The sequence below is a fragment of the Bombina bombina genome, chromosome 6 (assembly GCF_027579735.1).
Source record: "Bombina bombina isolate aBomBom1 chromosome 6, aBomBom1.pri, whole genome shotgun sequence".
NCBI lineage: Eukaryota > Metazoa > Chordata > Amphibia > Anura > Bombinatoridae > Bombina > Bombina bombina.
Genome location: NC_069504.1, coordinates 912,876,352 through 912,948,440, shown reverse-complemented (window position 1 = coordinate 912,948,440; position 72,089 = coordinate 912,876,352).

The following is a 72,089-nucleotide window of genomic DNA, read 5'->3' as shown; positions in this document are numbered from 1 at the left end:
CTGTCACACGCTGCGGGAGTGATGTCTCACTCCACTGCTCCTCTGGATCATCGCCAGCTCATACAAGCTCATCCACTCACTGGACTGTCATGCCAACACCACCCGGTGTTAATTGTATAGGAATAGATATACAGATATATATATTTATCTATATTTATATATCTAAAGTAAAAATAACATGTACCTGTATGTGAAGAACATTGGAATGTAAAATATCAATAAATCCTGTCGGGTTAGCAATTAAGCGAAAAGTGTTATGTTTTGTTTCTGCGCTCTCCATTGAAGTCTATGGGTTAGTGCGGTCACAATATCCGTGGCTCTGAAGTTAGCGTGTGTCGGGTTTTTAAAAAAGATTACTTTTGATGGTGTTAACGCTCAAGCAAAATCGCTAAATATCACACCACTTGTAATCTAACCCTATATATGTTATTAGCCGTTAAACCTACTATTGAAAAGCTTTAAGTGATATGTGAACATTTACAGTGAGGCCTTACATGGCAATCTCACAAGTGTCTGAATCGAGCCAACTCATTGAAAATAATTGAAACAAGGAAATTATAACACTTCAAGACACAGAACAGACATATGCAAGGTCCTGTGCAAGTTGATCTTATGGTGATATGAAAACATCAAGCACCAATAGATTTATGTGATTATGGCTTTATTTTAGCAGCTTCATTATACTTATTCCACTAATAGCCCAAACAAATAGTCCTTAGCAAAACCATGGAAGATATGAAATGCCCTTGTATTGTCTGAAATTTATAGCATGTCTAGGGTGAAAATCCAGGAGGAATTTGTCTATAGACAGTGAGGCAAACTGAATGTTCTTTCCTATTAAAATAAATGTCTTTTAGACTTGAACTTTCTAATTTAAAATGAACAGTCAATACAAAATTAATTCTGACATAAAATGTTAAATTAAGCATAGAAACACTGAAATGGTCATTCATTATTTATATTTCCTGCTTTTTGACAGTTAACAATGTGCTTTCCTTCTTCTCACCAGAGATACCAGAGACATGGATTTCATAAAGCAGTTTTTCGAGAAATTTTGTAGAGGGCAATTCTACACGGAGTCTAAAAAATTACCTTAGAACAGTGCCTCTGACATATGACTGATAGGGGTCATTATCTAATGTCTTTGTAAAATGACATATGTTGTAACCTACCATTATTATTTGTGCTCTCTGGCTATAATTATGTTCCATATATTTGTTTTTTGTACTTAAAAGCACTTAAACTTTTTATGCATATAGAAGAGCATATTTTAATATGTATTATAGTTTTCTTTATGAATATTCCTATGCTAAATCAGTTATAATCTGCAAAATGAAATAAATTCCTTCATCAATTGTAATCCACAAAACAAATACCAAAGGGGTCTGGCGGCAGAGGCTCCTTGGCAGCAGCGACTCAGTTAAGAGCGGCGATTCCTCTGCGGCAGCAACTCCTTGGTGGTGACTCCTCAGAGATGACTCCTCAGCATTGATTCCTCCTATTTTTCTTGAGTTTGGTCTTTATGCTGTTCCCGCTGCAAGCTAACTCGTACGGAAAAAAAAAATAAATATATATATATATATGGGAATATCTATTTAAAAATACTTAGAACATATTCCCTTATGTGAAGAACATTGGAATGTAAAATATTTACAGTATAGTTAAACACTTTATATAAAATTAATATTGCATAAATATGATTTTACATATTTACTCTAACTGAATTTAAAGAGGCCATGTCCTAATTAACTGAATTTTCCCCTGAAAGACTCAAGTGTGGGATTTCCTATAAAAGCTCACTCTGTCCTTCACTCTGGGCTGAGTTATTACCTTACCTACCTTGTTCCTAGTTCCTGAAAAGCCAAGCATACTTATCTGATAGCTGTGTATACTCACCTTATTCCAGAGACCAAGCATACTTAACTGATACCTGTGTGTGCTCACCTTGCTCCAGAGTCCAAGCATACTTACCTTGTACCTGCGTATGCTCACTTTCCTCCAGAGACCAAGTATACTTACCTGATACCTGTGTTTGCCCACTTTGTTCCAGAGATCAAGCATACTTACCTTTTACCTGCATATGCTCACCTTGTTACAGAGACCAAACATACTTACCCAATACCTGTGTATGCTCACCTTCTTCGAGAGTCCATGCATACTTACCTTTTACTTATGTATGTTCACCTTGCTCCAGAGAACAAGCATACTTATCTTGTACCTGCATATGCTCACTTTGTTCCAGAGACCAAGCATACTTACCTGATACCCGTGTATGCTCACCTTGTTCCAGAGACCAAGCATACTTACCTTGCACCTGCGTATGCTCACCTGGTTCTTAAAAGTCAAACAGTTTTGCTTGATACTTGTGCCTTCTTGTATTCCGTGACAGTCTCACCAACAGTACACTCTGGGTATCCTGTGCCTGCTGAAAACCCTGTGTCTACCATACCAGAGTGTTATGATATACTTTTAGATTTTTAGAGAAGTAGGTTGTTGTTGGAACACAACTGCGGAGTGTGAATATAATATAAATATATATTTGTAACACCCTCTAAATTGGTGACACTATGGTAGGTGAGTGAAACCAAATGACTCAAAGAAGGATGTGTTGATAAGTGGTACTGCCTAGAGAGAGATTCTCATAGGAGTGATTTTAATTAGTTCTGCTGCACAAGTTCAAATCAGAATTAGACAGCATATGACTTGACTGGTTAATATATAATGAGAGCAACAGCTTCCAATGACATATATGTTGAGCACAAAAAGAACGAGTATATAGCCAGGAGTTCTTGTAACAGTCTTATGGTGAAACTAATCAATTACTGGAGAGGATTCGGGAATAGCTACTAGTATGGCTTGAATGAGAGTAGCAGTGTTCATATACATCTTACCGCTAAGTCCCTGAGCAGCTTACAGCAGGAAAAACAGTTCCGTATTAGTAAAAGCTGAAAAGGGGCGGAATTTTACTCCGGAGACCGGAGCGCTTGTTGTGCGGCTACGTTGAGGGTAATTACCTGAAGCCAAGATGTGTAAGTAGGATTGAGGTATATACTTCTACCAAACTCCCAGTATTAGCTGAATTAGAGGAGGAGAAAATACTGAACAGAGAGAGATGTTCCATTCTGCAATAAGCTGTGGATGACTCGTATTCCGGTTGTGGTAAAACAGAACCTGGGAGGTAATTGTTACAAGCTGACAGTAACTGGAGGTGGACGTTCAGAGAGCGATAAGGCTTGAATAACTTGAAAGGCAAATCCTCCTAAGTAGATGCAATATTGCAAGCAAGCTGTAAACAACTTGAGAGTAGAAAAAGCAACAAAGTTACGATGAATAAAAATCCAACGTGGAGAGCTCAGTAAGAGCAGCTGAATGCAAACTACAAATAGATTACTAAGCACCTGCAGTTAGCAAGGGAGGTTTACTTAAAGGTTTTGTGGGCTGTCCTGATGAGTCATAGGCTTTGGGTTTAACGGTGTACACACAGTTAGGCAGGACTCTGACACAGAGACAACCTTCCTCAAACCAGCTGTGCCTGCAGTATCTATCTGGCATTCCGTGACAGTCTCACTCTTACTGCACAATTTAAGCACCAGTATTCATTGGACGTTGTAACTGTAACCTACTTAAGTTTTTTGAACTTCTATCAGGCAACACATAGTTTAATGGGAAATATCCCGTAATGTAATTTCTCCATATACCCTTACATTTATTGTTGATCTGCAGGATTAATCGGGGATGCGATTTTAAACCTCGATTAATCGCTGCAGTTTTAAAACCGCGAGAGTATGCGTTTTTTAGCCCCACCCCATTTGACGTCACCTATGATGTACAGGAGGGCAGCCGACTTGCCGTACCCACCTTGTGACATTGAGCTGACTTACCAGGGAGTGCTGTGGCTGATGCAGGTTACAGGGAGGGGGGTGTGCTGTGGCTGATGCGGGTTACAGGGAGGGGGGCTGACTTACCGGGATGCACTGTGGCTGATGCAGGTTACAGGGAAGAGGGCCGACTTATTGGGGAGCGCTGTGGCTGATGCGGGTTACAGGGAGGGGGCCAACTTACCGGGGAGCGCTGTGGCTGATGCGGGTTACAGGGAGGGCGGTGCACTGTGGCTGATGCGGGTTACAGGGAGGGGGGGCAACTTACAGGGGTGCGCTGTGGGTGATGCGGGTTACAGGGAGGGGCCAACTTACCAGGGAGTGCTGTGGCTAATGCGGGTTACAGGGAGGGGGTGCACTGTAGCTGATGGGGGTTACAGGGAGGGGGGTGCGCTGGGATTTATGTGGGTTGGGGGCTGATGGTGGTTACAGGCGGTGCTTATGATGTTAAAGGGGTGCTTATTGGGGGGGTTACAGTGGTAGCTAATGGGGCATATGTAGGTTACAGAGGGGGGCTTATGGGGGTTACAGGAGGTGCTGACCTGAAAATCGCGATTTAATCGAAATCAAGATTTTTTCCCCCATATCGCCCAGCCCTAATTTATTTCATATCAATTAATATCTGTCAGGGTGCCAGGAATCAAACTGAGACAAGTAGTGCAAAAATAATTACACCTTTATCAATAGCAAAAAATAATAAAAAGTCCACAAATCAAATAACAAGCCAGGAATCAAAACCAGAACTGGTAGTGAGACGAGCCGAGTCAGGAGTCAAAGTGAATAGTCAGACAAGCCGGAATCAGGAACAAGGATAACAGCAGAGTCAGGAACAAGCCAGGGATCAGGAACCAGGAGGGACGTCAGACAGCCAGGTAATACACAGGAGCTCTCACACTTACACTTACCACTACTTTTCTTAGGAGGAGCATTGGTTTGTGCAGCCAGGATCTCCTCCCCCAAGGGAGAAGTCAAATTAGTACGTATGGTAGCCAAAATATGGTCAGGAGGTATAACTGGAGTAGGTACAGACTCCTCCTTGGACAGAGGCAAAAATTGTTGAGAGAGGGAATCAGCCCTAACATTGTTACTACCAGGCAGGTAGGAGACCACATAATTAAACCGAGACAAAAATAGCGCCCATCTGGCCTGTCGGGGTGACAAACGTTTTGCTTCAGATAGATAAGTTAAATTCTTGTTATCAGTAAGAATGAGCACTGGCACGCTAGTACCCTCAAGAAGATGCCTCCATTCCTTGAGTGCCAAAATTATGGCCAGTAATTCCCTGTCACCAATTTCATAATTGCACTCCGCTGGAGACAATTTATTAGAGAAGAAACCACATGGATGCAAGGAACCGTCAGGCATAGGATGTTGATACAAGAGGGCACCTAATCCAGTCTCAGACGCATCGACCTCAAGAACGAAAGGCAGGACAGGGTTAGGATGAGCCAGAACTGGTGCAGCAGCAAAGGCAGTCTTAAGACTATCAAAGGCCTTAATGGCAGTAGGTGACCAATGGAGTGGATCATTCTCTTTACGGGTCATGTCTGTGATAGGTTTGACCAAGTAAGAAAAGTTTTTAATAAACTTTCTATAGTAATTAGTGAACCCCAAAAAACATTGAATAGGCCGAAGACCAACTGGGCGAGGCCACTACAGAATTGCTGATAACTTGTCAGGATCCATGGAGAACTTTGCAACGGAGATAACATAACCTAGGAATGTTACTTGAGTCTGATGGAACTCACATTTCTCGAGTTTACAAAACAGGCCGTTCTCACGTAGTCTCTGAAGAACCTGTGTAACATCAGAATGATGAGCCTCAAGTGTCGGTGAGTGTATGAGGATGTCGTCTAAGTACACCACAACACACTGTTGCAACATATCTCGTAGGACATCATTAATAAATTCCTGGAAAACAGCAGGAGCATTACATAGGCCAAAGGGCATTACAAGATACTCATAATGCCCGCTTTTGGTGTTAAATGCTGTTTTCCATTCGTGGCCCTCCTTGATCCTAACAAGATTGTACGCTCCTCTCAAATCAAGTTTAGTAAAGACTGTAGCTCCCTTGAGGCAGTCAAAGAGTTCCGTAATGAGCGGAATAGGGTAAGCATTCTTAATGGTAAGATGATTAAGACCCCTATAATCGATGCATGGTCTTAACTTGGCACCCTTTTTCTTCACAAAGAAGAAGTCAGCCCCTGCGGGAGAGCAGGATTTGTAGATGGTCCCCCGTGACAGAGCATCGGCAACATACTCCTCCATAGCCCAATTCTCTGCAACAGACAGAGGGTACACCCGGCCCCGAGGAGGAATGGCTCGGGGTTGCAGGTCTATGGCACAATCGTAAGACCGGTGAGGAGGCAACATACCGGCACTCACCTTGTCAAAAACGTCTAGGAACAATTAATATCTGTCAGGGTGCCAGGAATCAGACTGAGATAAGAAGTGCAAAAATAATTACACCTTTATCAATAGCAAGAAATAATAAAAAGTCCACAAGTCAAATAACAAGCCAGGAATCAAAACCAGAACTGGTAGTGAGACGAGCCGAGTCAGGAGCCAAAGTGAATAGTCAGACGAGCCGGAATCAGGAACAAGGATAACAGCAGAGTCAGGAACAAGCCAGGGATCAGGAACCAGGAGGGACGTCAGACAGCCAGGTAATACACAGGAGCTCTCACAAACAGGTCTGAGACAACGCAAGGGCAAAGCATACTTAACAGAGGCCCTTTAAATAATAAGTGATGACATCACAATTCTGAGACTGCATCCTGTCTCACATGGATGATGTACACCAGTCTATCCATAAAAGGAAGTGCAGGAAATGAGCAGCATCACACAGTATGCTTACCTGAGGAAACGGCCAGTGAGCATTACGGCAGAGAAACGCGTTGTATTTAGCTTTAAATAAACACTTTTTTAATACAAATCACCTAGCATTTGTTCGCTGACTTCCCCTTTTCCAAAGTATTTTTTGTTTTTTAAATTTCTTTAGTTTGTTTTTATACCATGAATTTAATGGACTGAAAATTGTTCCATATACACTCTGAGCCACCATACAGCTTCAGGTGTATTCTTTGGAGTACCTCCATTATTCTCCTAGGATCATTGGCTAACACAGAACCACTGTGCCACAGATGCTTATCGTGCAGAAAATCTGGGTGCTAAAGACAAGCAAGATCTACAAAAATCTGCAAACTATCATACTACTGGCCAGAGGGACACGAATCCTAGTAGTTCAGCGTACTGACTGCTGTCTAAAGGTCAGCCTGCCTGAATGCACTACTTGTTAGTGCCAACTCTTTTGTGAGTATCCATCTGATTGCCCCCCTTTTTTTGTGTGTCGCTTTGGGTACAGACGATATTGCACTATTAGGCGCTCTCTCCCTCTTCTATCACAACAGATCTACAACACAAATCTGACAGATTCAGCGTACTGACTGCTGTACAAAGGTCAGCCTGTATGCACTACTTGTGAGTGCCAACTCTTTTGTGAGTATCCATTTGGCGGATGTTTATAGTAATCATATCTATCTGGTCTCAAACAATATCACACCATTAGGCGCTCTCTCTTTTACCTCTAATAATCCTGAATCTGGACTATAGGGGTGAGATTTTGAAAAAATTGGAGATAGAAATAAAAGAATTAGAAGTTCAGTTAAAGGAATTTGAAGCAAATACAGAATACATAAAAAGGGAAAAAGAAATCAAAAAACTTCTAGTGAGTACTAAGGAAGATATTTTGAAAGTAAAAATAAAGAAGTTTGAAAGAGACCGTGAGGATTACCTGTCCCATGTAAATCAACCTGACTGGGATAAATATATCTCACATACATGGAGACATATAAGAGTAAGTGAGAAAGAGAATGTTGGGGTTGATAATATCAAAATGGGAAGGACCAATAACATGGGACCAAACTCCCAATATCACACATATCAACAACAAGCAGTAGTGAGGGATAGAGAATATAGAAATTATAATAATAATAATAATTTTCAATATAGGCCACAAGGCTTGGGTAATATTTCAGGTTTTAACTCTAATAGAAATAAAAACAATGGGAATATAAGTGAGAATAGACAAAGCCCAAGAATGAATGAGAACAGACAGAGTCCAAGATTCAGGGGGTATAGAGATAGAGAACATCCATATCACAATAAGCAAACTTACTCAGGGATGAATAGGTCATATGGTTATGATAATGAGAGAGTTGGAATGGGGAATGGCAATTCTAAATCGAATTACAATTATAACACCAGAATACCATACAACTCACAAATAAGGAATAATTCACAAATCGAGAATATTGAAAACTGGAGGGTATAGAATAGATTTGCACCATTACAAGACCAAAGAGAAACTAATCAACTAAATGAATATGCTTCCTCCTCCTCCTCTCTCCCTGTTTCTCGCCCTTTTTTAGGACCAGGTCAAGAATTATACGCAAGTCCATTGCCACAAAGGGATCTAAGAAAAAGAAGGGCATCAGACAGAGAGGAAAAAGGGGAGGACGTAGGAGAATCAAAAAAGATCCGATACTAAAGGAACCAAGTAAAAATCTAGGTATCTTTAATTTAAGCAAAAAGGTATTAAAAACTGAACATGTAGAAATTTTAGGGAAGGGTCTATCATTCGCACCTAGTTGCAAGATAAATAGGTTTGGTACTTATATTGATGCACATAAGTTTGTCAGAAAGTTAACTGTAAAAAGATGGTTTCAAAAAAACTGAGGTAGAAAAAATAGCAGGGACTACTTTGACTGGTAGTAGTGATTATGCACATATGGATCTTAGAAATAAGTCCACCTTTTACCCGAAACAAGACAAAGGACCAATAATAGAAACCTTTGAGAAACTGGTTTTGAGGGATATTGAAAATTTGACAGATAATAGTTCTCAAAAATCTTCTAACAATTTGAGTAGAAAACAGTTAAAGACCATCAAAGAATTAGAAGATGACGATATAATCATAAAGCCCGCCGATAAGGGCGGAGGAATTGTCGTCCTAGACAAAAAAGATTATCATCTAATGTGTGAAAAAATTGTTGAGGATAATACAACCTATAAAAAACTATTAAATGATCCCACCAAGAAGTATAATGGAGAATTAACAAAATTGATAAATAAAGCCCATGATAAAGGGATATTAAGTGATAAAGAAAGAACATATCTGCTACCTAACGGCTAGATTTAGAGTTCTGCGGCCAAAGGTGTGCGTTTGTTATGTCTCAGTTTAGATTCAAAAGTTTATTCCTTTTAAATAAAGGTTTGTTGCTCTTTTTTGTGCTAAGCAAGTCATTACAACTTAAAATTACCTGAATAGACAATGTGAGTCATTTATATGAAATCTTAAACTGGAGTGAAACGACTTGATTAAGTTGGAGTTAGAAACTCTTGTAAGAGTTAAGCAATGAATTCGCTCAGTTATGAGTCTTAATACCAATCTTGAGTTAAAGTAGTATCCTTCTATCTTCACGCACACACACTCAATCACACTAAAATATGTACAAATATCAGTCATACAATCTTGCACAGGAAGGCAGAAATAGTTAACTTGATAGAAGCTTTAAGTGGCAAGTCTGATAATCCACTATAGCGGAGTTAACCAAAATAACCTCTGAATAATATGCACAAACTGATCCGGTTAGGCAATTGGCAATTCAGATAGAATACAAGTACAGATATGGCAGTCTTATTTCAAGTACATGCAGTGAGCAATAATGCAGCATACGATACCGGTAACCAGTTTGTGAGAGGAGAGATGAGATGTGACCGCTGTTTAGGGAACAGCGTGGCGTGTGTGCGGCTTAGTTCCGGGACGTGGAGGCAAGTAGATCTGGCTGCGTATGAATCTGATCCGGATGATGGTAGGTGTCTGAAGGGGAAATAATCCAAGACTTCAGGAAATTAGAAGTAAAGCCAAAAGTACAAAATGACCTGAAAGGAAAAAGTATGAGCAACAAGTAGTGGTTGTTTAACTTCAATCTTCAGGCAAGGACTGTTTGATAGAACTTGCCTAATAAAGGGAGGATCATGAGATGGGAGGGGATAGCCCTTAAAGGGATATCACATTTCCCCCCCCGTCAAGGGATCACCCCAGGGGATCCCAAATGAGGCTTCCAATGATACCTGAGATGAAATTTTTTAATCAGTCAGGGAGCATGAATATCCGAAAAAAGTTGCCAAGAATTATCCTCGGGACCATAACCCTTCCATTTCACAAGATATTCCAGTTTACCCTGACGTACTCTGGAATCAAGAATAGAGTGAACCTCAAATTCTTCCTGGTCGTCAACTAGAATAGGAGGTGGGTAACTGGCTAACCCAAATTGCGATGGGAGGATCACTTGCTCTCTTGGGGCCTTAGACCTTAGGGAGCAGGTGTACTGACCTCGCGGCCATTAGCTAGACTGAACTCAGTTCTATTGGATATATTGAATTACCTGAACTTAGAATCAAAGTTAAAGCTGGAAAAATCAGCAATTTCTGTAATAACTTCCTCCCGTAAAGGTAAAGAAAATATTGTAATAGTTAGTAGATATGGGTAGGAAAGTCTGGCTACTGTTGCGACTGTATGTGTGAAAATGTATTGTTCTGTTTTCTGTGAATATACTGATACCATATTACTAAAAAACCCAATAAAAATTATTAAAAAAAAAAAAAAAAAAAAAGAATAGGAGGTGGTGCGGGTTGACCCGTGTTGATGGAATCAACGTTATATGGCTTGAGTAGTGATACATGGAACGTGGGATGTATTTTGTATGACTCAGGTAGAACCAATCTAACAGCATTGGGGTTTACAATCTTATCAATCTCAAAAGGTCCAAGAAATTGATTGGCCAATTTTTTACAAGGAACTTGTAACTTGAGGTTTTTAATAGATAATAAAACTTTGTCTCCAATTTGATAATGTGGACTCAGTCTATGATGTTGATCATAGTATCTTTTTTGATATGCCTTTGCGTTTGACAGATGAGATTTTAGTATATCTAATCTGTCCTGTAGATTGGATGTGAATTGTTGAGCACAAGGTGAACTTACTTCAGTCATAGAAAGTGCAATGGTATTTGGGTTATATCCGTAAGTGGCATAAAAGGGTGTCATTTTAATAGATGCTGATATTGAATTATTGTATGAGAATTCCGCCATTGGAAGATAATCTTTCCAATCATCTTGTAAATGAGTGATGAAACATCTTAAGTATTGCTCCAAGGTTTGGTTTATCCTCTCAGTTAAACCATTGGTCTGTGGGTGAAATGCTGTGGAATATCTTGAATCAACTTTTAAAAGTTTGCATAAGGATTTCCAGAATGATGAGGTGAATTGTGATCCTCTGTCAGTGATAATAGTGGTAGGTAAACCATGTAATTTTACTATAGAATCTAGGAATGCTGTTGCTGTCGTTAAAGCTGATGGTAACCCCTTTAGTGGTATGAAATGAGCTAAATGTGTCAAATGATCTATCACTACAAGGATTGTTGTATTTTGTTGGGAACTCGGGAGGTCAACAATAAAATCCATAGATATGGTACTCCAAGGTTTATCTGGGATTGACAGAGGTGTAAGTAATCCTATTGGTCTTTTATGTTCTACTTTATTTCTAGCGCATACGTCACAATGCGTTACGTATTCGTAGACTGTGTGGTTCATCTTAGGCCACCAGAAATGTCTTCTAGTTAATTCGGTTGTCTTTTTGATACCAGGATGTCCGAATAGAGTACCATCATGGGTTTAAGGATTGAATTCCTGAGGGATTCAGGAATGAATAATTTTGATTTGTGGTAATATAGACCTGTCTTTAGGTCTTCTTTACAAGATGGTGGTTTATTGCAGTCACTTTGTTGAACTTCTAAGATTTCTTTTTCTATAGCAGTTAGAACTCCAATGATTTTTTCTTTAGGTATAATAGAATCTAGATTATCTGAAAGTTGTTTTTCGTAAACTCTTGATAAGGCATCAGCCTTAACATTTAAACTTCCTGGTTTGTAACTTATAAGGAAATTGAATCGGTCTTAGAATATAGACCATCGAGCTTGTCTTGAAGTGAGAGTTTTACTCGATTTCAAGTACTCAAGGTTTTTATGATCTGTGTAGATCAGGAATGGAAGACTGGATCCTTCAAGTAAGTGTCTCCATTGTTCCAAAGAACATTTTATTGCAAGTAGCTCTTTATCACCTATGCTGTAATTACTCTCAGCAGACGTCAACATTCTAGAATAAAAAGCTATAGGATGTGTCTCTGTCTTTTCCTTGTTTTTCTGTGAAAGTATTGCTCCTATTCCAGTATTGGAGGCGTCTACTTCAAGGATAAATTGAGAGTTGAAGTCAGGTAATGCAAGTACAGGTGCTGAAGTGAATTGTTTCTTTAGTGTATTAAAAGATAACTGTGCTTCTTCTGTCCATTTATATTTCTGTTTTTTACTAGTTAAACATGTTAATGGTTTCACAATCATTGAGAAATTAGCAATAAATTTACGGTAAAAATTTGCAAAACCAATGAATCTTTGTAAGGCTTTTACAGTTGTTGGCACCGGCCAATTTATAATTGCATTTATTTTTTCTGGATCCATTTGTATTCTGTCAGGTTTTATGATATAACCTAAAAATTTGATCTCTTGTACATGAAAGGAACATTTCTCAAGTTTAGCATATAATTTGTGTTCCTTCAATCTAGTAAGTACCCAACGGACGTGTTTTTCATGTTCTTGTATGTTTTTTGAATAGATCAGAATGTCGTCTAAATATATTATAACACATACGTCTATTAGATCACGGAAAACCTTGTTAATAAAATGTTGAAAGGTAGCGGGTGCATTACTTAGCCCAAATGGCATGACATTATACTGGTACAAACCATAACGTGTCCTAAAAGCTGTCTTCCATTCGTCACCCTGTTTGATGCGTATGAGATTATAAGCTCCTTTCAAATCGAGTTTAGAATAGATGGTAGCGCCATGTAACCGTTCAAGAAGCTCAGGTATAAGCGGAAGTGGGTATCTGTTTTTTTTTTTGTTTAAATATTTTTATTAATTTTTTCATATCAAAACATCATAATACAAATACACTTCAAACATGAAGCAATATAGGTTCAGTCTAAAAAAAAAAAAAAAAAAAAAGGAGAAACCAGTAGTGGGTATCTGTTTTTTATTGTTATGTTATTTAACGCTCTGTAATCTATGATGGGACGAATGGTTCCATCCTTGTTTTTTACGAGAAACATACCTGCTGCTGCAGGAGAGGTTGAATGTGAAATGAAACCCTTACGAAGGTTGTCATCTAAATATGACCTTACAAAAGATAATTCATTTTGAGATAACGGATATATCTTTTCGTGTGGAATTTGACTATTAGGTATCAAATCAATGGGACAGTCAAATTCCCTATGAGGAGGCAGATTTTCTGCCTCTTTCATGTTAAAGACCTCTGCCAAGTCCTGATAAGGTTTGGGTATACCATTCTCCAATACAGATATTGTACAGTGAGGATAACAAGTCTTTAGACAATAAGGCGAATCTAATTTTAAGTCATTAAGTGTCCAGTCTATGGTAGGGTTATGTTTCTGTAACCATGTATACCCAAAAATGAAACTGTGTAAAAAAATAGGAATTAAATCAAATGTGATATATTCAGTATGTCCGTCTTTAGTTGTTATGAGTAAGGGTATGGTGTGGTGGGTGATAGGACCATGTTGTGTAAGAGATCCATCTATCAATTTGACAAAAACAGGTTTTGCTTTACACACATATGGAATTTTATTATTTTTAACAAAGGTACTATCAATATAGTTTCCAGAAGCCCCTGAGTCAATCAAGGCTGTGGCTTGTATGTTTCTCTGATCCCACTGTAAGGAAAAAAATATAGTCATTTGTGTGTCAGAGCTTATATGGCACAATTGAGAATTATGAGCTTGCTTACCCTTCTTTTGTTTGAGGAGTCTCGGACATGTAGCAACTGTATGCTCCTTGTGAGCACAGTAGAGACATAATTTCTCCAATCGTCTCCTGATTTTCTCCTCTGGTGTGAGAGGACCCTTGATGACCCCTATTTCCATAGGTGTACTAGGAGCTGACGATCTTTCAGAAGTTGGTGTATACATGGAGTAACGTTTAGGTATAACGTCATAACCTGTTCTTTCTGCTTTTCTTTCACGAAGCCTGCGGTCCAAGGTAGTACTTAATTTAATTAAACCAGAGAGGGTTTCAGGAACCTCTAACCTAGAGAGTTCATCCTTTAAATTTTCCGAGAGTCCTAAACGAAATTGATTTTTTAAAGAAATTTCGTTCCATTGAGAGTCATTTGACCACATTTGAAATTCGGTAGTATATTCCTCGACAGTACGTTTTCCCTGTTTTAAAGAGCGCAGTTTAGTTTCTGCAGTAATCTGGGTGTTGGCATCCTCATAAGTTTGCCATGGCGAGGAAGAAATCCTGTAATGAGTCTAAGATTGGGTTATTAGTTTCAAAGAACCTATTGACCCAAGATCTGGGTTCCCCTTGCAGAAATGAAATGGTGGTGCACACCTTAATTCTTTCTGAATGGTAAGTACGTGGGCGTAGAGAGAATAGAAGATGACATGCATTTTTAAAATCTCTATACTCATTACGTTTGCCAGAGAAGGGTTGAGGGTATTGTATATGTGGTTCAGGGCAGTCAGTAGTTTTTGTAGGAATACATTCTTTAACTAAGGATCTTAATGCTACCATTTCTGCTTGTACCTCAGTTAACCCTTTGTTTAAATAATCAAGTTTCTGAAAAACATTGGTTAATTGATTTTTTACTTCCTGGGGATCCATCTTATAATCTGTATACAAGATTTCCCCTAAACTTAGGGCCTGAAGATTCTGTTATGTCTCAGTTTAGATTCAAAAGTTTATTCCTTTTAAATAAAGGTTTGTTGCTCTTTTTTGTGCTAAGCAAGTAATTACAACTTAAAATTACCTGAATAGACAATGTGAGTCATTTTGTGAGAGGAGAGATGAGATGTGACCGCCGTTTAGGGAACAGCGTGGCGTGTGTGCGGCTTAGTTCCGGGACGCGGAGGCAAGTAGATCTGGCTGCGTATGAATCTGATCCGGATGATGGTAGGTGTCTGAAGGGGAAATAATCCAAGACTTCAGGAAATTAGAAGTAAAGCCAAAAGTACAAAATGACCTGAAAGGAAAAAGTATGAGCAACAAGTAGTGGTTGTTTAACTTCAATCTTCAGGCAAGGACTGTTTGATAGAACTTGCCTAATAAAGGGAGGATCATGAGATGGGAGGGGATAGACCTTAAAGGGATATCACAGCGTTAGCTGCGCGTGCTTTTTCCCCCCCGCACCTTTTAAATACCGCTGGTATTTAGAGTTCACAGAAGGGCTGCGTTAGGCTCCAAAAAAGGAGCGTATAGCATATTTACCGCCACTGCAACTCTAAATACCAGCGTTGCTTACGGACGCGGCCAGCTTAAAAAACGTGCTCGTGCATGATTCCCCCATAGAAAACAATGGGGCTGTTTGAGCTGAAAAAAAAACCTAACACCTGCAAAAAAGCAGCGTTCAGCTCCTAACGCAGCCCCATTGTTTACTATGGGGAAACACTTCCTACGTCTGCACCTAACACTCTAACATGTACCCCGAGTCTAAACACCCCTAACCTTACACTTATTAACCCCTAATCTGCCGCCCCCTCTATCGCTGACCCCTGCATATTATTATTAACCCCTAATCTGCCGCTCCGTATACCGCCGCAACATACATTATAGTTATGTACCCCTAATCTGCTGCCCCTAACACCGCCGACCCCTATATTATATTTATTAACCCCTAATCTGCCCCCCACAATGTCGCCGCCAGCTACCTACACTTATTGACCCCTAATCTGCCGATCGGATCTCGCTGCTAGTCTAATAAATGGATTAACCCCTAAAGCTAAGTCTAACCCTAACACTAACACTCCCCTAAGTTAAATATAATTTCAATCTAACGAAATAAATTAACTCTTATTATATAAATTATTCCTATTTAAAGCTAAATACTTACCTGTAAAATAAACCCTAATATAGCTACAATATAAATTATAATTATATTGTAGCTATTTTAGGATTAATATTTATTTTACAGGCAACTTTGTAATTATTTTATCCAGGTACAATAGCTATTAAATAGTTAATAACTATTTAATAGCTACCTAGTTAAAATAATTACAAAATTACCTGAAAAATAAATACTATCCTAAGTTACAATTAAACCTAACACTACACTATCAATAAATTAATTAAATAAACTACCTACAATTACCTACAATTAAACCTAACACTACACTATCAATAAATTAATTAAATACAATACCTACAAATAACTACAATGAAATAAACTAACTAAAGTACAAAAAATAAAAAAGAACTAAGTTACAAAAAATAAAAAAATATTTACCAACATTAGAAAAATATTACAACAATTTTAAACTAATTACACCTACTCTAAGCCCCCTAATAAAATAACAAAGACCCCAAAATAAAAAAATGCCCTACCCTATTCTAAATTAAAAAAGTTCAAAGCTCTTTTACCTTACCAGCCCTGAAAAGGGCCCTTTGCGGGGCATGCCCCAAAGAATTCAGCTCTTTTGCCTGTAAAAAAAACCATACAATACCCCCCCCAACATTACAACCCACCACCCACATACCCCTAATCTAACCCAAACCCCCCTTAAATAAACCTAACACTAAGCCCCTGCAGATCTCCCTACCTTGTCTTCACCATGCCAGGTTCACCGATCGGTCCAGAAGAGGGTCCGAAGTCTTGATCCAAGCCCAAGCGGGGGGCTGAATAGTGACGTCCATCCTCGGGCTGAAGTCTGGATCCAAGCGGCGGCTGAAAAAATCCATCATCGGGCTGAAGTCTGGATCCAAGCGGCAGCTGAAGAAGTCCATCATCGGGATGAAGTCTTCTATGAAGCAGCATCTTCAATCTTCTTTCTTCCGGAGCCATCATCTTCCAGCCGACGTGGAACATCCTCTTCTAGCGACGCCTACTCGCCGAATGACGGTTCCTTTAAATGACGTCATCCAAGATGGCGTCCCTCGAATTCCGATTGGCTGATAGGATTCTATCAGCCAATCGGAATTAAGGTAGGAATATTCTGATTGGCTGATGGAATCAGCCAATCAGATTCAAGTTCAATCCGATTGGCTGATCCAATCAGCCAATCAGATTGAGCTCGCATTCTATTGGCTGATCGGAACATCAGCCAATCAAAATATTCCTACCTTAATTCCGATTGGCTGATAGAATCCTATCAGCCAATCGGAATTCGAGGGACGCCATCTTGGATGACGTCATTTAAAGGAACTGTCATTCGGCGAGTAGGCGTCGGTAGAAGAGGATGTTCCACGTCGGCTGGAAGATGATGGCTCCGGAAGAAAGAAGATTGAAGATGCTGCTTCATAGAAGACTTCATCCCGATGATGGACTTCTTCAGCCGCGGCTTGGATCCAGACTTCAGCCTGATGATGGATTTCTTCAGCCGCCGCTTGGATCCAGACTTCAGCCCGAAGGATGGACGTCACTCTTCAGCCCCCTGCTTGGGCTTGGATCAAGACTTCGGACCCTCTTCTGGACCGATCGGTGAACCTGGCATGGTGAAGACAAGGTAGGGAGATCTTCAGGGGCTTAGTGTTAGGTTTATTTAAGGGGGGTTTGGGTTAGATTACGGGTATGTGGGTGGTGGGTTGTAATGCTGGGGGGGTATTGTATGTTTTTTTTTTACAGGCAAAAGAGCTGAATTCTTTGGGGCATGCCCCGCAAAGGGCCCTTTTCAGGGCTGGTAAGGTAAAAGAGCTTTGAACTTTTTTAATTTAGAATAGGGTCGGGCATTTTTTTATTTTGGGGGTCTTTGTTATTTTATTAGGGGGCTTAGAGTAGGTGTAATTAGTTTAAAATTGTTGTAATATTTTTCTAATGTTGGTAAATATTTTTTTATTTTTTGTAACTTTGTTTTTTTTTATTTTTTGTACTTTAGTTAGTTTATTTCATTGTAGTTATTTGTAGGTATTGTATTTAATTAATTTATTGATAGTGTAGTGTTAGGTTTAATTGTAACTTAGGTTAGGATTTATTTTTCAGGTAATTTTGTAATTATTTTAACTAGGTAGCTATTAAATAGTTATTAACTATTTAATAGCTATTGTACTTGGTTAAAATAATTACAAAGTTGCCTGTAAAATAAATATTAATCCTAAAATAGCTACAATATAATTATAATTTATATTGTAGCTATATTAGGGTTTATTTTACAGGTAAGTATTTAGCTTTAAATAGGAATAATTTATGTAATAAGAGTTAATTTATTTCGTTAGATTGAAATTATATTTAACTTGGGGGGTGTTAGTGTTAAGGTTAGACTTAGCTTTAGGGGTTAAAAAATTTATTAGAATAGCGGTGAGCTCCGGTCGGCAGATTAGGGGTTAATGTTTGAAGTTAGGTGTCGGCGATGTTAGGGAGGGCAGATTAGGGGTTAATACTATTTTTATAGGGTTATTGAGGCGGGAGTGAGGCGGATTAGGGGTTAATACATTTATTATAGTAGCGGTGCGGTTCGGTTGGCAGATTAGGGGTTAATAAGTGTAGGTAAGGTAGCGGCGACGTTGGGGGCGGCAGATTAGGGGTTAATAAATATTATGTAGGTGTCGGCGATGTTAGGGGCAGCAGATTAGGGGTACATAGGGATAATGTAGCTGGCGGCGGTGTAAGGAGCGGCAGATTAGGGGTTAAAAAAATTTAATAGAGTGGCGGCGATGTAGGGGGACCTCGGTTTAGGGGTACATAGGTAGTTTATGGGTGTTAGTGTACTTTAGATCACAGTAGTTAAGAGCTTTATAAACCGGCGTTAGCCCAGAAAGCTCTTAACTACTGACTTTTTTTTGCGGCTGGAGTTTTGTCGTTAGATTTCTAACGCTCACTTCAGCCACGACTCTAAATACCGGCGTTAGAAAGATCCCATTGAAAAGATCTGTGGTATGAACCAGATCTGTGGTATGGAAAAGTCACGGCTGCAAAGTGAGCGTTAGACCCTTACCTGACTGACTCCAAATACCAGAGGGCGATAAAAACCAGCGTTAGGAGCCTCTAACGCTGGTTTTCACGGCTACCGCCCAACTCTAAATCTAGCCGTTAGTTTCCAAAAATTCCTCTATTATATTGCTTGACTAAGATTCATAAAACATTAATTAATCCACCCGGTAGGCCGATTGTATCGGGAATCAACTCCTTCACAGCTAATTTATCTGAATACTTAGACATTTTTTTGCAGAAATATGTAAAATTGTTACCTTCATATTTGAAGGACTCTTCAGATGTTTTTTTTTTTCAAATAAGTTTTTATTGAGGTACAACAGAAGTTTAACAGTTACAGCCAACACAAGAGGCCAAATAGTATACAATCTCAACAATCAAGCCATTACAAGGTTTGAAATACATATTTCTTGAGACGCCGAATGACGCTTATACATGTCAGTGTTGGCACAATGTATAACAAGTATATAAAAAAAAACATAACAACCTTATTAAGTAAACATGAGCTTGCATATATGTATTATAACCTCATTTTATATTTTTAATTTTTATTGTCCCAGTCATGCGGGATACTTTCTTATGTTCGTGAGTAGGTATAGTTTTAGTGGTAATCTAGTATCCTAATCTAAAATCATTCAGTGCAATCCAGTTGCATCTATCGTTTACCAGGATTGTGATCAAATCATATTTGCATTAGGGATTAACCTACTTCTTGAAAAGAGCAGGCCTGTACAATTAAGTTATGATAGTGCAGGTGGGAAGGTTATAAGGGATGAGGGGAAGAGGGGCTAGAGAGAGAGAGGGAAGGGAAAGAGAGAGAAGAAAAAAATAATAAAAAAATAAAAATAAAAAAAAAAATTTCCCCCCACCTCCCCCCCCCAGGTAAGTCAGCTCGCTCCCCATTATAGATCCAATATTGTATATGTGTATGTGTAAGCCCCTACGGACAAAATATCACATTCCACTTGCTCCAGGTTTCATGATAAAGTTCTAACTTATTTAGGCTTCTGAATGCAAACTCCTCCATCTTTCTGATATGATCAAGTATTGCAGTTATTTTTTGGGGAGAGGGGCAAGAAGTTTGTTTCCAATCTCTGGCAATAGCCAGCTTGGTGGCCATAAGAACATATAGTGTAATATTTTTGTCTGCATCAGACATTACAGGTAGTTTGTGGTGCAGGAGACCCACTGAGGGGGCTGGGCTAAGAGAGATGCCGAGTAAGTCAAGGGTGTTGAATGCAAATCCCCAGGTCTCTTTAATTATGGGGCAGTCCCACCAAATGTGGGCTTGTGTGCCTAGATGTCCACAGTTCCGCCAGCACAGAGGAGATGTCGTTTTATAGAATTTATTTAGAGTGACCGGGACGAAGTGCCAACGTGCAGTTATCTTATAGTACAGTTCCCAAAGAGTTGTACTGTGTAAGATTTTCTTTGCTCTAACAATCTCACCAAGCCATATAGCAATCTCATTGTCGATTTGAAGTTCCCTCTCCCATGCCTTATATTGGCTATGTTTTGTAGGTTGTGGAGGCATGATCATGAGACTATAATGGAAAGAAAGGGAGCCCCTTAGCGACTTGCCCATGTTCCATCTTTGCTCCCATCTGGTAGGATTTCTTGCGGGCTGCCCCGACAGCCCCCAAGCTTTAAGAATACTCGCAAGTCTGATGTATTCAAACCTCAGGGAGGAAGGTATGAAGAGGATAGTCTTGACCTCATCGAATGACAAGAGTGCATCCCCGGTATATAGGGATGCAATGGGCATATTAGCAGCTTCGGCCCAATCATTCACATGAGTCTCTGGCATAGAGATCAGGATGTTTCGCAACTTGTAGAGGGGCGAAGGGTGAGGGGCAATAGATTCCATGTTTTTTCTGGAGTCCCATTGTATCAAAGTATTCAGAATAATAGGGTGAGTGATCCGTATAGTTGTGCGTATATGCACAGGAATCCAGGGTAGGTCGGGGAGCAGGACACCCCCAGGAAGGAGGGACTGCTCAACCTCGAACCATCTGGGTTGATCGACTCTTAGACTCCAGCTCATTAGATGAGCCAGACGTGCAGCGTCATGATAAATCAAAACGCTCGGGTAGGCCAGACCTCCCCTGTCAATAGGAAGTTGGATAGTTGTCGTAGCAATTCTGGGTCTCCCTCCCTTCCATACGTATCTTGAAATCAGGCTCTGCAATTTATTTAAGATCGGTCTAGGAACTGTGAGAGTTATGCACCGAAATAGGTATGTGATTTTTGGGAGGAGCGACATTTTGACTGCAGCAATTCGGCCCGTCCATGAAAACTCTCTGAACTCCCAGTTCTCGAGAAGTCTCCTGAATTCCGGTATACGGTCAGTGAAGTTTTTCTTAATTACAACATCAGGGTCTGGTCCTAGGTGTATACCTAAGTGTTTGATGGAAACATCAGACCATAAGAAATCATATTTTCTATGCAGTAACTTTAGTTCTGCATTAGGAATATTGATATGGAGCACCTCCGTCTTTGAATAGTTCAGTTTGTAGTAGCTACATTTAGAGAAAACATCTAGGCATTTAAAGACTGCTGGTAAAGATGTAGATGGTGACATGAGTAGTAGTGTCACGTCATCCGCGAATAATGCAATCTTGTGTGAAGATCCTCCGAAGCTGACACCTGTAATATCAGGGTCTTTTCTAATGAGCTGAGCCAGAGGCTCTATCGCCAATGCGAATAGCATCGGAGATAGGGGGCATCCCTGCCTGGTTCCGTTAAGGATATTAAAAGGGATAGACTGAAATCCAACTCCGAGAATCTTTGCTGTAGGGGCTGAATATAGTACCTTTACTGCCCTGATAAACTGAGGGGGTATGTGGAAAGCCTCCAATGGGCACCAGAGATAGTCCCACCTGACCCTGTCGAACGCCTTCTCAGCATCCAGTGACAGAGCCAGGAGGGGAATCTTCCTGTTCTTAGCCTCATAGAGTATGCTAAATATCCTACGGGTATTATCAGGAACTTCTCTACTTGGGATGAAACCCACCTGATCCGGGTGGACCAAGTTACATATGACCTTAGCTAATCTATTGGCAAGGATTTTAGAATAGAGTTTTATATCTGAATTAATCAGAGATATCGGTCTATAATTCTGACAAAGGTTAGGGTCTTTATTTGGCTTTAGTATGGTGATGATGTCTGCTTCTAGAAACTCATCTAGACACACCCCAGTGTCCATAAAGGAATTAAATGTTCTGAGTAATACTGGTTCGAAGGTTTCACTGAACATTTTGTAAAAGTGACCTGTATACCCGTCTGGGCCCGGGGCTTTGTTGTTTTTAAGCTGAGCCATTGCAATCCTTAGTTCTTCCATAGAAATTGTAGACTGCAGCATTATCTCTGCCTCTTCAGTGATTTTAGGGAGTTGTAACGTTCCTAGGAGAGTGTTTATTTCTTCAGAGGAGTATACCTCAAGCGAGGTCTCTTCAGATAAGCTATATAGTCTGGTATAGAAAGTTCGAAATGCTTCTCCGATGTCTCTCGAAGAAGTTGCTAGTTTGCCCTCAAATGAAATGGTAGATATAGCGCGTTGTGCTTGCCTCATTCTAAGTTTAGAAGCCATCATAGTATTAGCTTTGTTGCTGAGATAGTAGTAGGTCTGCTTAAGGCTGAACAAGGTTTTTTGTACTTTAAGAAGTTCTAAATTATTGAGTTCCACTCTCAAAAGTTTTAGCTGTCTCGCGCCTTGCACCGAGGGGTTCAATTTAAGAAATGAAGTCTGATGCCTAAACTCACACGTGAGCTCCGCGAGCGATCTTCCTTGGGATCTTTTGGATATTGCTGCTTTATTAATTAGAATCCCCCTCAGATAAGCTTTAAGAGAGGCCCATATATACTGAATGTCAGTTTGTTGTGTGTCATTGTTCTGAATAAAGTCTTGCAGGTTGTTTCTAACTTCCTGAAATGTGTGGGGGTTTGTTAACAACCACGCTTCATATCTCCATTTTTTTGGAGTAATGGTGGGAGAGGGGAGGAAGGATACAATCATTGGGTCATGGTCGGACCAAGAGATGACTTCTATTTTAGAAGAGTGGATTTCGCTAAGAGTGTGTGCTTCGACAAATATATAGTCCAGCCTAGAGAACATATTGTGAGGATTAGAATAAAAAGTGAAGTCAGTGTCCGAAGGATGTATAGCTCTCCAAGTATCATGAAGACTATACTGTGCAATTAGATTCCTAAATGCATTGGATAAGGAGTTGATTGCTCTATCTGGGGTTGGTCTTACAGTCCCCCTTCTATCTTTTAGGGGATCCATTACTAAATTAAAATCTCCGCCTATTATTAATGTACCCTGTCTGATCGTGGCCGTAAGCTTGAGAACGCGTTTTAGAAAAGATATTTGTCTTGTATTCGGGGCATATAGATTTACCAAAGTAAATATTCGTCCATTTATTTTGCAGATAGAGATAATGAACCTAGCCTCCGGATCTATTTCGGTATGTATTTTTTCGACTTGAAGAGTGTCTTTAAACAAGATGGCCACTCCTCTAGACTTAGTGGTGTAAGAAGCCTCTAGTTTGTTTGAGAAATTTTTAAAGGAAAATGGGATGCCTGGGGAACTAATCCAGTGGGTCTCCTGTAGAAAAATCAAACTAACCCTGAGTTTCTTAATATTGGTGTATAGTAGGCTCCTCTTTGTCGGAGAATTGAGGCCTTGCACATTATGAGTGATTATATTCAATTCCATATTGGGGGGGAGGTAGAGGAGAGAAAGAAGAAAAAAAAAAAAAAAAAAAAAAAAGGGAAGGGGGGGGGGAGGGGGGCAGAGGGAGGGAAGAATGGGTAGGGGTAAAAGAGATACAAGGAATATAGGGGAAGGGAACTGTACCAATATACGGAGACCTATGCGTGAAACTGGATGATTTCCGTCTATATAACTTTATAGTTATATTCTCAATATTATATGGTGTAATCTATAGTAGGAATAACGCTATTTCTGTAATATATCCTGGGTGCACTGAAAGCTAAGAAGGGGACAGAAAATGATAATTATAACTTGAAGGGGGGGTTGAGGGGATATTCAGCGGGTAAGCACCGCTATGAGTTAGGGATTTAAAATAATAAGTATAATAACATTTAGAACAGTATACTATAATTAGAAATTAAGATGATAAAGTAATGGTCACCTCCCCAATTAAGGGGGGGGGGGGCGGGGAAACCAGTTTATAACTTTAACAGACAATATAACTTCAAACTCTAGATCAGCCGTCAACTAATGGAGATCTAGCTGAACTTTGTCTCAAACCAAAGTAAACTAAGATAGAACTTAATCAATGCTTATCCATACCTCGTCTGACGTATACCTGGAATATGATTGAAAGCAAGTTACAAATACATGCTCTGAGGAGATAAAAAAACAGTATGATAAGTAGTAGAAATAAAATAGCCTAACATGAATAATTACAGTACAGTATAAACAAATATCTCATCCATCCTGTTTCTGTGGAGGCTTTTTAATAGCTACTTAACTGTGTATGTGTTTCTCATTAGATCATATATTTCAAGGTAATATTAATCTGCTCAGAATCAAACTCCTGATGTTAGTGTTAATTACATAGTATGTTGATGTGGGGACCAGCTATGGAACTATAGGCCGAAAAAATTAGACAATCAATATAATAGTATAGCATTGGTAGCATACTTATCTGTGATAAGTTCAATAAACATTTACTTGAAGATTTAGTTAATGTCAACTACATACTGCTTATATAAATGTCCCAAGTGAAAGCTGGGGTAGCGACGATGAAGGGAACATGCTGATTATTTAGCTATTCAGATTATATTGTAATGGTTGGGTGCTTTAGAGTTATACGAGTATATGGATGTAGGTAGTTGCGTTCTATTGCAGTAGTAAACTACTGTATTGATATTTTGTGAGAGATATAAAATCCATATGCCCAGCAAGTTATAGTCTCACATAAGGGAATCTATCAAGATGTGATCCTTATTGAATAATAGGGGTATAGTATCTGAATAGAGTATAAGTGTGTCTGGGCATAGATGAAAGCAATGTTCCCAAGGTTGTAATGAATGTGCACAGCTGACAGTCAGATAAGAATCTATGAATTACAGGGGGTAAAGCTTATCATATGAGTACTCAGTCATGACATATTAATACATAAGACAGAATAAGTAAATTCTGGAATGAAGAGAATATCGTTGAAGGTAGTAGATATCTTAAAGTCTATGTCTGAATACCTCTAATTTCGGCGAAATGGTGTTAACCTTACAACAGTAGGATGTGGGGTATATATACATTGAGTTAGTGGTTGGCTAGGACTGCATAAGGAGCATATATCATATCCATAAACAACTACATTCCAGGTAGGAGGAAACAGTTAAATCTTAAGCATCTATGTAAGCAATTTATAATCACTATATCTTACAGTGGAGTACCTTGAAGTGAGCATGTATATAAACCTGTAAGGAAGGAATAGGATTAGTAGTAAACCTTGCTTTGAGAATGTCTCTGAAGTTGTAGGAATTAAATATCATAAAGAGTTTCTTTTCTATTGAACTGTGAAGTTTGGGTGACAAAAAGCCGGAACACAATAATTGTCAAGTTTGTGGAGTATGTCTTATATGGATGTAGTGTTTACTTGTCGAGCTGGGCAGTATTACGTCTCTTAGATGCTGGCGAAATTCTTCTAGGCTTGGGGCTAAAATCTGAAGCTTCAATTCTCAGGGAGGAGGATCCAGCACTTGTAGAGTCTTCATTGGGTGAGTCTTTTTGGGCAACATTTAGCTCAGAGAGGGTAGAAGGTGTAGCCTGAGGGCTCTGGAGAAGATGTAGCTTACTTAGTAGCTCCATTCCTTGTTTCAAATTTGTAACAGTGTAAGAGAGTCCATCATGCTGAAAAAATAGTCGCACTGGGAAACCCCATCTATATTTTATTGATTTCTTTCGAAGGCAATGGGTGATAGGCTGAAATGATCTTCTCTTTGATAGCGTATGAGAAGATAGATCAGGGAAGAACTGTAGGTCTTTATAGAGTTCTGGGAGATCTTTGTTCAAGTAGGCAGCTTTAAGAATTTTTTCTTTGAAAGTGTAATGGTGAAGTCTCACAACCACATCTCTAGGCTGTGCCTGGTTTGAATTTCTTGGTCGGACAGCTCTATGAGCTCTATCTATTTTTGATTCCTGATCCTGTGAGGGGCCGACCAGTTCTGAAAATAACTGTTCTACAAATTTAATGAGATCCGTATTGGAGATACTTTCGGGGATACCCTTAAGGCGCACATTGTTGCGTCTAGACCTATCCTCAAGGTCTGCCAGTTTAACTTCGAGGTCTGAAATCATTTCAGCCAATGACTGTGAGTAAGCGAGAAGATTTGAATGGTCTGTAGCTAGGTCTTCATGTTTATGCTCTAAAGTATCAGTTCTATCCCCTAGTGTAGATATTTCCCTCTTAAGATCAGCGACAGATGTTCTAATTTCCTGCTTTAGGGAGGAGTGATGAGAGTCTATTTTGGTAGACAAGGAATTAATAAGGTCCTTGAGGGAAGTGTTTTCAGTGTTATAGATAGAATCTTTTCCAGGGGGGGGGTGTGGCTCCTCCTCTCCTTGGCCAGATGGTGAGTCCCTAGAGTCCTCATCTGAGAGGTCTCTCTCCATTAGGAATTTACTATGAAAGTGATCCACCACAGTTCTTTTTGGTCCTTCGTTATGTTTATTGTTTGTTTTCTTCCTATTTGAGTGAGACATATTTTATGTTTCACTTGTACTGTGTAGATAGATAAATGGCGAGATACTTCGTTAATAAGTTGTAGTCCTTTGCAGTAACTAATTGTACACTGCTCTTCGAGGAGATCACTCTTTCAGGACAAACATGTAATAAGGGAAAAGGGGGTATGTCCCACTGCCAATCCTGACAACTGAATCCTCAGCAGGCTATCTGTGATAGAAATATACAAGGTATAGTTGTATTGGTCTAATCTGGATAAATTCACAGGAATAAGTGAATTAAATACAATCTGTGCTAATTTTCATCAGAGTCTGAGTTCCAGTTGTAGAATTAAGGGTGTGTGATTTGAAATAAGTCTCCCTTCACTGTGAGTCTAGTATCCAATGTATATTGATATGACAGTTGTGTCTGTTAGAAAAGGTAGTTGTGCCTTAAAATATTTATATTTCAGTCAATTTGTATGTTCAGCATATCCACATATTAATCTAAAATCCTGGTTAGTTTATAACAGAGGCATATGAGTTGGCATTTGTATTCTGTAATCCATGCAACCAAGAACACTTCTTAAACTGCAGCACCAGCTATGTGTGTAAAGGCAAATTTCTCATAGATTTATTTAGACACCAATAATCATCAGATTAACAAATTCAGTTCTTTATTGTGAAATGTCTCATAGAAGGAGAAACCTCTCTTGTCCCCAACTCAGGGCTAGGGGAGTTGCAAAGTGTTTATTAGTGTAGAAAATATGGTGATTTCTCAAATCCAGTTAACCTCTTTCATAAGGTATGCAGAGCATGCTAGATTCATATACTGCAGCCAAAAAAGGGTTAAATATAGAGTCCCCAAAATATATATTCCGGTATAATAAGGAGGTGTTTGATTAAACTGAGCAGTTCATAAAAGCTTGGGTTAACTTGCAGACAATGACTTATCTTTAAATAGCGTGTGTTGCTCCCTTTTTTTTTTTTTTTTTTTTTTTTTTTTGACAGCAGTTCCCTCAATATAGTATCCGGATTTCAAATCATATGCAGTTTGATTGATAAGGTTAAATTCTTACCCTGTTTGATGGCTCAAAGTTGTAGGGCAGCTGTAGTTCACCTCACTCAGGATTGCAAGATCTCACAAGAAGCCAGGCCACAAGATGGCGAGTTCGCGCCAAAAGGAACCAGCACTGAACTCCGCCAAAGGCCCACTAGTGTTCCGTCCGGAATCAAACTAGCAGCTTAGGTACGATGCCTCAGGGAAGTGAAGACCGGATCCAAGGGGTGATTATATTTTGAGGTTCTGGGTCAGCTCTGTTTCTTCCGTATCCTCCTTACAGTCCTGCTAGCGGTAGTAGCCTGCTGCTCCGGAGCGGAGCCCCGACCCCCCGGGCAGCAGTGATATTCAGCCAAGAGGGCAGTTGGTGGTCTGACTGGAGTCTAACCGCTGGTGACAGGTATCTAGCCAGGGCCAGTACAGGGTGTTGTAGGGTATTTCTCTCCGGCCCGGTTGGTGTCTGTTAAGAGCGCCTGCAACTCACAAAGTTCACTTTGTAGGTATGTGGAAGTCACACAAAAACTCCCTGCAAGTGTTCCAAAAGTATTGGCTATGAAAAAATGCCACTAAATAGTTAGTAGAAACTGTTTATTTATATCAAGTATATAAAAATAAGAGAGAGCTCTTTTCAAGCACGTCTCTCCAGCTTGACGGTTAACTCCGCCCCCCGGACTCTTCAGATGTTTTATCACTAATAGAGACCGTCACATGGCAAGAGGATTATCTTCTTGCCACGTGTGACGTAACATCTTTATATACCTGCATTAATCATCAAGATGGTCTACGAGCAGTTAAACATTTCTTAGATTTAGATGAGGATCTAAAGGAGGAACAGAAGGATTTCCTTATGGACTCCATAAAATTTATTTTAACACACAATTTCTTTAGCTATGAATCACAATTCTATAACCAGGAAAGAGGTACAGCAATGGGCACCAGGTTTGCTCCAAGTTATGCGAACTTGTTTATGGGCTTTTGGGAACATTGTTTTCTTATGGACAGTGTACTTGGAGCAAACCTGGTGTCCTATAAATGATATATAGACGATATTCTCATCATTTGGAGAGGAGATGAGGTCAAATTTGATGATTTTATGAAGAATATGAACCAGAATGAGATAAATCTTCATTTCACCTATGAAAAGAGTAGAACAAAAGTTAATTTTCTTGATTTAGAACTATTCGCTGTCAATAAGAAATTACACTCCAAAACGCACTTTAAAAGTGTGGATGCAAATAGTTATGTGCACTATACTAGCTGCCATCACCCGAAATGGGTGGATAATATTCCCAAAGGGCAGTTCTTACTTATAAAGAAGAACTGTACTGAACTAAAGGACTACGATGATCAGTCAGAGAAACTTAAACTTAAGTTCTTAGAAAGAGGCTATAAGAATGATAAAATAGAAGATATAAGACAGGAGGTGAGATGTGTTAATAGAAATGACCTAGTGAAGAAGAATAAAAATAAGAATAATAATAAAAGCAAAATTGGGGATTACAAAAGGATAGGTGTAGAGAAGGATAATATTTTTATACCATTAATTACGGGCTACAGTAATAATAAATCCCTCTTAGAGAAGATACTAAATAAGCATTGGGGTATTTTAAGAAATGATGAACTAATAGGCAAACTACTACCAAAGCGACCTCAAATCATTTACAAAAAAGCACGTAACTTAAAGTCTATTCTGGCACCTACAGAAAAAAAGAAAAAGAATGAGGATACCCAATTAAGCTTGGAAAGAAAAAAACTGAAGGGTTTTTTTCCTTGCCCGACTTGCAAGTCATGTAAACACTCTAAAAAAGAAAAAGTATTTAAATCAAATATATCAGGGAAGTCGTTTAAGATTAATGAAACTATAAGATGTGCTGATAAATTTGTCATTTATCTAATACAATGCTCCTGTGGGAAGCAATACGTGGGGGAGTCGGAAAGACCCCTACGAGACCGCATTCAGGAACATATATGGTCCATAGAGAAACATGACCTAGAGAGGAACAAGGAATTACCCATTCCAAAACATTTCGCTACTTGTAATAATGGGGATTTGAAATGCTTTTCATATATGGGTATAGATAAGGTAAAGAAAAATTGGAGAGGGGGCAATTTGCAATCTGACCTCATTAAGAGAGAGACAAAATGGATCTTTGACTTAAAAACACTAAAACCAAATGGTCTAAATTTAGATTTTGATATAGGTTGTTTTCTCAGGGACTAATTAATTTCTATCAATTTTTATCAGTCTATATGGCCCAAAATAATTTCTATCGGTCTATATGGCCAAAATGTATAGTGATACTACTTTAGTTAATGTCAGAGTATCCATATGCTATACTTCTATCCATACTCTGTATATCTTAAGTTCCTTATAAAGACTGTACATATTAATCTATATTGTTTATATTGAGTATATTAATCTCTATAAATTTGGAGATATAATTTCATACCTTGGAGGTTATATGTCTATCACAAAGAATCTGTAATATATACTTTACCTATTTAATTGGTGTAGCTTGGAGAAGATGTGTCTTAGATGGATACAAAGGCATCGAGTTATTATTTATTTTATTTTATTTTATTTTATTTAGTTTCATAATTACTCTATTTTCATTTACATGTGAATATTATATAATATATAATTTGTTATTTTAGTTTTTAAGCTTATTTTGATTTAATATTTAGTTTTTTGTTTTTTTGTAGTTTGTGCACATTTTATGCAAGTACTGTCTCTTTAAATTACGAGATGGCATGAGATTTTAAAAGAACTACTATACTCTATCATATAACTGTTCATATTGAGGCTGTTATTTGTAACGATGTGACATTTGTAGTGTATAAGGCACACTTATCTTACATATATCTTTAATCAAAGTAACTTGCTTATGATCTACACTTGTATTTACATTGCATGGTGGCTACAAAAAGAGAATTGACTGTTTAATTTAAAATTGAGTTGCAGCCAATCAGAAGAAGTGCTGACGGTTTAAAAGACCGGGCATTTCACACAACAGGAGCTTGACAAAGGCCCAGAACGGGCTGAAACGCGTTGCTCCGCCCACCAAATACCTGTGTCACAGGTGTACCTGACAAAATTACTGCCGACTGAGATTGCTGCCCTTCTAAGCCGTCCTGCCTTTCTGATGAGTGAAAAACACGCTGTTTGAAAAAGAGGACCGCTGTGATTATCGGGCATACACTAGAGAAAAAGAAAAAAGAGCCGGAGACTACAGAGAACCGTTATGGTGTAAGTAAAAGTGAACACCATAATTTTGTGGCTCTTTTCCTGTCTTTGATGTGGGTCTTGATCTCATTTCAGCTCCAGACCGTTCATACCCTCAGCTGATCCGGTTTCCATTTTGACTGCTCCTCTGGGATCATCATTCTGGCAGCCTTTCAAACATAAATGTTTGTCTTTCCTGTGTTTAGAATATAGGGAATTGTATTGTATTTTATTTGCATCTTTATTTTTATTTTATTTTATTTCTGCTCATTTTTATGATACTATGCCATTTTAAGTGCCTGATCAGTGCATCGTAGGTTTTAAAATTGTTAGTTATATGTTTCTATGTTTAACACATTGTCTTAATAAACATTTGTAATAATTTTTTGACACAATTCTCATAGCGATTTGTTTCTCCACTATCTGATTCTTTGTGATTTTAGACTATATAATCTGATATACTGGTGATATTTATATTCATATTATTTTACTTATTTAAGCTGTTTTTTAACAGTGCCAGGGTTTCAACAGTTTAGTTTCTTATAGAACTTTACTGTGTATTTTCTAGTATTCTGCTTGGAGTTTGGGGAATCCTCCATTTAACCTATTGGCATATAAGTAAATAGCGCAGTGTGATCTTTGCTCTTTTTATAGAACGATAAAGGCAATCCTGAATCTGCATCCACGTGGAACGGAGTTGCCGGAGATGCTCCTCCAAAGCCGGAATACCCTGAGACATGAATGAATCGGGCAACAAGGATGGTTGAAACCCATAATTCACCATGAACGGGAATAACTTGGAGGAAGCATTAATAGCACTATTAGAAGCAAACTCTGCCCAAGGTAACAGCTCAGACCAATTATTGTGGTGATCTGAGACATAGCAACGGAGGAACTGTTCCAGAGCTTGATTAGACCGTTCCGCAGCTCCATTGGATTGAGGGTGATATGCCGAGGAGAAGGAAAGCTGGATCCCCATTTGAGCACAAAAGGAACGCCAAAATCTGGAGACAAACTGGCTACCCCGGTCCGACACTATCTCCTTGGGTAACCCATGTAAATGGAAGACCTCCCGGGCAAAAATTGAAGCAAGCTCCTGAGCGGTAGGCAACTTCTTCAAGGGAATGCAATGTGACATTTTAGAAATACGGTCAACCACCATAAGGATGACAGTATTGCCATTGGAAACAGGGAGCTCGACAATGAAGTCCATGGAAAGATGTGTCCAAGGACGCTCACCATTAGCAATAGGTTGAAGAAGACCCACAGGAAGACGTTGAGGAGTCTTATTCTGTGCACAAACTGAGCAGGAGGCAACATACGCAGCAACATCAGAACGAAGATCTGGCCTCCAGAATTGTCGAGTGACAGACCAAATCATTTGGTTCTTGCCTGGGTGACCTGCGGCTTTAGGATAGTGGTAAGTGTGCAAAAGTTTAGTTTGAAGATTCTCAGAAACAAAACACTTACCACTAGTTTTCTCAGGAGGTGCATTAGTTTGTGCAGCTAGGATCTCCTCCCCCAAGGGAGAAGTCAAATTAGTACGTATGGTAGCCAAAATATGGTCAGGAGGTATAACTGGAGTAGGTACAGACTCCTCCTTGGACAGAGGCGAAAATTGTTGAGAGGGCATCAGCCCTAACATTGTTACTACCAGGCAGGTAGGAGACCACATAATTAAACCGAGACAAAAATAGCGCCAATCTGGCCTGTCGGGTTGACAAACGTTTTGCTTCAGATAGATAAGTTAAATTCTTGTTATCAGTAAGAATGAGCACTGGCACGCTAGTACCCTCAAGAAGATGCCTTCTTTCCTTGAGTGCCAAAATTATTGCCAGTAATTCCCTGTCGCCAATTTCATAATTGCACTCCGCTGGAGACAATTTATTAGAGAAGAAACCACATGGATGCAAGGAACCGTCAGGCATAGGATGTTGATACAAGAGGGCACCTAATCCAGTCTCAGACGCATCGACCTCAAGAACGAAAGGCAGGACAGGGTTAGGATGAGCCAGAACTGGTGCAGCTGCAAAGGCAGTCTTAAGACTATCACAGGCCTTAATGGCAGTAGGTTACCAATGGAGTGGACCATTCTCTTTACGGGTCATGTCTGTGATTGGTTTGACCAAGGAAGAAAAGTTTTTAATAAACTTTCTATAGTAATTGGTGAACCCCAAAAAACATTGAATAGACCGAAGACCAACTGGGCGAGGCCACTGCAGAACTGCAGATAACTTGTCAGGATCCATGGAGAACTTTGCAACGGAGATAACATAACCTAGGAATGTTACTTGAGTCTGATGGAACTCACATTTCTCGAGTTTACAAAACAGGCCATTCTCACGTAGTCTCTGAAGAACCTGTGTAACATCAGAACGATGAGCATCAAGTGTGGGTGAGTGTATGGGGATGTTGTCTAAGTACACCACAACACACTGTTGCAACATATCTCGTAGGACATCATTAATAAATTCCTGGAAAACAGCAGGAGCATTACATAGGCCAAAGGGCATTACAAGATACTCATAATGCCCGCTCCTGGTGTTAAATGCTGTTTTCCATTCGTGGCCCTCCTTGATCCTAACAAGATTGTACGCTCCTCTCAAATCAAGTTTAGTAAAGACTGTAGCTCCCTTGAGGCGGTCAAAGAGTTCCGTAATGAGCGGAATAGGGTAAGCATTCTTAATGGTAAGACGATTAAGACCCCTATAATCAATGCATGGTCTTAACTCGCCACCCTTTTTCTTCACAAAGAAGAAGTCAGCCCCTGCGGGAGAGCAGGATTTGCAGATGATCCCCCGCAACAGAGAATCGGCAACATACTCCTCCATAGCACAATTCTTTGCATCAGACAGAGGGTACACCCGGCCCTGAGGAGGAATGGCTCGGGGTTGCAGGTCTATGGCACAATCGTAAGACCGGTGAGGAGGCAACGTACCGGCACGCACCTTGTCAAAAATGTCTAGGAACTCTCAGTACTCCTCTGGCTATTGAGATACCGAAGATGTGCACAAGACCTTAACTGGTCTCAAACAAGTGGAAATACATTGCGGAGACCACGCCAAAATTTCGGACCTGTGCCATTCGAGACTGGGATTGTGCTTTTAGAGCCAGGGATAACCCAGAATAACTGGAAAATGCGGAGAGTTTATCACCTGGAACTGGAGGGTTTCAAAATGGAGAGCCCCAACAGCCATGGATAACGGAGCAGTTTCGTGAGTAACGAGTGTGGGCTGAAGGGGCCTGCCATCAATGGCCTCAATAGCAAGCGGAATGGACCGAGGCAAAACAGGAATGGAGTGCTTTGATACAAAAGCACTGTCAATGAAATAGCCTGCAGCACCAGAGTCAACAAGAGCCTGGGTGACTATGGAGGAGTCCACCCAGGAAAGGACAACCGTGACCAAAATGTTTCTCCTTTAGCGGTTCCAGGGACGAGGCTAAACCACCCAAGGTCTGCCCCCAACAGGACCTTAGGTGTGAGCGTTTCCCGGCCATGTAGGACAAGATTTCAAAAGGTGGCCCTGTAACCCACAATAGAGGCAGAGCCCCTCGCTCCTCCTAAAGGCCCTCTCCGCCCTGGAGAGACACGTGAATCCCAACTGCATCGGCTCAGCAGTACCTGGTGACTCGGGACCAGGAGGCATGGGAGGAGAGGGAGGCATGGGTGGGAACGAACACGTAGGAGACAACGGAACAGGAGGCTTCCGTAAGTGCTCCTTATAAGAGGGCCTCTCACTTAGTCTGATGTCAATTAGGATCAAAAAAGACATCAATGCTTTGAGATCTTCTGGTAAATCTCTGGCAGCAACTTCATCTTTAATCGCATCAGAGAGCCCATGAAAGAAGGCGCCAACAAGGGATTCATTGTTCCAACCTACCTCTGTGGCAAGCGTACGGAACTCAATGGCATACTGAGCAATAGATCTTGTAACTTGCTGAATTGACATGAGTCGTTTAGCAGCAGAGGAGGAGCGAGCCGTAACATCAAATACCCTTCGAAAGGAGGCCACAAATTCAGAGTAATTTGAAATCACAGGTTTATTAGTCTCCCACAAGGGATTAGCCCAGGCAAGAGCTGTGTCAGAGAGCAATGAGATGAGAAATCCCACCTTAGCTCTGTCAGAGGGAAACACCTGAGGTAACATCTCAAAGTAAATGCCCACCTGGTTCAAAAACCCTCTGCATTGATTAGGATTGCCTCCATATCGCTGAGGTAGAGGTGCAGAACCGGACATGCTCCTGGTAGGACTAGGTGTAGCAGCGGAAACAGGAGCAGCCATAACTTGCGGGACACTTTGGTCCAAATGTGCAGTGCGAGTCAGCAGGGTTTGCAGGGATAGTGCAAATTGATCCAAGCGGTGATCCTGTTCATCCATCCTGGAAATTATGGCAGCTAAAGGTGGATTATTAGCACCATCAGGATTCATGGCCCTTGCGTAATGTCAGGGTGCCAGGAATCAGACTGAGACAAGAAGTGCAAAAATAATCACACCTTTATTAATAGCAAAAAATAATAAATAGTGCACAAGTCAAATAACAAGCCAGGAATCAAAACCAGAACTGGTAGTCAGACGAGCCAAGTCCGGAGCCAAAGTGAATAGTCAGACGATCCGGAATCAGGAACAAGGAGAACAGCAGAATCAGGAACACGCCAGGGATCAGGAACCAGTAGGGACGTCAGACAGCCAGGTAATACACAGGAGCTCTCACAAACAGGTCTGAGACAACGCAAGGGCAAAGCATACTGAACAGAGGCCCTTTAAATAATAAGTGATGACATCACAATTCTGAGACTGCATCCTGTCTCACACGGATGATGTACACCAGTCTGGCCATAAAAGGAAGTGCAGGAACTGAGCAGCATCACACAGTATGCACCAGAGTCAGCAAGAGAGGTGAGTAAAATGACTGCCAGCAGCACAGGGCAAACAGATCAGGGAAAAACCCTGACAATATCTTGTTGTCCATATAAGTAGAGTAAAATTCCGGAAACTCAGGCTTTCAAATTTCTTTTTTATATGAAAAATCTTTTATATAGAATTTTTTATTAACTTTCCATATGATCTTTTTAGACGATCCTTTTAAAAAAAAATAACAAATGTATTTTATCATGCCCACAGCTTGATTACTATATAAATAATATTTTTTATATTTTTTTGTCCGAAATCCGCCTATATTCTTACAAATCCGTCTCATCAACATATCCTCCTTTTTCACCAAGTTTGTCCGTGTCTTATAACAGAATCATTGAGCCCTCTTAATTGTCAACTTGCCCTTAAGAAAGATGGCAATTCACTGACACACGGAAACCCCCCTCCCCGTCACTGGAAATTATGTATTAACTACATGCGGCTACCAGAAGTGACAATATTCAGTGACACGCAAACCCGAAGTTATTGACAAACCAGAAGTCACTAAATAAGCAATACTAGTCTTTTTGACGGCTATTAGCCCTTTGGCGGTAAAATTATTTTGGCGGTTCTCTTCAGCCACCCCCCCCCCTCTCTTTTCAATAGGCTCATAGCCCTATAAATAGTATCCCAATCTCTGGAGCTGGCAGTCTTGTAAAAGGCCTTATTAAAGGCCGAAACATGTGTCGACAATTTACCCTGACATACCAGCCTGAGTTTCCTGTACTATCACAAGGTTCCCTAAGGACGCTACACTTCTTCTCTTCTGAACGTCCTCTACAATATCCTCACATTTTGGAATTTTTACTAATATTTTTATACCTTTTTCAACCGCATTCCCCTCACACTGGGACACAGATACTTTCTTTATTAATTATATTATGGATCCTTTCCTTCTTGGATTAATTTTCTAACTTCCACTGAACTCACTTTAAGAACATTCCCCTGGGATTACATACCAATTTATTTTTTTTGGAACATTATTCTAGATATTTTTCACTTTTCTTTCTTTTGTTTTTTCATTTTTTTATATATTTTTTTATTAACTCTCATCTTGCACATTTTTATTCAATTAAGTTAGGTAATCGTTTAGATTTATATGAGCTTGTGGTATACTCTTCTGGTGTTGTACACTATTCCCCTTCTTGTAATGTCATGTTTACCCCAGTAATGCTAGGATTACCCAATATCTTACTTAACCTGCAACACACACACACACACTTACATATATATTTAGACATGTATATGTATGTATCTCTATGTTAAAGTTCTTTTATTTTCTAAAACCTGAGACCTCATATCTTTGAGCCCTTCTCTTTTTTTTATGCAATTCTTTTAATTTAATAATTTTATTAGATAGTGTTATTATGAGTGTAACTGTACTTTTAAATGTATTTTTGATGTGTTTTCTGCAACTTTTTTGTCTCAGTTAACCAGAGCTCTGAAGTCGCGCTATCCCGATGTGCATTAAATTCAATTGCGGTCAAGCGAACGCGTTTGCTTTCTACCTGTAATACGCATGCTACTTCCATTGCACGCAAATGGCCGCAATAAACCTCTTAACGCTTGCGCTTCAACAGTTAGCGTGGCACTCTTAAGCTAGGCCTTACTGGCTGATTCATTTAAAAAAAAAAAAAATCATCCAATAGCATTTACTTTATTCCTATTGGCCAATAGAATTTGCCTGAAAAATTTGGATTGGCATTGACCAAGGACGTGTAAAGCACGTCCTACAAAAAGTGTCAGTTAGTGACCAAGGACGTGTCTGACATCTCCTCTGGGGTTTCAAGCGCTGGAAGCGATTGTGATCACTTCCAGATGCTTTCAGGGTATTGCAGCAATGCCTCGATATTGAGGCATCACTGCAATACCCTTTTTAACCCACCAATGTAGAGAGGGCCACTCTGTGGCTTTCTCTGCATCGGCCATCGATGGTGCCGATCGTTGGTGGGTTGGAGCCATAGCAGGGAGGCGGGTGGGCAGCCCATCGGTGGTTTACTTCTGTTTCCTCTTAGTTCCAAGTGAGCGCAAGGTGGCGGGAGCGCGTGGGGGGTGGGGGGTGCACGCGCCACATTTCCATTCAATTTCATTCAATAGTATGAGGAGGGAGTGGGAGGGGGGAAATCAATGTTGGGCAAGGGATCTGGGGGGGGGGAGGGTATTGGGAGTGGGCAGCTACACTACAGAAACTTGAGAATTTGTACAAAAAATAAATAAAAACTATTTTATTTCAGCAAATTGGGTACTGGCAGACATCTGCCAGTACCCAAGATGACAGCAACTAAGTATAGGGAGGAGGGTTAGAGAGCTGTTTGAGGAGGTTTGGGACTACGAGGGGATCCAACACTGCAGCATAACTATACTTTAAAAAAGCGCCTTTTATTTTAGTACTGGCAAACTTTCTGCAGTACTTAAGATGGTGGTGACAATTGTGAGGTGGGGGAGGGGAGAGAGCTGTTTGAGGGGGGTCAGGGAGGGATCAGGGGGTGGGATGTGTCAGGTGGGAGTCTGATCTCTACACTAAAGCTAAAATTAAACCTAAAAGCTACCTAATTAACCCCTTCACTACTGGGCATAATACAAATGTGGTGCGCAGCGGCATTTAGCGGCCTTCTAATTACCAAAAAGCAATGCCAAAGTCATATATGTCTGCTATTTCTGAACAAAAGGGATCCCAGTGAAGCATTTACAACCATTTGTGCCATAATTGTACAAGCTGTTTGTAAATAATTTCAGTGAGAAACCTACAGTTTGTGAAAAAGGTTTTTTATTTGATTGCATTTGGCAGTGAAATGGTGGCATGAAATATACCTAAATGGGCCTAGATCAATACTTTGGGTTGTCTATTAAAAAAAAATATATAAATTTGAAGGGTTATTCAGGGATTCCTGACAGATATCAGTGTTCCAATGTAACTATTGCTAATATTGAAAAACATTTTTTTTGGAAATAGCAAAGTGCTACTTGTACTTATTGCAAAAAAAGCAAAGAACATGTAAACATTGGGTATTTCTAAACTCAGCACAAAATTTATGTTTATTTATATTTAATGATATATAATATGTGTGGGTACAGTAAATGAGTAAGAGGACAATTACAGCTAAACACAAACCACCGCAGAAATGTAAAAATAGCCCTGGTCCCAGTCATAAAATTGAAAAGTGCTCTGGTCATCAAGGGGTAAAAAAGGCATTCATATCCTTTTCTGCCCAAAATAAAAATAAATAAATCCCTAATCTAAAAAAAAACAGCCCCCAAATTGGTACTCACCAATGATGAATGGCGGCGCTCCAACTTCATCCCGGCAGTGATCCATCTTCATCCATCAGCGCAGCATCTTCTACAATCTTCATCCAGTCCAATCTCCCATCTTTTAGCTTCATCCAGAAGATTTGGGGCCTAGTTTTAGTTGTTTTGTTTTGGAGGGGGGCAGAAAAAGAGCTGAATGCCCTTTTAAGGGCGATGCCCATCAAAATGTTAGGTTTTTTTTTATTTTTGGGGGTGGGGGTTGTAATGTTAGGGGATAATTGTTGATTTTTTTTAATGTAAAAGAGCTGTTAGCTTTGGGGCAATGCCCTGCAAAAGGCCCCTTTAAGGGCTATTGGTAGTTTATTTTTAGAATAGGGTATTTTTTTATTTTTGGGGTATTCATTTTTTTTGGGGGGTACTAGAATAGGAATAATTTTTTTATTTTGGATAATTTCATTTGTTATTATTTGTAATGGTAGCTTTTTTTATATTTTGTAATTTTAATGTTTATTTTTTTGTTTCACATGTAAGTTTTTATTTATTTTAAGGTAGTTAGTATGTTTTAATTTTAATTTAGATGTATTTTAATTTTGGTAAAGTTAGGTTTAGGGGTTAATAGTTTAATGTAGGTACCTGCGTTGCGGGGGGATGGTCGTTTAGGGGTTAATAGGTTTATTTAGGGTTTTTGCGATCCAGGGGGATTGCGGTTTAGGGGTTAATAGGTTTGTTTAATTGTTGCGTTGTGGTGGGATGGCGGTTTTGGGGTTATTATTAGCTTATGTTAGGGTGTTAGTTTTTTTTTAACAACTTTCTTTTTCTCCATAGACTTCAATGGGTAGTGTGAAATTGCAAAGGGTTTTTTTCCAACATTTTTCTCTATTGATTTCTATGGGGGAATAAGTGCACGCACACGCCAAATCGGAACTTGGCTTGTGTGCGGTATGTGGCTTACCGCAGCATAACGCATGCAAAAAGAAAGTTATTTTGAAACTTGTAATGGAAAATGCGTTAAAGCCACAATGTGCGCAATGTGTTCACAACAGATTTGCCGCACGATTTGTAATCTGGACCACTAGGTTTAAGCAACTCTGTGAGGCCAATTTAACAAATGTCTGTCGAACCTGATCCGAAACTGCGGATCAGGTCCGACAGACATCGATGAATGTGGAGAGCAATAAGCTCTCCGTATTCAGCATTGCACCAGCAGCTCACAAGAGCTGCTGGTGCAACGCCGCCCCCTGCAGACTCGGGCCAATGGGCCACCAGCAGGGGGGTGTCAATCAACCTGATCGTACTCAATCGGGTTGAATTGTGGCGATTCCTGTCCGCCTCATCAGAGCAGGCGGACAGGGTTATGGAGCAGTGGTCTTTAGACCGCTGCTCCATAACTTGTGTTTCTGGAGAGTCTGAAGACTCGCCAGAAACAGGGGCCTTCAAGCTCCATTCGGAGCTTGATAGATAGGCCCCTATGTGTGAGAGACCCAGACTTTATGAATTATAATAAGATAGGATATATAATGCCTTTACTACCCATTCCCCAACGTTGCACAAATAACACATTTATATTAATATACTTAATATATAGCTGACTGTTTCTAATCCATTGCTGCCTGTTTCTAATCCCTTGCAGGCTGCCTATTATCTCAGTGCATTTTATAAGCTTTTCACAGCCAAACAATGCTAGTTCATGTGTGCTATATAGATAATGCGCTTACTCCTGTGGAGTATTTTATGAAACAGCACTAATTGGCTAAAATGCAAGTTTGTAAAAAGCACTGAGAGAAGGTGCAGTCTTAGAGCATCTAAACAGAGACTTAGATACAGGTAATCACAGAGGTAAAAAGTATATTATATTATATTAAGTACATACTCATAACATAACATTGTTGGTTATGCAAAACTTGGAAATGGGTAAAAAAAACGGATGATCTTTCTTTTTAAACAATACAAATTTCAAGTAGATTGTCCCTTTAATAATACTACACACTTACTCCCCTATTAAATTGGGGCATGGCTTCCATATCGACCCACTAAAATTTCAACACGTTAGTGGTAGAAAATATTTCTGTAAAACCAACCAAATCACACACTCAACTCTCACACTATAGAGTCCAATCATAAACTCCTATCAAGATGGTACCTGACTCCCATAATAATTAAACACTTGTTCACAGGGGTGTCAGATAAATGCTGGAGACGTTGCAAGATACAACCATTTTACACCAAGATACAACCATTTTTTCTAGCAGTTATCCAATGCTTAATTTTTTTGCAGTCATCTTAAAAGTTTAGTAAACAAACTCAGCAATCCAAATAATTCCAAGATTAGTCATACATAGTGCCAACCATCCAATAATGTATAAAGCATGTTCAGCACAATATAGTGATGGAATGATAGTGAAGGGCTGCTTGTCAGCATGGAATGAATTAAGGGCTTTACCCCCTGGATGACATGGGATCTAGTAGTGTGAGTGTGCACTTTGCAACATTGTTGCAGTGTAGTGGGATGGTGCTTGGTACTCACTATTTAACCGTTTGCATGCCTGTGTTCATACTCTTTTGTTCCAGTCTGTTCACAGTGGTTTTCCACATCCCTACCTCCCATTTTTGATGTTGTTCATTTTACAGGTGCTGGAGAGTTGCAGCAATGTAGTTGTTACTCAGTTTAGTGTCTGAGGCAGGAGTCTGATTAGTTGAACTCTCTCTGGTAATTGGCATTAGTTTGCTGTATGGCTTTCAGTGTCATTTCCCTTGAAAGGACAGTTTTAGTTATCCTCTGACAGCGGAAAGGTTATGGCTTATTCTGAGGGTGGAGCCCCAAGGGGGGGACGGTTGAGTGAATGGGTGAAGCGATGTCCCCACGGTGCCACCACTTAAGATGAAGACTTTGTGAAAGTCTACAGTTAAACAAGTTAAATGTTATTAATAAAAGTGACCATGACCGGTCTTAACCCAACTTGGTGTCAGAGTTTTTTGTTTGGGTAAGAATTAAATAATTGTGTGTTTGTAATTAGATAGGAATGTCCAGTGGGGCTTCAAGCCCTTAAGATACTATTATCTCCTTTCCAGTTGTCTCAACTTTAACATGACTTCTAGACAGTCTGGAAAGAGTGTTTACACTAATAAATATTCCACTATACGACAACAACGTGTACACAACCTTTTACAAGCACTAGGTTGACTTAATGTTGGAGAATAGTTGCAAGACCTGTTGTGTTCAACCTTATCTACACTACTCCCACACATGGGCGTTCGCAGAAAGTAATATATATATATAAATCAGGGATTGAAAATGATCCAAAAATACTACTAGTCCTAGTTTACTATTACACTATACATTTTGAAGTGACTGTATGATAAACTTTAATACACTTTCATACACTTCTTGTATGTCCTTAGTTTCAGGGTACCAGGAATCAGACTGAGACGTGAAGTGCAAAAATAATCACACCTTTATTAATAACAAAAAATAATAAAAAGTCCACAAGCCAAATAACAAGTCAGGAGTCAAAGTCAGAGCTGGTAGTCAGACGAGCCAAGTCAGGAGCCAAAGCAAGTAGTCAGACAAGCCGGGATCAGAAACTAGGAAAACAGCAGAGTCAGGAACAAGCCAGGGATAAGGAACCAGAAGGGACGTCAGACAAGGCAGGTAATACACAGGAACTAACAAACAAGTCTGAGACAACACAAGGGCAAAAACATACTAAACAGAGGTCCTTTAAATAATAAGTGTGACATCATAATCCTGCGACTGCAGCCTGTCTCACACTGATGACATTCACCAGTTTGGCCATAAGAGGGTGCCCAGATGAGAGAGCAGCGTTACACACTCTGCATCAGATTCAGTGAGAGACGAAAATAAAATGGCAGCCAGCAGCAAATAGCAAACAAAGCAGGGTGAAACCCTGACACTTAGATATATTGGCACAGGCACATTCAGACTCCCTCTCTCTCTCTCTCTCTCTCTCTCTCTCTCTCTCTCTCTCACACACACACACACACACACACAGATACATTGGCACATACACACATTGTCACTCACACATACTGACACAAAATAAAACACACAAGCTAAAATAAAAATTGAAGTGAATTTGTATTGGTGCAGCGGGAAATATTGGTAGGTTGGCTTGGAGCTAAGTTTTGACAATATTTGAATGATTTACCCACATAATAAATATATCTACAGGCATGCAAAAAAGTACACCCTCTTTGCATTCTATGGTTTTACGTATCAGGACATAAAAATCATCTGGTCCTTAGGTCTTAAAATTAGGAATATACAACATCAGATAAACAACAACACATGACATATTGCAATGTGTCACAATTTATGTAACAAAAATAAAGCCAAAATGGAGAAGCCATGTTTGAAAAACTAAGTACACCTTATGATTCAATAGCTTGTAGAACCACTTTCAGCAGCAATAACTTGGGAAGAAATTGTTTTCTGCATGACTTTATCAGTCTCTCACATCGTTGTGGAGGAATTTAGGTCCCACTCTTCTTTACAGCGTTGCTTCAGTTCATTGAGGTTTGCAGGCATTTGTTTATGCACAGCTCTCTTAAGGTCCCACCACAGCATTTCAATCAGGTTGAGGTCTGAACTTTGGGGGGTAGTTATCAAGCCGTCAACCTCAAATACGCTGGAATTCCGCAGCGTATTTGTGGCGAGGCTGATTCGCCTTAGTTATCAAAGGCTAGAGACCGGCAAAAGTAGAATTTTGTGACGTAAACTTCGATCCGCCGGACTCACACAGATCGATTCTTACGTCACTCCAGATGTTCCGCACACAAGTGCGGCACAATCTCACTACTTTTGCTAGTTATCAAATGACTAGCAGGTACGCTCTGCACTTTTACGGCCCAGCGTACCTGGTTTTCAAACCGCCACCCCTGGAGGCGGCGGATCCCATAGGAATCAATGGGAGTCTGACCATAGCGAAAGTACAAGTTCGCTGCTGACAGATATCCCATTGATTCCTATGGGAGATGTCTGCACCTAACACCCTAACATGTACCCCGAGTCTAAACACCACTAATCTGTCCCCCCCTACACCGCCGCAACTAAATAAAGTTATTACCCCCTAAACCGCCGCTCCTGGAGCCAACCGCAACTATAATAAATGTCTTAACCCCTAAACCGCCGCTCACGGAGCCCACCGCCACCTACATTATACCTAGTAACCCTTATCCTGCCCCCCCTATACCGCCGCCCTCTATAATAAAGTTATTAACCCCTATCCTGCTGATCCCGCACCTAGCCGCAAATAAATAAATAGTTTAACCCCTAAACCGCCGCTCCCTGAACCCGCCGCAACCTATATTAAATTTATTAACCCCTATCCTGCCCCCCCTACACCGTCGCCACCTATAATACATTTATTAACCCCTATCCTGCCCCCCCTACACCGTCGCCACCTATAATAAATTTATTAACCCCTATCCTGCCCCCCCTACACCGTCGACACCTATAATAAATTTATTAACCCCTATCCTGCCCCCCACTACACCGCCGCCACTGTAATAAAATTATTAACCCCTAAACCTAAGTCTAACCCTAACCCTAACGCCCCCCTAACTTAAATATTAATTAAATAAATCTAAATAATATTTCTCTTATTAACTAAGTTAATCCTATTTAAAACTAAATACTTACCTTTAAAATAAACCCTAATATAGCTACAATATAAAAAATAATTATATTGTAGCTATCTTAGGATTTATTTTTATTTTACAGGTAACTTTCAATTTATTTTAACTAGGTACAATAGCTATTAAATAGTTATTAACTATTTAATAGCTACCTAGCTAAAATAAAGAGAAATTTACCTGTAAAATGAAAACTAACCTAAGTTACAATTACACCTAACACTACACTATACTTTAATAAATTATTCCTATTTAAAACTAAATACTTACCTGTAAAATAAACCCTAAGATAGCTACAATATAATTAATAATTACATTGTTGCTATTTTAGGATTTATATTTATTTTACAGGTAACTTTGTATTTATTTTAGCTAGTTAGAATAGTTATTAAATAGTTATTAACTATTTAATAACTACCTAGCTAAAAGAAATACAAAATTACCTGTAAAATAAATCCTAACCTAAGTTACAATTAAACCTAACACTACACTATCATTAAATAAATTAAATAAACTACCTACAAATAACTACAATTAAATACAATTACATAAACTAACTAAAGTACAAAAAATAAAAAAAGCTAAGTTACAAAAAATAAAAAAAATAAGTTACAAACATTTAAAAAAATATTACAACAATTTTAAGCTACTTACACCTAATCTAAGCCCCCTAATAAAATAACAAACCGCCCCAAAATAAAAAAATGCCCTACCCTATTCTACATTAAAAAAGTTCAAAGCTCTTTTACCTTACCAGCCCTTAAAAGAGCCTTTTGTGGGGGCATGCCCCAAAGAGTTCAGCTCTTTTGCCTGTAAAAGAAAAATACAACCCCCCCCAACATTAAAACCCACCACCCACATACCCCTAATCTAGCCCAAACCCCCCTTAAAATAACCTAACACTAATCCCCTGAAGATCATCCTACCTTTAGTCGTCTTCACTCAACCGAGCCACCGATGGAACTGAAGAGGACATCCGGACCGGCAGAAGTGATCCTCCAAGGGGCTGAATCAGCCAATCAGATTCAAGTTCAATCCGATTGGCTGATCCAATCAGCCAATCAGATTGAGCTCGCATTCTATTGGCTGATCGGAACAGCCAATAGAATGCGAGCTCAATCTGATTGGCTGATTGGATCAGCCAATCGGATTGAACTTGAATCTGATTGGCTGATTCAATCAGCCAATCAGATTTTTCCTACCTTAATTCCGATTGGCTGATAGAATCCTATCAGCCAATTGGAATTGAAGGGACGCCATCTTGGATGACGTCCCTTAAAGGAGCCTTCATTCATCGGTAGTCCGTCGGGAAAGAAGGATGTTCCGTGTCGGCGGGATGAAGATTCAAGACCCGGCTTCGAAGATGACCTCGCCCGGATAGAAGACTTCTTCAGCGCCTCTTGAAAGATGACATCGCCCGGATGGAAGATTTCTTCAGCGCCGCTTGGAGGATCACTTCATCGGATGGAAGATTTCTTCAGCGCCCCTTGGAGGATCACTTCTGCCGGTCCGGATGTCCTCTTCAGTTCCATCGGTGGCTCGGTTGAGTGAAGACGACTAAAGGTAGGATGATCTTCAGGGGATTAGTGTTAGGTTATTTTAAGGGGGGTTTGGGTTAGATTAGGGGTATGTGGGTGGTGGGTTTTAATGTTGGGGGGGGGTTGTATTTTTCTTTTACAGGCAAAAGAGCTGAACTCTTTGGGGCATGCCCCCACAAAAGGCCCTTTTAAGGGCTGGTAAGGTAAAAGAGCTTTGAACTTTTTTAATGTAGAATAGGGTAGGGCATTTTTTTATTTTGGGGGGGTTTGTTATTTTATTAGGGGGCTTAGATTAGGTGTAAGTAGCTTAAAATTGTTGTAATATTTTTTTAAATGTTTGTAACTTATTTTTTTTATTTTTTGTAACAGCTTTTTTTATTTTTTGTACTTTAGTTAGTTTATGTAATTGTATTTAATTGTAATTATTTGTAGGTAGTTTATTTAATTTATTTAATGATAGTGTAGTGTTAGGTTTAATTGTAACTTAGGTTAGGATTTATTTTACAGGTAATTTTGTATTTCTTTTAGCTAGGTAGTTATTAAATAGTTAATAACTATTTAATAACTATTCTAACTAGCTAAAATAAATACAAATTTACCTGTAAAATAAATATAAATCCTAAGATAGCTACAATGTAATTATTAATTATATTGTAGCTATCTTAGGGTTTATTTTACAGGTAAGTATTTAGTTTTAAATAGGAATAATTTATTAAAGTATAGTGTAGTGTTAGGTGTAATTGTAACTTAGGTTAGTTTTTATTTTACAGGTAAATTTCTCTTTATTTTAGCTAGGTTAATAACTGCAGCTCGCTCCTCCTGTCAGACAGAGCAGGAGCGAGCTGCACTTATTGTTATGGCGTGGTCGGGCCGGGCTGTGACTATACAGCTGGCCCGATGCGCTGTGTGAATAAAACAGACCCGCTCAGAAGAGCACAGAGAGCAGGTCTGTAAAACAGCTGTTTTTTTTTTTTTTTTTAATTCAAAGGGAATATTACGTTTTATAAAGATAAGGCTAATATAATGTTATATAATTCTGCACTATGTGCAGAATTATATAACATTATTTTTAAGGTTTACTGACACTTTAAGAACACTTAAACCAGCCGTGATACTGAAACTCCCATTCTGATAAGGCAGTTATAAGTAGTATAAGCCAGCATTGACTATATCGAAACTATAAAAGTCCTTTCAATCCGAGGGCTAGAGTTAAATTGCTTTAGTCATTATCATTTTAAACTAAATGCTAGGCTTCAATATCTTTATATATAGCAGGGAGATCAGTCTTTATGCATGGTAAGCAAAATTAAAACAACGGAGAGACAGAGCTACTCTTTTGGAATGGGAGTTTCAGTATCACGGCTGGTTTAAGTGTTCTTAACCAATTGAGCTCAAGCTATTTGTGAGTGTGTGTTTTCTTTTATAATTTTCTTAAGATATTTTGAATAAAGTTATTTAGTGTGAATGAGAATTTAATTGTTGCAAATGCAATCTAATTAAAATTCACTACAAGCAGAATTATTATTTTTTAATGTAGAGTAAAGCTCCTTGTACCCAATTGTATAACTTTTTACACTTTGTTAGTTATCATTGTCCTGTTGCATGACCCAATTTCGGTCAAGCATTAGCTGTCAGACAAATGCCTCACATTTGACTTTGGTATACAGAGGAGTTTGTGGTCGACTCATTGACTGCAAAGTGCCCAGGTCCTGTGGCTGAAAAATAAGCCCAAATTATCACCCCTCCACCACCGTGCTTGACAGTTGGTATGAGGTGTTTGGGCTGATATGCTGTGTTTGATTTTTGCCAAACGTGGCTTTGTTCATTATGGCCAAACATCTCCACTTTGGTCTCATCTGTCCAAAGGACATTGTTCCAGAAGTCTTTTTGTTGTTCAGATGCAACTTTGCAAACCAAAGTCGTGCTGTCATGTTCTTTTTAGAGATAAGATGCTTTCTACTGGCAACCCTTCCATACAAACATGTTCAGTCTTTTTCTAATTTTACTGTCATGAACTTTAATATTTAACATGCTAACTGAGACCTGTAGAGTCTGAAATGTAACTTGTTTCTTTTGCAATTTATCTGATCATTGCACGGTCTGACCTTGAGGTGAATTTGCTGGGACATCCAATCCTGGGACTTTTGGAACTGTTAAATATTTTCCACTTGTGAATCATTTTTTTCACTGTAGAATGATGGACTTTAAACTGTTGGGAAATAACCCTTCCCAGATTGATGGGCAGCAACAATTGCTTCTCTAAGCTCATTGCTGATGTCTTTCCTCCTTGGCATTATATTAACACACATCTGAATGCTCCAGACCAGCAAACTGCTAAAACTTTGGCTTTCATAGGGGTAGTCACACTTGCTGATGATCAATTAATCAAGGGCATTTGATTAGCAGCACCTGGCTGCTACTTAGCCCCTTAATTCCTATGGAAGCAGTAAGGGTGTACTTAGTTTTTATGTAATATGTAATTTGTTGCAAGATGCCTGCCATTCTACTACTATTTTGTACACACTGTGCTCCCTAATTAGTTTTTATTATTAGACACATACATTTATTGATACTGCCCCTGCGTTGATGAATATAGGAAAAAAGGACCCCCAAGGAAGTCCTTAGAGGGTCTGGTGCTACCCCTTTAAATATATATACAAAGAGAGAGAAAAGTTAGGGACTAAATAACACTCCTTCCTATGACATAGGGGTAGATTTACCAATGTGCGAGTGGACATGATACAAAGTAGCGTATCATGTCCGCTGCACATTGCGGCACATTGATAAATGCCAACAGCATACGCTGTCTGCATTTATCATTGCACCAGCAGTTCTTGTGAACTGCTGGTGTAATGCCGCCCTCTGCAGATTTGCAGCCAATTGGCCGCTAGCTAAGGGTGTCAATCAACCCAATCTTATTCGATCGGTTGATTTCTGTCCGCCGCCTGTGTTCCTGGTCGATAACTGGAAGCATCGGCTTCAGGTGCCAGGAGTGACAAACACGGATAGCTAAACAAACAAATGTGTTTCGGCTGTAATGCCGTCCTTTTTCAATGTAAAATTTGACAAACCGAAGCATCGATGAGCGCTGCCTTATAAACCCAACTCCTTCCTAACCTAAGCACTATTCATCATCCGCCGTTACAGCACACCCACCCGGGAACCAATCATATTCATTATTGGTTCCAATAGAGGGTGTGAGACATTCAACGCATCGTGATTGGAGCTCATCGATTTTGTTTATTTAACCATGTGTTTCCTTACACACTACTTATATTATTTAAACCTTAAAACATTTATTTATTACTTGTGTGGTGCTGTCCCCATGTCATCACTGGGTCTGTTGAATAAACTGAGTTTGCTCTGGTGAAGAATTAGTGTCCAAGGCACTTTTTCATGGTTTTTTAAGCGCAATTCCTGACAATACAACTGGTTATGTTAAGAAAAATTACATTACTTATATTGCTTCCTGCAACAATTAATGTATCTTTAGAAGTATCACATATGACAACACAGGCATGTTATTTCTGTCACAGTGTGTGATCTGGAATAAAGGGTGAATGTATTGCATCCATTTTTCACACTTATGTGTCTGTGCTTTAAGTGACATTAAAGTCAAAATTTAACTTTTATAATGCAGTTATAGAAAGAAAAACTTTCTAATTTATTTCCATTATTAATTTATATATAGGCATCTATTTATCAAAGCGTCAACTTTTTTGCATTCGATGGCACCAATAAGCTCGCCTAAGATCGCCTAACATCGCTGCCGCGGACCTGAATACACTCTCCAAAGTTACCAAAAAAGCTGTCAAAAAGCTGCGCACCAAGTACGGTGCGATGAGCAGCAGACTGTTGTTAACTAACAGTCATCAATCTCGCTACTCTTCAGCTTTTTTACAGCTTTATTGGTACCCTGTCACTAAACACCCACACTGTGTTTAGTGAATCGGAATTAAGGTAGGAAAAATCCTATTGGTTGATGCAATCAGCCAATAGGATTGAACTTCAATCCTATTGGCTGATCCTAACAGCCAATAGGATTGAGCTCGCATTCTATTGGCTGATTGGATCAGCCAATAGGATTGAAGTTCAATCCTATTGGCTGATTGCATCAACCAATAGGATTTTTCCTACCTTAATTCCGATTGGCTGATAAAATTCTATCAGCCAATCGGAATTGAAGGGACACCATCTTGGATGACATCACTTAAAGGACCCGTCATTGTTGAAGAAGACTCCGGATGAAGAGGATGCTCCGCGTCGGATGTCTTGAAGATGGACCCGCTTCACGCCGGATGGATGAAGATAGAAGATGCCGCCTGGATGAAAACTTCTACCCATCTGGAGGACCTCTTCTGCCCGGCTTGGATGAAGACTTCTGCCCGTCTGGAGGACGACTTCGCCCGGCTTCGTTGAGGACTTCGGCCCGGTTGGGTGAAGACGTCTCAGGGTAGGGTGATCTTCAAGGGGTTAGTGTTAGGTTTTTTTAAGGGGGGATTGGGTGGGTTTTAGAGTAGGGTTGGTTGTGTGGGTGGTGGGCTTTAATGTTGGGGGGGTTGTAATTTTTTTTTTTACAGGTAAAAGAGCTGATTACTTTAGGGCAATGCCCCGCAAAAGGCCCTTTTAAGGGCTATTTGTAATTTAGTGTAGGGTAGGGCTTTTTTATTTGGGGGGGCTTTTTATTTTGTTAGGGGGATTAGATTAGGTGTAATTAGTTTAAAAATCTTGTAATTATTTTATTATTGTCTGTAATTTAGTGGGGTTTTTTTTGCACTTTAGATAATTTTATTTAATTTTATTTAATTGTAGTTAATTTAGGGAATTAATTTAATTATAGTGGTAGTGTTAGGTGTAATTGTAACTTAGGTTAGGTTTTATTTTACAGGTATATGTGTATTTATTTTAACTAGGTAGTTATTAAATAGTTAATAACTATTTAATAACTATTCTATCTAGTTCAAATAAATACAAAGTTGCCTGTAAAATAAAAATAAACCCTATGATAGCTACAATGTAACTATTAGTTATATTGTAGCTATCTTAGGGTTTGTTTTATAGGTAAGTATTTAGTTTTAAATAGGAATAATTTATTTAATGCTAGGAATATTTATTTAGATTTATTTAAATTATATTTAAGTTAGGGGATGTTAGGGTTAGGGTTAGACTTAGGTTTAGGGGTTAATAAATTTAATATAGTGGCGGCGGTGTAGGGGGGGCAGATTAGGGGTTAATAAATTTAATATAGTGGCGGCAGTGTAGGGGGGCAGATTAGAGGTTAATAAGTATAATGTAGGTGGTGGCGGCGGTGTAGGGGGGCAGATTAGGGGTTAATAAGTATAATGTAGGTGGTGGTTGGCTCCGGGAGCAGCGGTTTAGGGGTTAAACACTTTATTTAGTTGCGGCGGGCTCCGGGAGCGGCGGTTTAGGGGTTAATAAGTATAATGTAGGTGGCGGCGGTGTAAGGGGCGGCAGATTAGGGGTGTTTAGACTCGGGTACATGTTAGGGTGTTAGGTGTAAACGTTCCCATAGGAATCAATGGGATATCGGGCAGCAGGGAACATAAGCTTTCGCTGCTTTCCGACTCCCATTGATTCCTATGGCATCCGCCGCCTCTAGGGCGGCGGATTGTAAACCAGGTACGCTGGGCCAGAATAGTGCCGAGCGTACCTGGTAGGTATTTGATAACTTCCAAAAGTAGTCAGATTGTGCAGAACTTGCGTTCGCAACATCTGTAATGACGTAAGCATCAATCTGTGTTGGACTGAGTCCGGCGGATCGTATGTTACATCATAAATTTCTACTTTTGCTGGTTTTTAGGGTTTGATAACTAAGGCGAATCAGGCTCGCCCCAAATACGCTGCGGATTTCCAGCGTATTTGCGGTTGACGGCATGATAAATACATGCCATAGTGTTTTTATATGCACATCTCCTGAGGTACCAGCTACTATTAAGCATGTGTTAGAGTTCACAATATATATATATATATATATGTATTACCCTCTGATGAAGTGAATGTAATTCACGAAACGCGTAAGGGCACGCCCACTTCTGACGTCACTTCCTGTCCAGGGAGACCAAGCTTCAAACACTTCAGCAATGGACCCTGTCACTGACAGGCTTAAGAATCCACATCCATTCGGATATTGTGAGCTATTTAGAGCTCAAAAAAACACAAGGAATCATCATCTAGCTGTATTTACAGCAGTTCATGTAACTATTTATTACAGTTTTCCATCATAAACACCAACTTATCCACCTGAACTCTGGGAGCTTTTCAGAGCTCAAAACCACCACAAGGAATTTACTTTCAGCTGTACTTACAGCATCCTATACCAAAATATCACTAATTTTTATCAGCTAGCTGTTTTTGCATCAGCCCTGATAAGAAACTCACTACCGGATTTAAAGAAATATACTATATTTCATCTGCTCACCTATTTCTGTCCCTGATCTGGACTATTATTAAAGAGGATTTCTGTTTATCATTTTTTATTAGACATTGGAAAATAAAAGTGTTTTTATTTTAAATTTCACTTTGTGTCCTTGCAAGCATCATTTATACACATCTCATGAGTGCTGCAATTAATATCCACAATTGATCTCATAGTATGTAAACTGAGCACTAATTGGTTTGCATACATAAAGTTTATACCATACTCCAGAGAGGAGAAGCCTTTCAAGTATAAAGAAGGGGAAAAGAAATAAACAGCAACAAGGAAAGAAATCCAGCAAAAAAGAATTAAATTGTCTCTACCTAACTCCAGAGAGGAGAAGTTTGTCTGAAATACCAACACATTTCTACTCAAGGGATATCAAGATTTCCACCTGCTAAAAGTTTCTGCATACCAGCTGGAAACATCTTTACCACAGATAGGGATTACATCCCCTCCATGCTTCCAACATACCTCACATGTTTGAGGTTAAACAAGGTGAGCACATTTAAATCTCACTTTTAGTTTTTGATTGCCTAGTACTGACATACTGCACCATAATTTGTTTTTGTTTTTGTTTTTCTCCATTCTATGTGCGCTGAACTCTGAAACTCAACTCCATACCCTTTTCCTTCACATTCCATTTGATGATAGTGGAATATTCAGAAACTAGCTGCCATTGAAATATATCAGGAGGAACTATTTAGAGCAAAATAACCATTTGCAATGTACACAGCGCAGATCAAGAAACACCCAAGCAACATATATATATATATATATATATATATATATATATACGCCTACCAGCAAAAAAATAAGTAAGTTTTATTACATTGTCTTTTTAGTATGCATTTTTAATTATGCAATTATTCTGCATTCAATAGTTCTCTAATTTTAAAGAGACTTGTAGATATCCATTTTATCAATGGGAAGAGGGAAAGCACAATTTGCCAAAGTTAATTGCATAAAAATATGCTATATAAACAATGGGTAAAATATTGCCTTAGTAAATGAGGAGGTAAATGCTGTTTAAATGATCAGTTGAACACTTCAAACTAATGTTAATTAAAGGGACAGTCTAGTCAAAATTAAACTTTCATGATTCAGATAGGGCATGCCATTTTGAACAACTTTATAATTGACTTTTATCATTAAATTTGCTTTGTTCCTTTGGTGATATTTTTGAAAGCTAAACCTAGGCAGGCTCAAACTGATTTCTAAACCGTTGAAAACCGCCTCCAAGCTTAGAGCATTTTGAAAGTTTTTCACAGTTAGACAGTACTAGTTCATGTGTGTCTTATAAATAACATTGTGCTCACTCCGTGGAGTTATTTTGGAGTCTGCACTGGTTGGCTAAACTGTATGTCTGTCAAAAGCACTGAGACAAGGGGCAGTCTGCAGAGGCTTAGATACAAGGTAATCACAGTGGTAAAACATATATTAATATAACTGTGCTGGTTATGCAAAACTGGGGGATGGGTAATAAAGGGATTAGCTATCTTTTTAAACAATACAAATTCTGGTGTAGACTGTCCCTTTAAGTCATTCCTACTAATGCTTATAAAACATTAACAGGAAGCACCTATTAACCAATGAGAATTAACAGGAAGTGCCTTTCAGCCATTGAGCATCAGTAGGAAGTATACAGTGACTACATCTGAATTATTAGTTTTAATTTAAGCTTACAGTCATTTAACAACCCTTTCTGTCCCATACTTAATAAGTCTAATGCAATGACTAACTACAGGCTTCCCTGTAAGAGCCAGCTAAGACAGCTTTATCTAAATATCTCTAAATGTTTTATTGGTTATTTTGAAGATTTTTTTTGCTTCTTATGCTTACAAAGAGCTGTTCTCTCTGGGGATTGGATCTTTTCACACTCATAAATCTTTGTATGTGGTTTAGGTTCTACAATTAATCATTTTCAGTGGCTGGAACTATTCCTTATCTAAACTTAGAATGTAAGAATAAAGATAACTAAAATATGTCCAGATTGGAAGCTGATCTACTTCACCATAATACCTTTAAGTTTCCTATGTGAAGCTAGATAGTCTACAACAATAACAGTGATACTTGTTAAGGTTAAGTGTATTCTTGAAGTGCTATGTTAAAGGAAAATGAAACCTCAAATCTTTCTTTCATAATTTGGATAGAGCATACAATTTCAAACAATTTTCCAATTTACTTTTATTATTATATAAATTTGCTTACTTCTTTTGGTACCCTTTGTTAAAGGAGCTGCAATGTGTCGGACCTAGCTGAACACATCAGTTGAACCTATGACAAGAGGCATATATGTGCGGCCACCAATTAGCTGCTTGCTCCCAGTAATGCATTGATGCTCTTGTGCCTACCTTAATATCCTTTTAAACAAAGGATGCCAAGAGAAGGAAGCAAATTAGATAACAGAAGTAAATTGGAAAGTTTTTTAAAGTTGCAGGTGCTATCCGAATCATGAAAGTTAAATTTGAACTTTACTGTCTCTTTAATGAAGTTGCCGTCCAGTAGGTAATGTGTCCAATAGGTAACACACTCTCTAGTAACTTGAACAAAATAAATAGGATGACAAACGAGTAAGAAATTCAGTTAAAACATTAATTTATTAAAGCACTTAACAAAAACAATGGCACATATATCTCCATTCCCAGGAACAACTAACTAGTTTCATGTATCAATCAGTATTTTACCAGTTGTTTAAGTTTGTACACACCTTTTTTTTTAAAACAACAAGTCTATCCCAATTAAAGGGACATGCAACCCCCATTTTGTTTCTTTAATGTAACACATATAGCATACAATTTTAAATAACTTTCAAATTTCTTCTATTACCTAATCTGCTTCAGTCTCTTTGTATCCTTAGTAGAAAAGCACACCTAGGTAGGCTCAGGAGCAGAAGTGCACTTCTGTCTGCTAGCTGCTTATTTGTGGCTGCACATAAATGGCTTGTGCCATTGGTTCCCCATATGTGTTCAGCTAGCTTCCAGTAGTGCATAGCTGCTCCATCAATGAAGGATACCAAGAGAATGAAACAAATTTGATAGAAGTAAATTGGATAGTTGCTTAAAATCACATGCTTCATCTAAATCACTAAACACAAATTTTGGGTTTCATGTCCCTTTAACTCTTTACCAAACAAAAGAGCTGAGGGGCGCTTACGTTCCTGGAGTCAGTCTGGTGTGAGGAAAAGCCGGTTGCTCTATTGAGCCGGAAGTGGAACCACCGAAGTAGCATGTTGCAGTTGAAGTGGAAATCTCCTTCCTGTGTCGCTGTGGTGGTGGACGCTGCCTGTAATGGAAGGGTGTGTATTCTCCAAACACATCCAGCAGGGAACAAACTGTAAGTAGAGAGCAGAGACAGGCGCAGCCCAATTCAAGTGTAGTAAGATTTTATTAGGTGTAAGTGCACACATGCAAATGGCTACTTACAAGATAAAAAGATTAAAACAGCATATAAAAGGGTCTTTACATCCAGACTGTACTTTTACTTGTATACAGCAGTGAAATAGTCTCTACGCGTTTCGTCTGAGGACGCTCAGATTTCCTCAAGAGAAAAAAATTGAAAGTAACACAAGCAAGGCTCCTACCGGCTTTATAAAAGGAACCAATGATTGCAGAGTTGAATTGTCAGCCAATCAGTGTCTAGGTAAATTTTATTTAAAAAAGGAAATATAATAACAAATACACTAAGAGAAATATTATTTAAAATATACTAAAATGTATAACACAGTGAACTACATAAATGCTTGTAGATCTAGTTCTAAATTTAAACCTGATGGTTGCATGGTGTTCAATTGGTAAATCCACCATGATTCTCTGCGTCTAAGTGTTAGGAGCCTATTTGGGAATTTGTTGGGGGGTATCCAGTCGATGACTTGGATTTTTAGACTTGAAGGATTGGAATTATGATGTAGTTTGAAATGTTCTGGCACACTGTGTGTAATGAGGCCATTTTTTATGTTATTGACATGTTCTCCCAGCCTAGTGCGTATGCTCCTTTTAGTTCTTCCTATGTAAATCAAATTGCATCTGCAACTCAACAAGTATACTACATAGGTGGTGCTGCAATTGCTCTTGTATTTTTGTTTAAATGTTTTGTCTCCCCCTGAATTGGTGAAAGTGGCCTCCCTGTTTACATATTGACACATGCCACATCTAGATACCCCACATTTATAAGTGCCAGGTTTTTGTTGTAACCAATGTGTTTTATCTTTAATAGTGCATTGTTTATTGGGGTCTCGCAGTCTAGTGGGTGCTAAAATGTTTTTAAAATCTATATTTTTTCTAAAAGTGACCAAGGGTTGGTCTGGTAAGTTACCACCTAATACAGGATCTGCCTTTAAGACACCCCAGTGTTTCTTTAAAATGTTTTGTATTTCTCTTGAACCCTGACTATAAGTCGTAATAAATCTAACGTTGTTTTGTGTCTTATATTGTCTCTTCTGTTTTGGCTTTTCAATGGGAAGTAAAAGAGATTTTCTATCCATTAGGGAAACCTTTTCTTTTGCCTGTTCTAGTGTCTTAACTTGATAACCTTTGTCAATTAATCTAGAGTCTAATAATGCACTTTCTTGATTGTAATCGCTTGGTTTAGTACAGTTCCTTTTTACCCTCTGGTATTGCCCCAGGGGGATATTGGTCTTCCACCTGGGTAAATGACCACTACTTGCATTGAGGAACCCATTCTTATCGGTTGGCTTTCTAAAATTTTTTACTGCTACTTTGTTTTGTTCATCAACGTATAAGATTAAATCAAGGAACTCAATCTTTTTGGTATCTATTTTAGATGTGAATTTCAAATTGTAGTTGTTTATATTCATATACTCTATAAACTCTTTGCATGATGTTTCAGTTCCTCGCCAAATGATGATCACGTCATCTATATATCGAAAATAACGAATTAAATGATTATGATATGGATTGTTAGACCAAATGTGATTATCCTCAAAGTGATGCATGTAAAGATTTGCATACAATGGGGCAAACGTGGTCCCCATCGCAGTGCCCTGTATTTGTCTGTAAAACTGCTTCTCAAATATAAAATAATTATGTGAAAGTATGAAATTAATACCTGTTAAAATAAACTCAAGGTGTTGTTGTGGTAGAGAATCTTTGATTAATATTTCCTTGACGGCCCTGATTCCTAGATCATGCGGAATACATGTATATAGCGACGATACGTCGCAAGAAACCCACAAAAACTCATTCGACCAATCTAAACCTTCAAAGGTGTTAATTGTGTGGATTGTATCCCTGAGATACGCCTTGGTAGATTGTACTACGGGCTGCAAATAATAATCAATATATACTGACAAATTGTTGGTTAATGATCCGATCCCAGAAATTATGGGCCTACCGGGTGGGGATACTAAGGTCTTGTGCACCTTAGGAAGGTGATAAAAAGTGGGTATGGTGGGGTGGTTTTCTGTTAGAAAATGAAATTCATCATTATTTAAAATGTTGTTATTTTTTGCTTCTTTCAGAATGATATTAAGTTCCTTTTTGAACTTTAGGGTGGGATCAAAGTTAAGTCTCTTATATGTACTTTGGTCATTTAATATATTAAAGGCCTCTGTAAGGTAACTGGACTGGATACCCCCAACAAATTCCCAAATAGGCTCCTAACACTTAGACGCAGAGAATCATGGTGGATTTACCAATTGAACACCATGCAACCATCAGGTTTAAATTTAGAACTAGATCTACAAGCATTTATGTAGTTCACTGTGTTATACATTTTAGCATACAACAGTATATTTTAAATAATATTTCTCTTAGTGTATTTGTTATTATATTTCCTTTTTTAATATCAAATGTTTTTATTACAATTCCAATGTTTTCTCCAGTTTGTACATTCAACTACAGCTTAACTCATGCTCATTCTGTGGTTTGCCTATGACGTGATTGTACTGAATAAACCAATGTATGCTTTTTAGGTATGTAACAGTGTAAAGTAACTATGTAACATAACAACATTGGTTTAAAGCCAATCCACCAATTAAATTTACCTAGACACTGATTGGCTGACAATTCAACTCTGCAATCATTGGTTCCTTTTATAAAGCCGGTAGGAGCCTTGCTTGTGTTACTTTCAATTTTTTTCTCTTGAGGAAGTCTGAGCGTCCTCAGACGAAACGTGTAGAGACTATTTCGCTGCTGTATACAAGTAAAAGTACAGTCTGGATGTAAAGACCCTTTTATATGCTGTTTTAATCTTTTTATCTTGTAAGTAGCCATTTGCATGTGTGCACTTACACCTAATAAAATCTTACTACACTTGAATTGGGCTGCGCCTGTCTCTGCTCTCTACTTACAGTTTGTTCCCTTTAACTCTTTGTATATCATATGTATTGTATCCATAATTACGCACATCCTTAACTGTAACTTTATAATTTAGATCAATGGAAAATTACACACAGGCTAGGAAAAGCTGAATTATAAATTCAACATGAGCTTTGTAAGAAAGGAATGTACGTAGAACTATATACTTAAACTTAATATATAAATAAATCAATATGACTGGCTTAAAGATGGGAACAATAAAACAACAAAGGACTCCATGTACAAAGCAACCTAAGCTGCTCCGGAGCCCTTGTGGTGCAGGTTTGCACATGTGATCCTGCTTCCGGCAATGTGAGAAGCAGCAGTCATTAGACCGCTGCTTCTTACACTCTTCACCACCTCTGAGGTTGAGAAAAGAGAAATCACTGAGAGCTTGCTCTCTGTGATTGACAGTCCCTTCTCTAGCGCAAATCTGCGCTATTGGTCACGCGAGTGAAGGGAGAGGCATTACACCCTTAGCGGAGTGTGTAATGCTGCATAAGAGCCGAGCAGACGAACAGATCTGCTGCCCGTATGCAGCGAAGGCGTGCGGACAGCTTCTCAAATTAAGAAGCTTTTCGCACACCTTTTAATACATGGTGCCCTATGTGCATAACTATAAGTATAATCATCACATATTCAATGAAATGAAAAACTGCATGGTGCAAGATGTCTAGATTGGAAGCTGATCAGCTTCACCATCATACCTTTAAGTGTCATTTTAAAGGGTTAATTGTAATTTATATGTGAAGCTTGATTTTCTACAACAATAACAGTAATAATTACTTGCTAAGGTTAAGTGCTTTCATGAAGTGCTATGTTAATGAAGTAGCTGTCCAATAGGTAATGTGCTCTCTATTAAAAGTACACAGAGATCAGAGGTCTTTTGATCATCACAGTTCATTCAATACCTCTTGTAATCAAGATGCATCATAAATTAAGAAGCTAATTGAGAATCACTTGAATAGACTTATCTGGAAAGGGCTCCACAGGAAACAAAAGAGTATAAGAAATTTAAATGAAAATATATTTTATAGATTTCAGAAGATGCAATTTATTTAAACTCAAATATTACCAGAATACATTGGTTAAACAAATAACCTAAAGAAAATAAGCAACTTTGGAGAGTATGGACACTTAAATTACTCAATATAAAAACAACAGCTTGTTATTTTAATACCAAGATACAAAAACTTGTTGTTAAAGGGACATAAAACACTTCAAGATTATAATATAAAATGTTTAATTATACATGGTAAAATCTTTGCAATGATTGTTTTCCTGTAATTTATATATAAAACGGTGAGTTTTCCATGTCTGAGAACTGAAAGTTCACACTGCAGACTTCCAAAGCCTAACCATAATCTGTCTATAATTGGACTCAGCAGATATAATAAGGAGCTTTAAAACAAATGAAACTTTGTTAACAAAAATATAGTGGCTAACTGGGTCTACTCAGGATTGGATCAACAGTATGTTAATTTATTGCAAGACTGCAGAAAAAAATATGTAATTAGAAAGTAGTTACTGGTCGATTTAATTTTAAAGGTGTAATTTAATATTCCCTTTAGAAAGGGAGTTTGCCACACCTTCATCTTTAGTTCTATATATGTGCTGTTTCTGTGCACCCTTCAGTGACCGCTACATTTTCAGCCCCATCAGCCCCTGCTGGTCAGAAGGAAGGGTTTGGTGGCGGTGCTGATTTAAGATCCGCTGAGTGCTGTTCTTGACTTTGCTCGGCATCTTAGGTTATTTAGGACTCACTAGGCATTTCCCGTTACTGAAGCTAATTCATGTAGTCATGATGGTGGAACTTGTGAGCTGTGGCTTTTATTACTTATTCTGTAGTTTTTAGGTTAGACAATGTGTATTCTAGTATTTGTCATCATTTGGTTTTCTGCTTCCTCTTCTATAATGATGTACTACCTGTGTTTCGTCATGTGACAAGAATGAATAATGCATTGGAAGATTCACTTTCGTGCTAGTTGCCAACTTACAAGGCTTGTTCCTAGGGCTTCTACTAATGGGCTTGTTTGTCTGAATTTTCTCTGTTGTTGATGTTGGTGATCTGTTATACCTTTGCTTGCTTCCCTTGTCCATTGGGATATGACAGGTTAATCTTTAGGCTTTGGAAGGACTGTGAGTAATTTTGCAGTTTGGGGTTTCCTTGGTTGATTGTTCCCAGGTTATCATTCTCAACTGCTTGGCTTTGTTTGGTGCTAGATAAACTAAGAAGGGCCTAGTGCACAGAAGATTGATTGCAGTTTCCATTTTTAGTAAGTTGCATGACTTACTGGATCACACTGTGACATTTTTAGTTCTTAAATATTTATTCTTTTGGGGGGGCGGAGCAAGCTCTGAAACTGAGCAGTCACATAGTACTGCAGCTCCAACAATATAACTTATTAATCCTTTACACGACCACTCAGTTAAGCCTACAATTATACCTGAAGTGTGGCTAACATTGGGGACATACTCCACCAAACATCTACATTAAAGAAATCGACATAAAGACGAGAAAAGAGTAAACCTCTACGACGCTCTATGTTGAAACTGTCTGGGAGCGGCCATCTTGCCACCACCGGAACAACCGTCAATATAAATGAAGATATACCTGCAGCTCGATCAGTTATACTTTGTAGTTCGGGTGGTGAAGAGGCTTCTGAGGTGATAAGCCCACTGTGTTAGCAGAGTGGAGAAGCAGGTTTGTGACATTCCAGCCCATTTTACCCAGGCCACTACTTTGGCCTAAACGCTTGATGCTGTACAGCGCACACCGAGAATTAAGCATGGAGTCTTTCCTTCCCAAACCACTCTTTCTTACACCGGAGGGCCGCTGGCTACTGTGGCACAGTACATTCATAGACGTGCAAATCACTCTACACCCTGCACGCCAGTGACAAGGAGGCGGTAGGATAACTACATAGCCAATATATTTTAAATCATTGTGAGCCTTACTGCCCATGCTGCCTATGATTTACTAGCAAAACCATGGTAATCCCAGACACCTCTCATTACAACTCATACAACCTTTGAAGTCTTCTAGACACACAGTGAAACAAGCATATAATATATTAAGCTATGGTGGATCCCTTTTACTAGATATTTTAGAAGATAAAAGGCTATTATCTTTTCAACTAATTAAGGCTATTTTATATCAATCCCTCTGTTGTCCAACATGGAGGATATTGCGCAAGTGTTACAAGCCCTCTTCATTGACTTTGAAGTAGCAATACAAAGAAGTCTCAACTGCTCAATACAGATAATAAATCAGGGGGAACAGCAACATGATGATTACGAGAAGCCAACTTCAACTAAGCTGTTGCACACAGAACAACAAAAGCAAACTACCAGATGTTCTTTGTCAACATGGGAAAATCAGACCATGCAAGATGTGGTTGAGCCACAGGAGCAGGTTGCTGACCATCTAACTTACAAGATCGAAGATTCGGTGAGTATGCAGGGTAACTTGCAGGACAATACAGTATACCTATCTAACATGATGAGGTCGGCAGTGAAGGGCCTTAGCTTCTCGACAACAGATTGTCATATACCAATCTGGATGGTCCATAAGGAAGATATCTAGCTCATATCTGCCCCAGCGTGGCACTCCAATGATATATCTGCCCCAGCATGGCACTCCAATGATAAAGATGGCATAGGATGACTTGATACTAGCAGAAGAGGAATAGTCTAACTGTTCTTTACGCAGTGAAACTTGCTATCACAGCCTGCTGGACAAACTGTGCACAATTTGAACTGCTGATTCTACATTACCCTACATCTTTTTTTTAAAAGTATGAAGGCTATTAGCCAGATCTAAGATATGACCCTACAAGTTTGTAGAATACTCATATGGTAGCCTCTCCATTTTACAGTTCAGAACAGTGGTGGTTACATGTTAGTTAATATTATATGATGTCTAGTGTTACATATTGATGTTATTTTTCTCAGTAGGATCTAAGACAAGCATTCTGACGGATTGACCTCTACCAATACTATGTTTGAAACTACTTGATATGAAACACACACACACACACACATATATATATATATATATATATATATATATATATATATATATATATATATAATATGTATATATATATATATACACACACACACACATATATATATATACACACATATATATATCCATTTATTTTGCAGTTCAGAACAGTTGACCAAATGATCTTTCAACTAGATTACAAGTTTGCGTTATTTCACCCCCGTAGCGCTGCCATTACAAGTTTTTGAAAAGCCGCCTTGTGAGTGCGATATTGTGGCGATGAGCTCCATACCGCACAAAATCCAAAGGCTGAGAATACGTGCTTGTATTCCCCATAGACATCAATATGGAGAGTGGGTTAGAAAAAAAATTAACACCTGAAGCGTGGAATGGCGATTGCCGTAACGCAACCCCATTGATGTCTATGGGGAAAAAAAGTTACATTTAAACCTAACACCCTAACATAAACCCCAAGTCTAAACACCCCATAATCTGCTGCCCCTGACATCGGCGACACCTAAATAAAGTTATTAACCCCTAATCTGCCGCTCCCGACATCGCCCCACTAATAAAAGTTATTAACCCCTATTCCCCCGCACCCCAACATCGCCCACACAATAATAAAGCTATTAACCCCTATTCCACTGCTCCCCGACATCTCCGCCACTAAATAAAGTCATTAACCCCTAAACCAATGGCTTCCCACATCACCGCCACTAAATAAACCTTTTAACCCCTAAACCGCCAACCCCCCATCGCAAAAAACTTAATTAAACTATTAACCCCTAAACCTAACAAACCCCTAACTTTAAATTAAAATTACAATATCCCTATCTTAAAATAAAAACTTACCTGTGAAATAAAAAAAAAAAACTAAGTTTAAAATAACAATTAACCTAACATAACTATTATACTATAATTAAAATAACTCAATTAAATAAACTAAATTTCACATTTAAAAAAAACCTAACACTACTGAAAAAAATAATTCTAAAATTACAAAAAATACTAAATTACGAAAAATAACGAAATTATCCAAAATAAAAACAATTACACCTATTCTAATAGCCCTATAAAAATAAAAAAGCCCCCCACAAAATAAAAAAAAACCCTAGTCTACAATAAACTACCAATAGCCCTTAAACGTGCCTTTTGTTAGGGCATTGCGCTAAAGAAATCAGCTCTTTTACCTGGAAAAAAATACAAAGACCCCCTAACAGCAAAACCAACCCCCCAAAATAAAAAACCTAACTAACAAAAACCTAAGCTACCCATTGCCCTGAAAAGGGCATTTGTATGGGCATTTAGCTCTTTTAAGAAAGCCCAAACCCTAATCTAAAAAAAAAACCACCCCAAAAAAGTAAAAAAAACCCCACCTAACACTAACCCCCGATGATCAACTTATAGTTTATGAAGTCCGGACATCCAGGCGGCGAGAAGTCTTGATCCATGAGGTCTTCATCCATGCAGGCGGCATCTTCTATCTTCACCCAGGTGGCATCTTGTATCTTCATCCCAGCAGCGTCTTCTATCTTCATCCCGGCGGTGTGGAGCGTGTCCATCCTTCAAGACATCTGGCGTGGAGCTTCCTCTTCATACGGCCGCCGCCGTACACTGAATCTTCAATGCAAGGGAGCCTTTTCAAAATGGCGTCCCTTGCATTCCTATTGGCTGATTTGATTTTTTAAATTTAAATCAGCCAATATAATGAGAGCTACTGAAATCCTATTGGCTGTTCAAATCAGCCAATAGGATGAGAGCTACTGAAATTCTATTGGCTGATTTGAATAGCCAATAGCGGAATAGGGGTTAATAGCTGTATTATAGTGTGGGCGATGTTGGGGTGTGTGGAAATAGGGGTTAATAACTTTATTATAGTGGTGACGATATCAGGGAGCAGCGGAATAGGGGTTAATAACGTTTATTAGTGGTGGCGATGTCGGGAGCGGCAGACTAGGGTTAATAAGTTTAGTGTTTGCAATGCGGGAGGACAGTTGAATAGGGGTTAATAGGTAGGTGTCAGGGTGTCAGGAATCAGACTGAGATGAGAAGTGCAAAAATAATCACACCTTTATTAATAGCAAAAAATAATAAAAAGTCCACAAGTCAAATAACAAGCCAGGAGTCAAAACCAGAGATGGTCCGAGCCGAGTCAGTAGCCAAAGCGAATAGTCAGACGAGCCGAAATAAGGAACAAGGAAAACAGCAGAGTCAGGAACAAGCCAAGGATCAGGAACCAGGAAGGATGTCAGGCAGCCAGGAAATACACAGGAACTCTCACAAACAGGTCTGAGACAAGGCAAAGCATACTGAACAGAGGCCCTTTAAAAAATAAGTGATGACATCACAATTCTGAGACTGCATCCTGTCTCACACGGATGATGCACACCAGTCTGGCCATAAAAGGAAGTGCAGGAAATTAGCAGCATCCCCCACAATGCAACCAAGACTGGAGCAACCTCAACAGAACAGAAAAATGGGACTTGAATGATATTCAAAAATGGGAGGATGTGGTGATCAAGCCATCTGATAAGGGGGGAAACATGGTCATTTGGCCGACAACAATGTACATAACTGAGGCTATGAGACAACTAGGAGACACAAAGTGCTATAAATTCCTATGTGACTACTTGGGAATATACAGTACCATAATTAATGATGCCAAAAAGGATGGCCTGATAGATGAAAAAGAATTTAAGTTTTTGACAGTGGAGAATCCAAAAATCGCTACATTTTACCTACTGCCAAAAATACATAAGAACAAACTAACACCTCCAGGCAGACCAATCGTGGCAGGGATTGGTAGCCTTTGCGAACAGGCATCTACAGGGAGTGCAGAATTATTAGGCAAGTTGTATTTTTGAGGATTAATTTTATTATTGAACAACAACCATGTTCTCAATGAACCCAAAAAACTCATTAATATCAAAGCTAAATAGTTTTGGAAGTAGTTTTTAGTTTGTTTTTAGTTATAGCTATTTTAGGGGGATATCTGTGTGTGCAGGTGACTATTACTGTGCATAATTATTAGGCAACTTAACAAAAAACAAATATATACCCATTTCAATTATTTATTTTTACCAGTGAAACCAATATAACATCTCAAAATTCACAAATATACATTTCTGACATTCAAAAACAAAACAAAAACAAATCAGTGACCAATATAGCCACCTTTCTTTGCAAGGACACTCAAAAGCCTGCCATCCATGGATTCTGTCAGTGTTTTGATCTGTTCACCATCAACATTGCGTGCAGCAGCAACCACAGCCTCCCAGACACTGTTCAGAGAGGTGTACTGTTTTCCCTCCTTATAAATCTCACATTTGATGATGGACCACAGGTTCTCAATGGGGTTCAGATTGGTGAACAAGGAGGCCATGTCATTAGATTTTCTTCTTTTATACCCTTTCTTGCCAGACACGCTGTGGAGTACTTGGACGCGTGTGATGGAGCATTGTCCTGCATGAAAATCATGTTTTTCTTGAAGGATGCAGACTTCTTCCTGTACCACTGCTTGAAGAAGGTGTCTTCCAGAAACTGGCAGTAGGACTGGGAGTTGAGCTTGACTCCATCCTCAACCCGAAAAGGCCCCACAAGCTCATCTTTGATGATACCAGCCCAAACCAGTACTCCACCTCCACCTTGCTGGCGTCTGAGTCGGACTGGAGCTCTCTGCCCTTTACCAATCCAGCCACGGGCCCATCCATCTGGCCCATCAAGACTCACTCTCATTTCATCAGTCCATAAAACCTTAGAAAAATCAGTCTTGAGATATTTCTTGGCCCAGTCTTGACGTTTCAGCTTGTGTGTCTTGTTCAGTGGTGGTCGTCTTTCAGCCTTTCTTACCTTGGCCATGTCTCTGAGTATTGCACACCTTGTGCTTTTGGGCACTCCAGTGATGTTGCAGCTCTGAAATATGGCCAAACTGGTGGCAAGTGGCATCTTGGCAGCTGCACGCTTGACTTTTCTCAGTTCATGGGCAGTTATTTTGCGCCTTGGTTTTTCCACACGCTTCTTGCGACCCTGTTGACTATTTTGAATGAAACGCTTGATTGTTCGATGATCACGCTTCAGAAGCTTTGCAATTTTAAAAGTGCTGCATCCCTCTGCAAGATATCTCACTATTTTTGACTTTTCTGAGCCTGTCAAGTCCTTCTTTTGACCCATTTTGCCAAAGGAAAGGAAGTTGCCTAATAATTATGCACACCTGATATAGGGTGTTGATGTCATTAGACCACACCCCTTCTCATTACAGAGATGCACATCACCTAATATGCTTAATTGGTAGTAGGCTTTCGAGCCTATACAGCTTGGAGTAAGACAACATGCATAAAGAGGATGATGTGGTCAAAATACTCATTTGCCTAATAATTCTGCACACAGTGTAGATATCTGGATTTATGCTTAATGGACATTGTCCTTACACTCCCTTCCTACACTAGGGACACAATGGATGTGCTCAGCAAAATAGATGATATGACATTGGAAGATGATATGCTGTTAGCAACTTGTGATGTCGAGTCACTGTATACATCAATTGAACACAAGTGGGGCTGCCATGCTGTCGACTATTTTCTCCAAATGGAAGCATCTGAACACATTCCGAAGACAAAGACTGGAGCAACCTCAACAGAACAGAAAAATGGGCCTTGAATGATATTAAAAAATGGGAGGATGTGGTGATCAAGCCATCTGATAAGGGGGGGAACATTGTCATTTGGCCGACAACAATGTACATAACTGAGGCTATGAGACAACTAGGAGACACAAAGTGCTAAAATTCCTAAGGAGTAACTCGAGTAGTGACTACTTGGAAATGTACAGTACCATAATTAATGATGCCAAAAAGGATGGCCTGATAGATGAAAAAGAATTTAAGTTTTTGACAGTGGAGAATCCAAAAATCGCTACATTTTACCTACTGCCAATAATACATAAGAACAAACTAACACCTCTAGGCAGACCAATCATGGCAGGGATTGGTAGCCTTTCTGAACAGGCATCTAGATATCTGGATTTATGCTTAAGGGACATTGTCCTTACATTCCCTTCCTACACTAGGGACACAATGGATGTGCTCAGCAAAATAGATGATATGACATTGGAAGATGATATGCTGTTAGCAACTTGTGACGTCGAGTCACTGTATACATCAATTGAACACAAGTGGGGCTGCCATGCTGTCGACTATTTTCTCCAAATGGAAGCATCTGAACACATTCCGAAAAACATCTTCCTAGTGAAACTACTTAAGTTCATACTGAGCCACAATTTTTTCGTTTTTAACAATACATTTTTCCTGCAAATTCACGGAACAGCAATGGGCACTGCATGTGCCCCCACCTTTGCCAATATATATTTGGGGTGGTGGGAGCGCAAATTTGTTTTTGGAATAAACATTGAAAAATATGCTGATAATATTATTATGTGGCTCAGATACATAGACGATGTCTTTCTGATTTGGAAAGGAGACATCTGTCTATTTAAAGAATTAATTGGAGTCTTAAACACAAATACTCTGAACCTACTTTTAACCTATGAAATCGAATATGAAAGTTTGACATTTCTCGATCTCAGAATATCAAGGGACATGTTTGGCCGGGTCAAATCAGACCTTTATAGAAAAGAGACCGTCACAAATTCGATACTTAGCTTACAGAGTGCACACCATCCATCAACAAAAAAAGCCATCCCATTTGGGGAATTCCTTAGGCTAAGACGTAATTGCTCTGATATTAGTGACTTCAAAAACCAAGCTACTGACATGAAGAAAAGACTAAAAGCCAGAGGATACCCCAATAGCATCCTCAAAAAGGCATACCATAGGGCCCTCCATACGGACAGATCAAATCTGCTCAAACCAAAAATGAAATCTAATTTGGATAACAAAGTCCGGTTTATAGGGACCTTTAATGTAGCACATAAGGAAATAAGGGATATTCTTAACAACCACACACATATCCTGAAAACAGATGAGGACTTATCTAAGTGCATTGGAGATAAGATCGCAATGAGCTGGAGACGAGCCCCTACAATTAGGGATAAAATAACTAAAAGTCATTTTGTTAAACAAACCAACAAGAAGAGAAAAGATTTTAAGGGAACATATGCATGCGGGACATGTAAATTCTGTCCTTATATACTGAATGTGAAGCAGATGAGTGTCTTCCCAATGGGAACCATATTCATGAATGAGTTTTATAACTGTAGGAGTAAAAACATCATCTATTGCATCGAGTGCAATTGCCATAAACAATACGTAGGGATGTCGACACGTGAATTTAGGAGACGTCTGGGCGAGCATATTTGCAACATTAAGAATGCCAAAAGTGATCTTGAACACGAAAAGAAGTTAACGACGGTGGTGAGACATTTTCTGTAGAAGCACGAATGTAAGCCGGAACTACGGAGCTGGATTCTACAGAAAGTCTCACTGGGAATAAGAGGAGGGAATATTGAGAATGCCCTCTTAAAAGCTGAGACAAAATGGATATTTAGACTTCAAACCATGAGTCCAATGGGTCTAAATGAAACGCTAACCTATAGTGCGTTCTTGGAATAAGGTTTAGATCCAAAATAACTGAAAACTCTAAGATAACATCACAACCGTGCGTACACTGAATATGATCATAAATCAAATCATTAACAAAACTCCTGAAGAATGTTATATATAATCAGAAGAATATCACCCATTCATGGCAATAGATACTCCTCAATTCATCTAATCTGCCAGACGATCTATTATCTATGAAACAATGGATAAAAGCTTCATGTTATAATAATGAGGATGTGGTTTTAAGCAACATTTCTAATATTCAATTATGATTATGGGACCAGATGTAAAAGGACTGGGACCTTTGCTATAGAAAACGTTTCCAAATGGGATTTGCTAACCAAATGTATCCAAAACTGGACCAAATGCCTAAACAGAACTTCTAGACCCGGTATATGTGTGTAGGAGGTTTTAAATGTCAGATAAAGGGAACGACTACATATACATTATGTCTCTAATATATTTAAAATAAATATATTTATAAGATCAAGATAACAGACTGGTCCTAAGGTGAGGGATAGACCCTAACTGGACTAAAAGGCAGTCTTTAAATTAAAAATGTGGGTATAACACACAATAAACAACAATAGGAATTATTACAACAATTTTTCTTGCTTACCCATGACAACTATAGAAACACAATCAATACTAATAGTTAAAATAAAGTCTGTTGTGTAACAGATATATATCTTTGAAAATGAGATTGTAATAACTTCAATATGGTGTCTATGTATGACGATATTTAAATGACTCAGACTGGATGCCTCTGAAAACTTTTTCAAATAGGATTAGCCAACTAAATGTATCCATAACTGGATTAAACGTCTAAACAAAACATCTAGACTCTGTATATATATTTGGGATGTCTGAATGTCAGATAAAAGATATAACTACATATACACTATGTCTTTAAATAAGCTTAAGATGACAGATTGATTCTAGGGAGATGGATAGACCTTTACTGCATTAAAAAGCAGTCATTTAACCAGAAATGTGGTTATAAAATAAAAGGAACTATTACAACAACTTCTCTTGTCAATCTATAAGAATTATATAAAGACAATTAATATGAATATCTAAAACAAAGTATATTGTGCTATAGATGTATATCTCTGAAAATGAGAGTTTAATGACTTTAATATGAGGTCTGTGTATAATGGTAGCAAATATAGATCACCTTTATCTAGTGAGACATCAGAATGCTCATACGAATATCAACCATTAATGGTATCATCAAGTTTATACTCTGAGGGACACATGAATTATATGTGACTACTGAATAATTTCGTATGAAACACTATATGAACTGTTTTGTTTCCTAAATGATCTCCCTCTATTGTGCCGTTATCCGGTGGTGTGTTTACTAAGAAGTAGCACTGAGCTCAATGACAGGGGGGCGTACCACGCCCACGTCATTTTCCTTTTGCTCATCATTGGAGGAACGGCACACACCCTCTGCTATACCCAATCGCTAGATGCTGTATGCGATTGGGTGAAACAACTGACAATCACGGTAACCACGCGAGATTGGCCAATGGGCCTTTTTAAGGAAGCGGTGGTGGTAGATCGGGTTAGCCTTTGACAAAGCTTATGCGAAACGCGCGTTAGGCGTTCGCACTGGTGCTCTCACTACAGGGAGTGCAGAATTATTAGGCAAGTTGTATTTTTGAGGATTAATTTTATTATTGAACAACAACCATGTTCTCAATGAACCCAAAAAACTCATTAATATCAAAGCTGAATAGTTTTGGAAGTAGTTTTTAGTTTGTTTTTAGTTATAGCTATTTTAGGGGGATATCTGTGTGTTCAGGTGACTATTACTGTGCATAATTATTAGGCAACTTAACAAAAAACAAATATATACCCATTTCAATTATTTATTTTTACCAGTGAAACCAATATAACATCTCAACATTCACAAATATACATTTCTGACATTCAAAAACAAAACAAAAACAAATCAGTGACCAATATAGCCACCTTTCTTTGCAAGGACACTCAAAAGCCTGCCATCCATGGATTCTGTCAGTGTTTTGATCTGTTCACCATCAACATTGCGTGCAGCAGCAACCACAGCCTCCCAGACACTGTTCAGAGAGGTGTACTGTTTTCCCTCCTTGTAAATCTCACATTTGATGATGGACCACAGGTTCTCAATGGGGTTCAGATCAGGTGAACAAGGAGGCCATGTCATTAGATTTTCTTCTTTTATACCCTTTCTTGCCAGCCACGCTGTGGAGTACTTGGACGCGTGTGATGGAGCATTGTCCTGCATGAAAATCATGTTTTTCTTGAAGGATGCAGACTTCTTCCTGTACCACTGCTTGAAGAAGGTGTCTTCCAGAAACTGGCAGTAGGACTGGGAGTTGAGCTTGACTCCATCCTCAACCCGAAAAGGCCCCACAAGCTCATCTTTGATGATACCAGCCCAAACCAGTACTCCACCTCCACCTTGCTGGCGTCTGAGTCGGACTGGAGCTCTCTGCCCTTTACCAATCCAGCCACGGGCCC